This window comes from Marmota flaviventris, chromosome X (assembly GCF_047511675.1).
Source record: "Marmota flaviventris isolate mMarFla1 chromosome X, mMarFla1.hap1, whole genome shotgun sequence".
NCBI lineage: Eukaryota > Metazoa > Chordata > Mammalia > Rodentia > Sciuridae > Marmota > Marmota flaviventris.
The window spans coordinates 132,321,977-132,385,733 of NC_092518.1; the positions used below are offsets into that span (position 1 = coordinate 132,321,977).

The 63,757-nt window shown below is 40.9% G+C and overlaps 1 protein-coding gene across 1 annotated transcript; it reads left to right on the forward strand.

Annotated features, from left to right (window-relative positions):
• Window positions 1-32,142: 32,142 nt before the first annotated feature.
• Window positions 32,143-46,732, forward strand: Gabrq (gamma-aminobutyric acid type A receptor subunit theta). Its single transcript, XM_027954505.2, has 9 exons — window positions 32,143-32,291; window positions 34,196-34,284; window positions 38,745-38,812; window positions 40,074-40,294; window positions 41,008-41,090; window positions 41,614-41,751; window positions 42,083-42,235; window positions 44,098-44,354; window positions 45,108-46,732. The coding sequence occupies exons 1-9, from the start codon at window positions 32,143-32,145 to the stop codon at window positions 45,867-45,869; spliced, it is 1,920 nt and encodes a 639-aa protein (XP_027810306.1). The 3' UTR covers window positions 45,870-46,732.
• The last annotated feature ends 17,025 nt before the right edge of the window (window positions 46,733-63,757 follow it).

The following is a 63,757-nucleotide window of genomic DNA, read 5'->3' on the forward strand; positions in this document are numbered from 1 at the left end:
CTAGGTCGTTGATCCACTTTGAGTTGAGTTTTGTGCAGGCTGAGAGAGAGGGATTCAATTTCACTCTGCTATATATGGATTTCCAGTTTTCCCAGAACCATTTGTTGAAGAGGCTATCTTTTCTCCAATGTATGTTTATGGTGCCTTTGACTAGTTGAAAACTATATTTTTATGGGTTTTTCTCTGTGTCTTCTATTCTGTATCCTTGGTCCTTCTGTCTATTTTGGTGCCAACACCATGCTGTTTTTTGTTACAGTCTTGTAGTATAATTTAAGGTCTGATATTGTGATGCCTCCTGCATTACTTTTTGTGCTAAGGATTTTTTAGCAATTCTGGGCCTCTTATTTTTTCAAATGAATTTCATGACTGCTTTTTTTATTTCTATGAAGGACATCATTGGAATTTAATAGGAATTGCATTAAATCTCTATAGTGCTTTTGTTGGTATGGCCATTTTGATAATATTAATTCTGTTCATTCAAGAGCATGGGTAATCTTTCCATCTTCTAAGGTCTTCTTCAATTTCTTTCTTTAGTGTTGTATAGTTCTCATTGTAGAGGTCTTTCACCCCTTTTGTTAGATTTTATTCCCAAGTATTTTATTTTTTATGAAGCTACTGTGAATGGGATAGTTTTCCTAATTTCTCTTTCAATTGTTTCATCGTTAGTGTATAGGAACAAAATTGATTTATGAATGTTACTTTTATATCCTGTTACTTTGCTAAAAAAATTTTTTAAGTTTTAGTTGTAGTTGGACACAATACCTTTATTTATTTATTTTTTTAATGTGGTGCTTAGGATCAATCCCAGGGCCCTGCACGTGCTAGGCAAGTGCTCTACTGCTGAGCCACAACCCCAGCCCTACTTTGCTAAATTTGTTTATGAGTTCTAGAAGTTTTCTGGTAGAGTTTTTGGAGTGTTATAAATAGAGAATCATCTTGTCAGCAAGTAGGGATAGTTTGAGTTCTTTTCCTATCCATATCCCTTTAATTTCTTTCATCTAAGTGTTCTGACTAGAGTTTCAAGGACTATGTTGAATAGAAGTGGTGAAAGGGGACATCCTTCTCTTGTTCCAGTTTTTAGAGGGAATGCTTTCATTTTTTTCTCCATTTACAATGATGTTGGCCTTGGGTTTTGCATAGGTAGCTTTTACAATGTTGAGGTATGTTCCTGATATCCCTAGTTTTTCTAGGTTTTGAGCATGAATGAATGCTGAATTTTGTCAGATGCTTTTCCTGCATCTATTGAGATGATCATGTGATTCTTGTCTTTAAGTCTATTTATGTGATGAATTACGTTTATTGATTTCCGTATATTGAACCAACAATCAAGTGGATGAACCCCACTTGATTGCGGCACACAGTCTTTATTTATTTATTTATTTATTTGTGTATGTGTGGTGCTGGGGATTGAACTCAGGGACTTGTGCATATGAGGCAAGCACTCTACCAACTGAGCTATATCCCAAGCCCTTTAATATGTTTTTGTATGTGATTTCCCAGAATTTTATTGAGAATTTTCATATCTATGTTCCTCAGGGATATTGGTCTGAAGTTTTCTTTCTTTAATGTATTTTTGTCTGATTTTGACATCAGAGTGTTACAAACTTCATAGAATGAGTGTGAAAGGCTTCTCTCCCTTTATATTTTATGAAATAATTTGAGGAGGGTTGGTGTTACTTCTTCTTTGAAGGTCTGGTTGAACGTGGCTGAGAATCCATCTAAACCAGGGCTTTTGTTCTTGGTAGGCTTCTGATGATGTCTTCAATTTCATTGCTTGATTTGATTCCTGATTCAATTTGGATAGGTTTTATGCCTCTATAAATTTGTCAATGTCTTCAAGATTTTTATTTAATTGGAGTATAAATTTTCAAAATAGTTTTTGGTTATCTGTTGAGAGCCACAGCCGAAGGGGCCCCAGCAAACTTCCAGCTGCCGGCTGATGATTGGCTCACAGCGGCCCCAGCAACATCTAGCTGATTGGCTCCTCTGCGGTGATGCTCATTGGACTGTTTCCCTGCCCTTTCAGACCACGGAGCTGCTCATTGGGGGACTTTTTTGGCTCCGCCCACGTGACCCAGCCAATCGGCCTCAAGAGCAGGAGGATTGGGGGAGGTGGAAAGAAGCTTGTGTGGGGAGAGACGGGCTTGTGGAAAGCCGGTGGTGGCAGTTGAGGCTCTGAGGATTTTTCCTGAGAGGCTGTTTTGTTTGGCGTGTTTGGTTCTAAAAATAAAGTTAGTTTCTTTTGACAAGTGGCTTCTGATTGTGCCCAGCCAGACTGCGGCACTATTAGAGGAAGGAGATCAAGGAGAAGGGGAGAGAAGAGTAAGGAGAGGTAATGGGAAAAGAGATTCATCCAGTTATGTTATATACATTTGAAAATATGCCACAACAAGCCTCAAAATGCTATATAATTAATATCCACCAATAAAAAAATCCATACCTTTTGTACTTCCTTCCTGAATGCCTATCTCTCTATCCAACCTCCAAAGGATACCATCTCACCTTTGATGTACTACATGTCCTTCAAATTCATATCCAAACTTTATTTATCTTTACCCTATATGTATCTGTTCATCTTTTTACTTCCTTCTACTTTATAGGCACCATCATTTCTGAATCACTCATGAGTCTTTTCTTTTCTTACCCTTCCATATCTAAGTGATTCTTTTTATTTCAACATCATAAACCCATTTCTTTATTTCCATATTCATTGGCACTATCTTTATCCAAGTCACCATTTTTCACCTGAATTGCTGCAATATCCTCCTATATGTTTCTCTGTAGCAGGTCCAGCAGCTCATGGTCCATGCCACATAGTGCTATCAGGGTCATATGTTGCAAATTGATGACATTCTCCATTGCACACACAATCAAATTTAATTCCCTCAAGCTATCGTATAATGTTCTGCATTATCTGGGCTCCCACTACATCTCAAGCCTCGTCTCTGCATTCCATACCTAACTGCAGTTATCTTGAATGATATGACACTTCCTGAACCTTTATGCCCTCTTCTGCCTTGGTGCCTTTACAGTTGCTTCTACTCCTGCTCATCTCCCTGTTGTTTCCCCTAGATAAGCACATTCTACACACTCTTCTATGCTCAGTTCAAATATTACCTGTAAGAAACATCCCCTGATACTATTCACCTAGGTATGGTCTGTTCCTGCATATTCCCAGCAGTCATCTCACCAAAATAGCTTGCCTATTTGACTTCCATTCTTGCCTTTGGACTTGATAAAAGCAGGTCCCTAGAACAGTAGTAATTCAAAAATAAATATTTTAATTAATTTATAAATCTCTCAAAGTTGACCAGTTGACCATTTAAAAGACAGCAGTAAAGCCACAATAAGGGTAGGATGTGTTAGATAATACTTTGTAGAGCACTTCCTCTTGTCTTAGAGTCTAGAAAAATGGAAATGAATAGCACAAAGGCTTGGACCTCAAGGAGCTCATAGTCCAGTAGAAAATAAAATGAAAAATAAGGCTCTGGCAGGATTAAGTCCTGAGTCAGTAAGAGAAGCTCAAAGTACTTAACCAGTACTAATAATTCTTAAATGGAGCAAAGGATAATAAAATACTTCTGAGTTTTTTTCTTTCAACCTTTAATCTACTTTTCTAAAAATATTTCCTGACTACACATTATTGAGAAAGAAAAATGTCTCCTAAAAGCAGTCAATACCAGGAAGCCAAAAGCAATTTGGAATAGAATGTATTAACTATTCTGAGATTCATCACCAAAGAGTCAAGAGTTGAAGTAGGGGAGGTTGGAGGAAGGGAAAAGAGAGACAGATGGAAGAGAAGATGAAGAGGTACTTAGCCAGAAATCAACAGAATCTGTTGTTTGGTATAAACTGGTCCGCAAAACACAAAGCCCAGGCCCTTGATCTGATTTTTGTGCTTTTGTAAATGATTCATGTTTATTTTCTAGGAAGAATATAGTTTAAGGTAAGTGATTTCTTCTCTTGTGTATAAATGCCTTGCTCCAAGGTTAAATAGTACTTAATCTGGGGCTTTCCCAAAGTTCTAGTAATGGCCTCTAAAACCAAGTCTTCATATGATACTATTTTAGGTTCTGCAGTGAACTTTATTTCTCTCAAAAATTTATTTCTCTCTCATTTCCTCTTAAAATTCTGTTGTCTTAAAATTACATTGGGGAAAGACAGTGGAATGAATCTGATGTAACTTTTCTATGTACATGTATGAATACACCAGAGTGAATCTCCACATCATGTACATCCGCAAGACTAAGATCCTAATTAGAATAATATATACTCCATGTATGTATGATATGTCAAAATAGACTCTCCTGTCATGTATAACTAAAAAAAATAAATAAAAGAATTCCATTGGTGGATTTTTTTGTTGTTGTTGTTTCTTGACACTATAACTTAACTTCTTAACCTGGATAATCCATTTTTGGTAAACTAACATTCTTTAATTCTTCTTGTAAAAGATTCATTCACTGAAATCTAAGACCAATCTTGATAGTGGTGTGATAGCTGAGTTTGTGCCTAATTTAAACGTTAAAAATACTGAAATTGCTTTTGTTTTCTATATAATGATTAAAGTCTAACATATATATGTAAAATATGAGAAAGATGCAAGAACCCTTGAGAATCTCACAATATCTAGGCAAAAAAGAATATTGGTATCTCTTTTCATACTCAAGAATGGGGACTATCACCAGGCTTCTCATCTTGTAACTATAATTCACAATTGCTTGCTTCAGGAGGCACGACACAAGCTAGCAGAGCCCAACCATCTCTCATTATGGATCAGCATCCAACTGGTTTGCTGACATATGTTGCTTATGGACTTTAACTTTCTTGTTTTGAGATTCTACTTGCCAATCATCTTGGATCTATAGCACCTGTTTCCTCATTCTTACTTTTCTTAACATCCATAGACTTGATTCTTGGTTAGGCTATAACTGGGATTCTGCTATACTTGTATGCATAGGAAGGCTCCCAGTACCAGGATCTTCCAGGTACTCCTGTCATACTGCGAGGCATTCTCTGCATGACACTCTCTCTAGACCCCTAAAGGGAATAAAATGGCCTTGATTGGTATATTGTGCCTTATAGCAAGTGCCCTTGCAAGTTAAGGTACATACTTCCCAGGGCAATATTTTACCTGCATATATTCCTTCCAGGCTATTATCTGACTGATTTGCATGGTTGTGACTGTCACCTCCATTTCTATGGATTCTTAAGGTCTTTCTATCCCAATGGAATCAGAGTTGTACTTCTAAGACTAATGACTTTCATCTAAATTATTAGCTCTTTGCCCTTTTACTATTTCCTGCATCTCCTAAGAGGGAGATATACTCTGTATGGCTGAGATGACCTACAGACACTTCATCAGCGGAAGCAAACTGTGTCACAGTATATTGATTAAGGTCATGGGTTCTTGGAACCATACCTCTTGAGTTTGAATCTCAGTTCTATCGCTTATTAAATGATATGAATTAGGGTGAGTCATTTAATCTCTTATGTCTCCAGTTTCTCATTAATAAAATAATAATTGTGCAAGCCATTTTTGTTAGTAACTGAAGAATAATCAGAACAATCATATAAGGCTCTTAGCACACTCCCTGGAAAATAATTAGTTTTCAATAATTATTAGATATCATCAATAGTATTAGCCTAGCATTTACTCTCATCTTTCATACCCAAAGTGTAATGAGCTGACCAAATTCTTCTATGCCAGGTTAGAAGCCAAGTAGGCTATGAATAATTACATACCCTAGAAGGAGATGATCTTTATTGACACTATTTAAATTGTGGGTCAAATGTAGCCCTGGTGGGACTTTCCCTGGAAGGGTCTTGCTCTGTGTACCATAAAGGCTGATAACTCTGGAACCAAGTAAATAGAAACAAAACTTCTCAGAGGTTGAGAAATGGTCTTTCAAGAAACTAGGCTGTTATGCAATTTTTTTTCTGTGAGTGGTCTGGATCCCCAAGTCCTTAATGTGACATAGAATAGATGATTAAGATGAAAACTTCCATGGAAACACTTATATTCTTTGTAGATTTGAATACTTGAGAAGAAATGATCTATATTGGCTTTGAGTGTCCCTGGGCTCCAGGAAATTCTGCAAGTAACAGGTTTATAAATGAGACATTATGTGATGCAAGTACCTCTCTGTGTTCATGGCAGAGATTGTTTTGGAGTCTTCAACTCTGGACTTAACACACTCCCAAGATTTTCAGTGTTCTTTCTAAAGATTTTTTAAATACTGCACTTACTGTAGTTCTCAAGACTCCTGGACATTACCATTTTTTTTAAATCTTTTTAGTTGTAGATGGACACAATACCTTCATTTTATTTATTTATTTATATGTGGTGCTGAGGATCTAATCCAGTGCCTCACACATGCTAGGCAAGTGCTCTTCCACTGAGCCACAACCCCAGCCCAACATTGCCATTCTTTAGAGCAGAATCCCACTCTATATGCATTACTCCTGCTTCCAAATAACACCTTTATACTAAAGATTGAATGTAGTACCTGCTGCTGTATCTGGAGCCTCAGGCTCTTGTGTATGTTATTCAGCCACTCAATGGCCACAGGGACTAATGTTTGTAAAATAAGACAAAAGACAGAATTTAAGAAACAAATTCACTTCTTCCACCAAACAGCAGATCATTTTGGCAGCCATGGAGGTGTACCATGAGGGTCTGTCTTCAAGAAAGAATTCAGCTGCAAAGAGTGCAATGATCTGACAGCCTCCAGCTATTATCACTTTCAGACTCCATCTCACTTTTTAAAATGGGATCATTGTTCCTAACCAGTCCAGAACCCATGACTAGCAAGGGACTGGCCACTTCTGCCCAGCACAGAATCCCTTGCTCTAGAACTCTCTGTTAGACTGGTTACAACTTTGTCAGATATTCATTGAAGTATGAGGCTCTCCCAGGCCAATTCTGCTTTACCTCCTATTTTTTCACAGATGCTGCACAATAAACTTCCTGTCCTCCTACATCTCTGATCCAGTGTCTTATTTCTGGAGGACTCAAATGACTCAATCATGTATTTATGATATAAGCAATTTCACAGAGAACTAATAATGTATTCATTCAACATGCCCCTTCCCCCACCTCCACTCTTAGGCAAATATATCACTAGTCAGGGTGTTTGTACAAAGCAAAGTAATGAAGAATTGAAAAAATTATCTTTTCATACTAGTTACTATACTCAGCCAATTTATGGTAAGCAATTGGTAAGTAAGTGCTTTCTCTCATCCCAGTACTATTCAGACATTTCTGAGAGGCCAGATGGTGCACAAAGTGAAACCTCCAGGGAGTCTATAATCAAGTCTGGGTGCAAAAAGGCAATAAATGGAAGACAACATTCTTACTGCAACATGGACCATTTGTATATAGCACCATGCTGTTTGAGCTATGTAATTCCCAGCCATTCCTAGGAAACCTCAAGGGATTTTAGGATCCAGCTCATTGTTGTTAGGATTTCATCTCAATCTAGGTGATCATGACTAGTAGCTGCAAGCCTCTACTGCACGATCTCTAGAATGACCAATTAGACGTGAAAACAGAAAAAGGAAAGTGCAAAACTGCAACTGACTCCCAAAAGTGGGATCTTCAGGTGTTATTATCTTGTCTGATGAGTTGCAAAGGACCTTCAAAATGGTGTCCTTAATTACAAATGGAACTTCCCACACATGCAAATACTTCAGAAAATTCTGTGTCTTGTTTACTTTTTAGTATTGTTCATCACTGACAGTCTTATTCAAAAAAAATCTCCGAGTTCAGTAAAAAAGGAGGTCCTAACTTTAAATGGACCAAGTCATGTGTAGCCAGCATAAAGTGGTCGTGACAAGATAAAAATATTAGAACATTAACCTATGCATTTACCTGAGACTCTCTTCGCCTCCCCCACCAAGATGCTAGACAGGAGTCATCCGTGGCTTTAGGGGAAGTTTTCAGAATGTAACCAGAGAAAAAAGGTGACAAAATCTTGGTTCTTCAGTTTTACAAAAGCCAGAAATTCAGGTGTAAGACAGAGAAGATTTGGAAGCATTTGTAACCTAGTTTTCTTCCCCTGCCCCAGATTCCACAGACTTGGGAGGAAACAGGGGAGAGACTGCAGAAAAAAGAATGGAGTCAGAGGGAGGGACCATTAGGCTTCACTTGAGGAAACTCTATCAGTGGCCAGTGCAAAGGATCCCACTTGTCCAGTATCCCCCAGGAATAGGCTAGCAGCAAGGCTCCTCTGAATGTCCTGTTTTAAATCTCAAGTGAACATTGTTATGGTAATTTTCACCAGTTGATCTATTGGAATTGTTATGTCAGATTTAGGAACCATCAAATAGTTATGCTTCTTCCTTTCTGGAAATGAACTCTGGTGTAACAACATCTGAGACAAAAGGCTGTTACCATTAAAGCTGGGTTTTGAGGAAATCCAAATATTTGCCATTTGCAGATAACTTCCAAATCCCTATTTCTTGCCTCCACTTTTTAATTTATCATGATACTGTTTATTAATCAGGGTCCCAGAAGAAAATATATAGCTCTCTTTCTGGGCCTGGTGGTGCATACCTCTAATCCCAGTGACTTGGGAGACTAGGCAGGAGGATGGCAAGTTGGAAGTCAGACTCAACAATTTAGCAAGGCCCTAAGCAACATAGCAAGACCCTGTCTCTAAATAAAATATAAAAAATGGTCTGGGGAAGTGGTTCAGTGGTTAAGCACCCCTGGGTTCAATCCCTGCTACAATATATATATATATATATATATATATATATATATATATATATATATATATATATATATATCAAACTGGATAATTTGAGGAGGGTTTAATAAGGTATGATTGGGGTTTAAGAAAACCAACAAGGTTCCCTGGGAACATTAACTGTTGGTGTCCTTACTATCCTTGTCTGAGGAGCAAGAGGAGACAATAGTTACCAGAATACAGAAGAAGACTGGGCTCCCAGGCAGGACATGTGCTCTTCAACAGATCCTTGTCAAGCTATGAGGCAGTGAACAGGGAACTACTCTGTCTTTACCCTCATCCAGCCCCATTCTTAGGATCCCATTGGGAACCTCCCTTTGGCCAAATCTAACCAGAAGCCAGAGAGCAAGGGTGCTCATTGAAACAAACAGGCAGGTCAAATCGGGTGGGGGCACAATATAAAACATTCAGCATAGACAACTTGATAAGAGTTGTAAATACATGTAAGAACTTCTTGGAAAACCTTATTCCCTTTGGAAATTTAATACAAATCCAGAAACCCTCACAACAAAGAAACATAAGTAAGTATAAATATTTGATTTTGCATGACATTTCAAGAGGTTTTGCAACTCCTGTGGCCTTATAGTGTGCCTGGTGCTTTCATGGATACAAATTAAACCCCCCAGCTCTGGTGAGCTATTTGGAAGAATGCATGTTATCTTGTTACAGTACTTACATTCCTCAAATGTTTTCCCTATCATATTTCCAGTAAATTAGATATCCCAGAGCAAAGCTGAAACCTTTAGCCAACTATAAGTAACACAACTGGCCCCTTCTTTACTCAGGTCTGTTCAATCTGAGCTCTAGTATATAGTCTGAGTAGCAGAGCTCTCAAGTAGAAGCATAAAATGTGGGACTGGCCATGTGATACTGGGTTGCCTAGCAACATTGGCTGGGAGACTCTCTTTCCTGAGCCTCTCAGCAGAGAAGCAGAGAGAATTGGTTTTAAAAATGTGTGTGGGGGGGGGGGGGGTAGAAGAGAGAGAAGAGTAAGGAGAGAGAAAGGAGAGGAAAAATGGACAGAGTATGAAATGCAAAGACAGACAAAAGCAAGCAAAGGAGACAGTTCAGTAAAACAGGAAAAGAAGTGATGGAGGAGAATGAAAACAAATTTAGGGGAAGGGGAAGTAGAGAGAGATTCAGAGGATGGGCTGTGAGATGAATTGAGCTGAAGGAAGGAAGAGGTACAAAGGCTGCATGGAATCAGGAGGGTGATGGGGTCGGGCTGGGCACCTCACTGACAGCTGTTGTGTTGCCTCCCCTTCACAAGGAAAGTTGCCCAGTTTCTTTTCTTGACTGTAATTGTGTCTCATAAGTCAAATCCTCAGTTGCAGCAGCACCATCAGGAATTCCTTATTAAGCACAACTGGGTTCACAGCATTGCTCAGCCCAGTAAAGATCCTCTTGTATAATAACCACAATGATGACTCAGCCCTGGAGCACAGCTCTTTACAGTTGACCAAGTGCTTTCACAGTAGCCATCTCATGGGACCCTTACTGCAGCTCTGTGAGAAGCAGGCAGTGCAGGATAATGCCATAACTTAAACTCCACACATGAAGAAACTGAGGCTCTGAAGGGAGGAGTGGTTGCACTGGACTCCATTTTAAAAGGTTCTGTCCAACATATGTGTCTAGCGCCCTGAATCCAACTTCCTGGGCTCAGACTGAGGGTCTGATCTGCTTGGACTTGCCAATCACAAGCTAAGTGTGGTGCAGGAAGGCAAGGCACTTACTCTCCCCCACCAACTGAGGTGAGAACTGAAGAGCAATTACAAAGTCTCGAGCCAGCAGGAGGCCTCTTCTTTCATCTTCTTTTCCCCTAAAGTGCAAATGTGTACATCTGTGCCTCCCAGAGCAGAGCTTAATTGGGCCGAGTATGCAGCCAGCTTCTAACAACCCCTTGAGATATCACCGGGCACCCATCCTCAGGAAAACCTTGCCTCTCTACTTGCTGAGCAAACACCAAGTCTTGCAAAAGACTTATTTGAAAGGGTAGAGGATATTTGAGAGATGGAAGCAATTGGTCAGAGGGCTACAGGGGCTTCATGTTAAGGCAGAGAAGATAGACCTATCAATTGCATACCTTGAGGCAGTTGAGGGATCCCTGTTATTTCCTGTGTTTCCCCAAAGCTTGAAGGGTGAGATGGAGCAGAAATTATCTGAAGTCTTCTTTTTGGCACCAAGCTTCTCTCATGCTGGAGTGTCTCCCTTGTCTGGTCCATCCTGTACTCGCTGACAGATTAACTTTCTAAAAATGCCATTCACCTGCTCAGTAACCTTCAATGATTTCTCCATTCATTATGGTATTCGTCTCATCACCCTAACATTCAAGAGTCACTTAATATTGCCCAAACCCCCCTGTTTAGTTTAACATTTGCATATTGCCTAGGTGAAAACCAAACATCTGCTCATTCCCAAACACACCCCAAACTTTCCAGCCATGTCCTGTCATACCTATACCATCTCTCTCCCTGATGTCCCTTCTCACTTCCAAGCAGACAGTATTCTCCACCCATGGCTCCACACAGCACTGGGCTTTGTAGTGTCAACTTGGCTAAAAACTACATTTCCACAAATTCTCTTTCCTGTAGGTTAGTGTGGGTTATGCAAGGATTGTTTTAGACAATTTGGAAGGTGGAAGCGGAGTAATCACAACTTTGTAATTCATACTCTTTGTCACTTATCTGCTAACTTGCCATTCTCCACTGCCTGCCTTGTGAACATATGAGTTTTATAATTCATTTCTCTGGGTATCTCACCAGTATAGAGAGAATTTTACCAAATATCCAAGTTATAAGAGTACTTTTGGCTCTAACATTTGGAATAGCAATATCCATGGCTTTCTATGGGAATAATTACTTCTGGAACAGCAAAATTATTGACCTGAGAGTGAGAGATCTGGACTCAAACCTCAATTGTGCTTCTGATTCTCAACTAATTATTTACCAGCCCCCAGCAGACATTTGTCAATGTCTGGAGGCATCTTTAGTGATGATGGCTATCTGGGAGTGCTTTTGGCACCCAGTGGGATACATACCAGGGATGTTGTTAAACATCCTACAATGCTCAGGGAAGAATTCACAATGAAGAATTATCTGGCCATTAATGTTAATAATGCTGAAGTTGAACAACTCTGATCTAGAGTATTAGCTTGGGCATGAAATTTCTGTGGCATAGGGTCTTCCCAAGTTCCACTTCAGTAATGCAATTGTCTTCCAAATTGGTTGCATCAAATATACTCCCAGTGGCACACAATAAATTTATTCCACATTCTCACCAATTCAGTATCACTACCTTCACTACTTCTTCCCTGAAATTTGCTTCTACATTACAACTAACTTTTCTCTTATTTCATATCTTTCTCCACAGATTTATTCTTCATATTATTGTGAAATGAAGCTTCCTAAAATCTAACTCTGACCATACCAAATTCCTCTGAGGAAAATTTTGTGGACTCTTTCATACAAAACAAACCTGGCATGTCAGACCTACACAAAATGCCCCCACTATGTATATCTAGTAGTACCAACTTATTTTGGGTTGTCAAACAACATGTGCCCTTACCCTTCCCTTTATGCATCATTATTATTGAAGTCTCGCCATTTCTTAAGGTCATTTATTAATCCATTGACTCAGTTAATACTTATTTACTTATTTACTTTATTTAATACTTATTGACTTAGTAAAGTAAATAAGTATAAATACTTATTTACTTTACTAAGCACCAAGCATCATTCTAAATACTAGAGATGTAATGATAACAGAACAGCCAAGGTATTTCTTTGCCTCCTCCTCTGTTGGTTTTCCCTTCCCCTTCCTCATGACCAATTGTAGGAGGCCTCCAGAACCTACAGCCTAATATTTTCCAGATTCCAACCAATCCTCAGCACCCATCCACTAGTAATTTTCTTCCAATCAAGACTTTTGATATAGGCATCCAAAGGAGCTAAAGGAGAAAAGGGGTTTCAGAGGAGCAAAAAAAGGAAGGATGGGCTCTTTCCACCTGTATTGCCAGAGTTGCCTTGGCTGGCTAGTGCACAGTCAGGCTCTCTCTTTGGGCATTCCCTAGTTGCTCTGGTCCCCTGCTGTTGCGTCTCTGCCCTATATATTCTTGGCAGTCTTCAGGCAGAGCATGAGAAGGTTATAGTCTGAGAACAGAAGTCATATGTCCACATGGCAGGGACTCAGTTCTGAGCCCAATGGAGCTATGTGGAGGTCTGAGACTTGAACTAGGGAACCTCTAGTCTGAGCTGAATCTAAACTGAGACAGAAGGAAGAGGAAGAAATAGTATCCTTATTTCTGTGTTTTATTTCAAAAATTTCTTTGTCCCCCAGAACTGTATTGTTTGAGAAAAGAAGTGAAAGAAAATTTAGAAGATAGGCCCTATAGAAAGCTCACCAACTTCCACCTTAATTTTTCTTTACTCCATGTTCTAGATCTGTGTACCACATGACTAATGACCAAATAGTGACCACACTTTTTCAAAACCCTTTTTTTCCTGACTTGTTACCTTTGGAGACTGCTTTGCAAGTCTCCTCCCAAGTGCACTATGACTAACAACTTTGTCTTTCAATGAGGCCAGACTTGCAGGCTCCTATGTGTGGCTGAGGAAAGTCAATGACATTGGTGATCCTTTGTTTACACATTATTCACAAATTCATGGGGGAAATGACCTGCTTAGGCCCCAAACTGGTCAGGTTTCCTTGAAATAAGTCTCCATCATGTATCCCAACTACTCAGACTTCCAAGAGTTCCACACATGTTAAGTTCAAATTTGTTTCTTGTTCTCTTAAGACTCATTGATAAATTCAAGGTTTCATTTTGGGAATATTTTCCTGCCAAACAATATCTAGAAGACAAGTCTCTGGGCAGCCTTTACAGCAATCTAGTTGGCTCACAGCTAATTGACAATACAAAATAAGAGGCTTTTTACTCTTTTTGAGCTCCATGTTTAGCTCTGTCTTTTGCTGAACCAATTTTCTAACTCCTGGAAAACTATTACTTTTCCCAAGGCATCATTAGGAGCACATTGAAGTACAAGAGAGATACATAACTTATATTTCTTCGCTCAACCAATAAAAATTACTAAGAGCAACTGCCATGTACCTGCTTGATCTTTTGACTAAAGTTTCAAGGAACAAGCATGGACTTTGGCCTCAAATTTGTTCAAAGTTCAGTAGGTATCAACAAATCTGATGGCTAGCTTGAAACTTCCTGGCTAGCAGAGTAATGAACACAGTTGATTTGTGTAAGAGCCTTTGTTAGTCAGCTTTCCACCTCTGTGACAGAATATCTGAGATAAACAACTGAAAGGAAGAAAGGTTTATTTTGGCTCATGATTTCAAGATGATCCAATCTATGGTTGCTTGACCCCGTTGCTCTTAGGCCTGTGGAAAGGCAATATATATCATGATAGAAGCATGTGGTGGAGGAAAGTTGCTCACCTCATTGTGGCTAAGAAGCAAAGAGAGAAAGAGGGAGGGCCTAGCATACATCCCAACATCAGCTTAAAGAGCAAGCCCCCTGTGAGCTACTTTCTCCAACAAGGCTCCACCTTTTAAAGTTTTCACCACTTCTGAACAGCACCACCATCTGGGGACCAAGGTTTGACACATGAGCCCTCGTGGGCCATTTCAGATCCAAAAAAATAATAATGCCACACAATGCAAATGAGCACATAAAAGTATGAATTAAGCCAAATTTGAAAGATAAGGTGTTACTTACAGAACTGGTGACTAGTACTCAAAGCAAAGGAATCAATATGTTCAAAGAAAGCCAGGTGCCGCAGTCTGGCTGGGCACAAATGCCGCAGTCTGGCTGGGCACACAATCACGAGCCACCACACAGCTTGTAGATTCAAACAGCAACTCTTTATTCCCGAACTCACACCAGCCGTCTACAATCACGTTCTCTGCCCAAATACACAGTGGGCTTCTATCTCCCAAAATATATTGTCTGAATCCCGTGAGAACTCAAGGGGAACTCAGGCAGCAGGATACGCCCTATTCCCAGCAGGAATAATCTTAAACCTGGAACGCCCTAAACCCGATTATCCTAAACCGGGAACACCCTAATCCGCCCTGGTCCTTGAGCAAGGTCACCTACATGCAATGTCACTGCAACATGGGGTACGCTGGCAAGGAAATTGTCATACCTACTTGGCTAATGGCTCCCAGCAGCCAGGGAAACAAAGAGTACTATTAAGGGTACTGCTGATGTTTCAGGGTGACTACAGCAAGAGATTTCGTGAGGTGGAATGGTAGGAGGTAAGGAGAAAGAGGCAGACAGAGCTTTGGATGGCATAGTCAGTAACTTGGGGTTATCCATAAGGCAACAAGAATCCATCCAAAGGTTTTAATTAGGAAAATTATTTGTCTTTTAAAAATACCATGCTGAAAGTAATGTGGAGAAAAGATCAAAGAGGGGGCAAGGATATAGTTTAGATTATAGCAGTAACTTATGTGAAGAGATGCTGAGGTGCTGATACAGGGTGGTGGAAGAAGGCATGGTAGAATGTGCATAGAATTTAGGATAAGCAATTGATTGAGTGTGGGCCATGACTGGGTGAGGGGTGCTGGAGACATTGAAAACAGAGGGAAATAAGTGGTCCTGAATGCACTGACAATTTGTTAAGTCTGCATGGAAATGAAAAAAAGCAGATAGAATGAATTTCACTGACTTATAATTATGTTAGCCTTATAATGATATTTGGCAAATACTCCTACCTCTTTTAAAAGTTTCTTGATTATTTTGGGATTTTGTTTTTCTATATGAATTTTCAGCCCTGTTTGATATTGTCTACAAAACATAACCTGTCAGAATTTTTGTTGCAATTGCACTGCATCATCAATAAATTAGGGGGATAGTAACATATTCACAACATTAAGTCTTGCAATCAAAAACTGTAACATCTGTATGTACTTTGGTCTTGGTTTTTGTCTTCCAATAAAGCTTTCCTTTTAGCTGTAAATGGACACAATACTTGTATTTATTTTTATGTGGCATTGAGGATTGAACCCAGTGCCTCCTGCATGCTAGGCAAGCGCTCTGCCACTGAGCCACAACCACAGACACCAATAAAGTTTTATAATTTTCTCTACTGAGGTCTTTCACATTATATTTTAGAGTTTTTCCTAGATAGTTCATATTTTTAGCATCCCTCTAAAAGGTAGTTTCCATTACATTTTTGAACAACGGTACTATCCTCTTCTAACTTCTTGGAAGTAATACTTATAGCTCATTAATTTTCAGACTTTCTTCTTTTTTCTTTTGAATATTTTTGTAACTGCATCCCATAATTTTTTTTTTAAATTTGGTGTTCTCATTGTTTTCCAGCTCAAATATTTTCAAATCCCCATTACAATTTTTTTCTTTTTTCCATATGTTATTTCAAATTGAGCATTTTTTTCAAACAAGTAGGGATTTTTCTAGTTAGCTATTTGTTATTGATCTCCAGCTAAATTCCACTGTGGACAGAGTACATTCTCTGTATGATTTCAATCATTGACAATTTGTTGAGACTTTCTTTCTGGACATAATATGGTCATTTTTTCTCTAAATGTTTCAGAGGTATTGGGAAAAACTGTACTTTAACTATACTTTTAAGTTGTATATATATATATATATATATATATATATATATATATATACACATATATATGATATATATGTGATTTACATATATGTAATTTTTAAAAATGTTTAGTTGTTTATGGGTTTTTTAAATTTTTATTTATTTATATGTGGTGCTGAGGATCAAACCCAATGCCTCACGCATGCTATACAAGCACTCTACCACTGAGCCACAGCCCCAGCCCTATATATATAATTTTTAATCATCCATATACTTAACTGATTTTTAGCTTGTTGAATTACTGAGAGAGGTATGTTAAAATATCCAATCGTGATTGCTTTATTTCTCCTCACAGTTGTGTCAATTTTTGCTCTTGTATTTTTAGACTACATCATTAGGACAAATTTTAAGACTGTCAGGAGAAATTAACAATTAAAATTGATAATTTTAATTCACCACTTTCAGAAACTGCAAGTTCAAACAAACAAAAATAAGCAGTGATATCAAAGACACAATAATAAATTTGTGCTATTAAATAATATAAAACTCTACACTGAACAAAATGAGAATACAGATTCTTTAGGTGCACACTGCGCATTTAAACTCCAAAGGATCAATATAATAAAAACTAGGCTGCCTGACCACAATGCTTATGCAAAAAGTTAATAACACAAACCCAAATATCTGGAAACCAAATAGAATATTACTAGGTAATCCTTTGGTAAAAGGAAAATACTAGATTTTTTTAAAAAATGAAAACATCTTGTGTTAGTATCCTATAAAGTTGAAAGATTTTGTCTATCCTGAGACCCAGTAAAACCATAGCTAGATGTTTAGCTAGAGATTTCTATGCACATGAACCTTCAGAGATATCCCAGAAGGACCACGGCTGCATTTCTTATAATAGCCCCCAAACTAGACACAACTCAAATTTCAAAACAAGCTGAATGGATATACATGGTACAGTATATATCCATAAATGAAATATCATACAAAAAAGAAAACAAAAACTTAGTTAATTGCAATAAACTGGATGAAGTTTGCCAATGTTATACTAAGTCAAATGTATGGTGTACTGCATGAAGTCATTTTAAGCATGCATAAATAAAACTATACACATTAATTGGGAGGATGGTGTTAGGAAAAATTAGGAGGAGCTTCTGAGGGACTGGCCATATTCTTTGGTCACATAAAAGCCCACCTTAAACCATATAGTTACATTCTGTGCACTTTTCTGTAGGTGTCTGATATTTCACAAAAATGGCTTCAATATTGTAAAACACTGTGTTATTCCCAGAATTGAATCCCTTTGTAGTGTTGAGGTTGGAGACTAATGTGTTCCTCCATGCATTGGAGCAGGCTGAGGGTGTATATGTTTGTTTTGATGGCTATATAGGTATTTAAATTTGTCTGATGAAAAGATGGTCAAAAAGGATTTCCTTGATTTCTGTTTGACCATACCTTGGGGAAAAAAAGTCATGGTATAGGCTAGTCCACTTTCATTTGTAACAGAAAAATCCATTCCAGAATTTTTTCACTGGACAAATTAGCTATGGTCAATATCAGTGTCTCTCAAAGCTCAGAATGCATAAAAATATGTTATGGAAAGATACAGTCTTCAGAGGCATCCTTAGTAGATGAGGGGATAGGTGGAAGAAATCTTCATTTCAAACCTGGAGTATACCTGGAGATTCTAATGAATAAAATCTAGGAACATGAGGACTTGACATTGTAGACTTGGTATTTCCTTCATTTCTGGATGTATGGATAAAAATGTCTGACCAATTCAACCCCAGAGCAAGTAAATATTGGGGAGAGAGGATGAAATAGCTGGCTAAAGAAACACAGTAGAAATGCTAAGCAGTGTTTAGGGTCAAGATGAAATTGGTTGGAGACAGTGCATTGACAATGGCCCTGGGTAATTTGATTGGTGTTTATTGTTCTCAGTGGCCTGGAAGCTGTTGGTAGTTGGGGCTGGGAGGGTTGCACATTGAATTCTGCCCTCATTCCAAAGCACTTCAGGGTCTCCTATTCACTGATGCCATAGTTTCTCTTTCTCTGTCCTCCTGGCCTCTTTCCTCTCTAGATGACCCACTCCATCTAATGCCCACAAATGTGGCATTTCCTAGCCATCTTTCTGATCTTCCTTGGGTAGTATTTCATCTACCCTCCTTTGCAGGTAGGATTTGTGGGCTTTCCCTTTCATACTCCCATCCTAGAATATGTGGTGCTTGCAAAGTGACTAACTGCTGTGATATGAACCCCAAATCTGTTTTGGTACCCCTCAGATGACTAAAGTGGACCAAGCAACTGGTTATAGAAGAAAATTCCAAAGAGCCTTCTACCTGGATGACGATGTAATAATACTTGTACCAGACATGGGTCTGGCTGTTCTTCACACCACTTGCATATGTAATTTCTGTTTTATAATTGCAAGAATATTCTTTGGAAATTCTTTCTCAGATGTTTTGAGTTTCAGCCTAGCATTGCTGTAAAATGTCTATTTCTTTTTACCTCTTGAATTCCTATTGTTTCATTATGTGTGGGTCACTGCTTTTCATAGGATCCCTTGAAAATGCCAGAAAAGGTCCCTGCCTTCATGAAACTATTCAGTGAAATGAAATAGATGATACAAAAAAAAATGAGCCAGGTGATTTCAGAGAGTGACACATAGTTTGCAGAAAATCAAGAGAGTAATATTACACAGTGAAGCTGGGCTGCCTGAGAGTTGAAGGAGAGGATTAGAATAAAGAAGAAATTTGAGCCATGTACTTATCTGGAGGAAGAGTATTCCAAGCAGAAGGAACAGCAAACACAGACCCCTAAGGCAAGAGTGTGCATGATGTATCTGAAGAACAGCAAAAAGGCAAGTAAAGCTTCCATGAAGTAAGAAGAAGAGTGGAAGGGAATTAGGAGGTTGATTTTTATTGCAAGTGACATGGAAGGCCATCGGAGGGTTTTAAGCAAAGAAGTTAAGATCTGGTTTTGTATATATGTTTCAAAGAATCAGAAAAACAGATCCCATGTTGAATTTCCAAACCTATTTCCCAGAATAACAACACATTGTTGGCACCATCAGGACAATCAGGAAGTCAATGCCCCAACAACTGCTAAAATCATCACAAATTTTGACTCCAAGACCGCATTGTCTCTTTCTCCATCTACATAAGCAACGTAAATGCCCCATGAGTTAATTCTTGATGCCCATAAAACTAGAAACTGCAGTCTGGGACCTCTGTTTCTGCTAATTCAGAAGAAGCAGAACTTCTAAAATCATGTGCACTAGAAAAAAAAAACCCCCAAAAAAAAAAAAAATAGAAGTAAGGACTCTGCTTCATTCTCCCTTCCAAATCAAAGACAGGTTCGTGTACTTAGCAAAAGCCTGGTCACATGTGGGATCCAGGCTGTGAGCAGGTTCAGGAAACCTAGGTTTTTATTTCCAACCACTATCATTTAGCAAGGCATACTATAATTGGGTTTGGAATTGAATTAAGCAAGCCAGTCTATGCTATTTGCCACAGGAGACAAGATCAGAAGTGGGGAAGACAGCTACAGGCTATTATAGTAGTTCATTCACCTAAATGAGAATGATGACTGGAACAGAGTGCAAAAGGTGAATGTGTTGAAAACTAGTTTTACTCTGAAGATAGTACTTATTTACAAATTGAGCAGAGTTGATAAAAAAATAATGAAAATTGAAACTTCCATCCACCGCTACCATATCCACCCATTTTTTTTTTTTTTCATGGATGCTCATGCCTGGCTTAGGAGTACCTTTTCCATATATCACAGCATCACACTGTATCAAAAACCGTGTTTCATCTTATTTCTACTACATATTAGATTTTCACTTCTCCAGAACCAGAATGTATTGTCAGATCAGGCGAGGCGGGCAGCCACCAAAGGAGGCAGATTTAAAAGGGCCACCAAACGAGGCTTTATTGAGATATCACTCCTGGGCTGAACTCAATCAGACCCACAGAGGGGGCAAGACAAGGGTCTGAGGAAAAACCGCATGGAAGCTCGACTGGACTGGACTTTTATGGGGCTTACAGCAGGAAGGGAAGGGCTTGGGACAAGAAAAGGTGTTTTTAGGGTCCCTTGTCCCGTTGGAGTTGGTCAGGGTCGTTGGCTGAACTCCAGGATTGGCCAGGGGGTCCTGCTGATTGACAGGCATTAGTCAGGAGATCTGGCTGATTGACAGGCATTTCCATTGGCATCTGATTGATGTTCTTTTCCCACGTGGGCTGCTTTGTTCTAAGTCATCACCAAGTCACCATCAAGTCCCCACCAAGTCCCCACCACCGACCTAACATGTACAGCTAGTTGTGCATGGCCTAGTGCCTGCACATGGTGTAATCTCAATAAACATTATTGTAAGAATGAATGAAGAAGATGAACAGAATAACTCCAGAAACACATAAACTACCAAAAATGACTGAAGAAGAAATACAAAATCTGAACAGACTGTAAAAATTGGAGAAAGTAGATCAGTAAGTAATTAAAAAAAATCCCAACAAAGGAAAGTCTAGAACCAACTGGCTTGACTATGGAATTCTACCAATCACTTAAGGAATCCTGTTCCAAGTGAAGGGCATGATAACCAGCCTTATTCAAGCCAAAAAAAAAAATGCTATATTTGGCTGAATTTTTTTTCTTTGCTCTCTGGAGGGTAAGGTGTTTGGTCTTTTAAAACTCATTATAGATCATTACACCAAACCAGAAACATGAAGAAATTCCATATTTTGCTTTGTGATCCATTGTGAATCAGTGTCATGTCTACATTGACATCCAAGACAAAGCTGCCGACAGCAGGGTATAAATGTGGAAGCTGCTGCTATAGAAACTGCCCTGAGAGTTTGACAAGAAAATAAAGAGGAGATATGGATTAGTTCAACATAGACTAAGAGCTTTGAACAAAACTCTGTTTGAAACATTTATATGATAAAATGATAATGAACCACCAACTAAAAATCACTAGAAATTTCAGGGTAATGATAACGTGGTCCTATTTAACTCACATTTAGGGGGGTTGACACTCTTATGGGATAAGCCAGACATTGTGCTGAAAGCATCCCAAAGAAAGCCTATGATGACTGGTCAGATGCTTTGGAAATTGTCATATCTAAATTCAGAACATAAGTAATGGTTTAATGATGAACTATGATTAACTGAACTTAGTAGTTTGAGTTTTGCTTGATTTTAGGTCCTAAAATCTTCCTAGAATCTGGTCTGTGTGTGAAAACACCTTTTCTCTTTTCCTGAGCTTTAGGAACTTGAGGCTGGGGCAGACATACTTGGGACACATCCAGGCACTAGCTCTCCCAGGCATCCCTTCTATACATCTGCTCTTGCCCCTGACCAGAGTCAAATAGCTCATCTTGGAAGTATGGATAAGGCCAGGCTACACCAGTAAGCCAAATTTTTCTTCCCTTCATTCTAGTTGTCCTCCTGACTGGTGAATGACAAAGTTTTCCTGGATATAATAACTTATAGAATAGTATCCTGCACCTGAATGTGTATGCATGCTGTTCTGAATACCCTTTGTCACACTTTAGTGGTGCCAGTGTTAGTGAAAATAACTTTGTATGGGGCTGGGGTTGTGGCTCAGCAGTAGAGCACTTGCCTAGCTCATGCAAGGCCCTGAGTTCGATCCTCAGCACCACATAAAAATCAAAATAAAATAAATGTATTAAAAACCCCACCTCTTTAAAAAAAAAAAAAGAAAGAAAGAAAAGAAAATAGCTTTGTGGTTGTTCATCCACTAAGGCATGTTGGCCCAGTCAATAGGCCAACTAACTGACTTAACTCCAGAAGAAGAGACTTTTCCATTACTTGAACATTGAGTATATGTTCAGCAATTCTTTTATGTATTTTGCATATATGAATTTATTTTACTCTATGATGAAGTTCTATTATTATCCCGCTTTAGAGATGAAGAAACAGAGGCACAAAGAAGTTAGGCAACTTGCTTAAGATCACGCAGTTAATAAGTGCCAGAGTTGGGATTCAAACCCCAGCAGTCTGGTTTCAGAGCTCAAGTTCTGACCTTCATCATGTCCCCTCTATACCTGACTGACAAATGGAAAGATAATAGTACCCAACTTACAAGGCTATTGTGAGGATTAAATTACTATCATTAGTCTTGTAGAGTAATGTGGTCATTTTATGATCAGTGGACTGGGAAAGGGAGTACCTTTTGCAAATTAAGTGTCTGGAACAAGCACTTCCATTTACTTTAGTAAACCTAAGTGAATCTGAAGTGATGTTCATTTAACCAGAGTTCCACGATAATGCATTTCATTGAAAAGAAGCTCTGTTAACATGTTTATACTTGCTGAAATGTAAGGTGGTCACTTTGACTTCATTTCCCAAGCTGACTCCTAATTAGTATCTACAAGTTCATAACAAAGCTTCTTGGACACAGTAACTTGTGGAACAGGGTTCTGCACTTGGCATCCTGTTCTGAAAGTCTGTTTTCACACTTAAGTGGTATTGGTGTTGATAAACATAGCTTTGATGGTTGTTTATTGACTGAGCCATGTTGGCCCTGCATGCTCCACCTCAACTCAATAGGTACCATGTGAAAGAAAAGAGTCTAGGGGAACCAATTCACTGTAAATGGGAGCTATCAGAAGAATTACTGTCATATTATTTTATGGCAATTCATGCTGCCCAAATAAATGCTATCCTAACCTTTTGCTTCTATGCTAGCACACTCTGTGATTCAAGGGATTAAATGCATACAACATGCCCACATCCTGAAGAATGAACTAGAGAATGGCTCAATTCTTAAAAATCCCATAATCCCCAAGAACAAACCAAAGGCTTAAGCTAGTCAAGCTCAGAAGCTAAGAAATGAATCAAATAAATAGTTTAAGCAACCTTTCCCTTGGACTTGGCATTTCTAAAGGAAAGAAAGGGGCATTGAGAGAGCAAATGTGGTTCCTTGTTGATTAATTAAGAATACTTAGGCAACACTCAGCAAAATCAATCATTTGTAGCCTGAGTTTTCCACTCAGATTTCCACATTGTCAATTAGTCCCTGAAATGACTTATGTAATTTGTGCTTTTAGGATGTCAGGTGTTAAAATTACTTTCCCCCCACATCCCACGCAAATCCTGGCTGGGTTTATTGGTTTATTTGTTAAATGAGGTAGGGATTTAGCAAAGAAATCAGGGTAGGAAAAAAAAGAGTTTGTTTTTAAAATGAGTAGAGACATGGATAGAATGTAGCTACTGATGAGAGAAAAGAGCTTACAGGTTTTAAAGAAAATGAAATCTGCACATACAGGACTCCGATGAAAGGTACCACGAGATCAGGGCAAAAATAGAGCCACAAAGTCAAGGCCCTCACAGCTGGCTTTGGGAAAAGGGTATCTGGTCTTGGGTTTAAGAGATACACTAAAGTGTGACAAAGGGTATTCAGGATTTTGACAGATGAAGATGGCCAACTGAATATCTGTCTAAGGGGGTTACTCAGGGAAAGGCAAACAGCCCCTTTGGAAAGAAGCAGAGTAAACATGAGAGGAAGGAGGAGGAATAAGATAGAAGGGTAGGTTGCCATCAGATAGTAAATAATTTGAATGCAGATGGGCTTAAGGGGAGAGTGATCATCAAAGGGTGAAACCAATTGAAAGGCTACTGAAAGAAGTCAAGGCAGGCATGAAAGCCTGAGTCAGGGGGTGGGAACAGGGGTGTGAGGAGGACACTGGGGAGAAGCAGCAGAGAAATAGTCTCAGAGGTCAAATTCAAAAAGATGGGATAAGTCATACAGAACCACCATGAGAACCAACAACTACTGTATCTGTACCACCTCCTAAAGTCTTCTCCCCAAATAGGAGAGAATTACAACAAAACTGCTAAAGAGCAGATGAGAGATTAGTATGAGGCCCCAGTTGACTAACTCAAGGCATAAAATGAAAATGCATTTACCTCAGGAACTTATTGGCTATTGGAAGAACACATAACCACAAACACACACACAAACCCTCAAATAATATGTCCCCTCACCTTTAGGCCAATTGCTCCAAAAAGACTCCATCTGAGCATTAGTGATTCACTATAAGTAGGGAGATGCTCAAACCATATCCAGACCACCACACCCTATTTCTTATTCCATTGGCTGCCCCCCACCACAACCTAATGCCCAGATAGTGGCCAGTAAAATCCCTCTAAAACAAAGCATGATTATGCTACTCCTATATCCACAATGTGATATCATTTCCCATTTCACTCTGTAAAAGTCAAAGGTCTTATAACAGTTTACAAGGTTTTACAGGATCTGGCCCTGTTTCCACTCGGACCTTGCCTCCTATTCCTTTCTCTCTCACTCACTCTATTCTAGCCTCACTGGTCTCCTTATTTTTGTTTGATAGAGTGGTCCATGCACCTTTATAATAATGGTACATGCATTGGAAGGAGTGCAGGGGAAAGAGTATTCTTATCAAGTTTTCTGAAATTATAAATAAATTCCCAAATCTCAGGAGCTTAGCATAGCAAAGACTGATTTCCATATCACACAGATCAGATGCAGGCCATCACCTCTCTCGTTCATCTGAGGGCTCAGGATGTAGATTCTCTCCATCTTGATGTTACCATTTCAACACCTGGCTTTCAGTATCCCCAGGGAAGGAAAGAGCATAAGGATAAGACTGAGACTCTTAAATAGCTCATCCAGGAAATGATGTACACTATTATCTTTGCATTGCATTGCCCACAGCGAGTCACATGGTCCCAGCTAACTGAAAGGAACCTAGAGAGTAAAGGAATACCTAGTAAGCACTACTGACTTTGTCTCAGAGATTAGAGAAAAGTGTTGTTTTGAGAAATTTGGGGAAATCAAAGGGGCTACAGTTGCTGACAGATTAAGTGCCTTATTATGTGATTGTTACCATAAATATAGAGTATAATGATGTCAAAGGACTACCTGAAAGAAAATTTCCTAATCAGAACTTAACCTGAGGTAGAAGTAGAAAGAACATGGCCAAGGACACAACAGTACAACAATTAGGAGCCAAGGTTAGAGAGCAGAAGCGAAAATGGAGGACAGGTACAAGACTAGAAGGACTCAAGGAGTCATACAATACAGGATTCCTCCTTACCAGCCATACTGCATAGAGCCTCATAGGCTGTGTCCTCTACAACTCTAGAGTCCAGGAGCTTACCATTCACAATTTTTGCAGGATCCCTACTTCTTCCAAATACAAAATACAACTAAATGCAGTTTAAATAGACATAAAAAACAGAAATAAGAGAAATGTGTTCTATTGTTGTATAACATAGTAGAGTGATTATAATTAACAATAATTTAGTGTATGTGTTAGTCAACTTTTTGTTGCTACCTGACAAGAATAACTTAGAGGAGGAAAGGTTTATTTTTAGGTCATAGTGTCAGGGGTCCAGTCCAAGTTCAGCTATCTCCAAGGCAGAAACATCATGGCAGAAGGGCATGGTGAAGGAAAGCTGCTCAGCTCATAGCAACTGGGAAAGGGAGAGAGAGAGAGAGAGAGAGAGAGAGAGAGAGAGAGAGAGAGAGAGAGACAGAGAGACAGAGAGAGAGAGAGAGAGAAGCCAGGGACAAGATATAATCCCAAGGGCATGCTGCTAGTGAACTACTTCCTCAAACCTTCCTCCTGCCTATTACTACCCAGTAATCCATTCAAATTATTAACCCTCAAATGGATTAATCCACTGATGATGTTACAGCCCTAACTTTCCAATCCTTCCACCTCTGAATTTTGCTGCATTGAGCTTTTAGGAGGCCATTTCAGATCTAAATCCTGACAGTGTACATTTCAAAATAGCTAGAAGAGGGGATTTTGGTGGGACCAAATTCAAACAAATTATAAATATTTGAAGTATGTGATATTATAATTACTCTGATTTGATCACTACATATTGTATAATGTATGGAAATGTCACATTATGCCCCATAATATATACAATTAATGTGTGTCAATTAAAATAAAATAAAATGGGCCCAACCTTAACAGTTCAAAAAACAATAAAAAAAATCTATCTGTCCGTGCACTAAAACCCATTCCCTCAGACGCATCTCTTCTTCCTGTGTTTATTACCCTCTGTTTCACTGAGCTTTCGAGAAGGTTCTTTTTGCAAATAACTGCCTGGTTTGCCTGAATTCAGGGAAACAATTAACAAATAGACCAGGAGAGCTCACGCCCTCTGGTGGCCAGATGTGATTGTGTCCAAGCTCTTCCTGATGGAGATACTTAGAAATCTGACAAAATTGAAGGAATAAGGGAGCTGGGCTGGTGATACACACCTGTGATTCCAGCTACTCCGGAGGATGAGGTAGGAAGATCACAAATTCTAGTCCAGCCTCAGCAACTTAGCAAGGCCCTCCCAACTTAGTGAGACCTTGTCTCAAAACACAAAAGAAGGAGAGAAGAGAGAGAGAGAGAGAGAGAGAGAGAGAGAGAGAGAGAGAGAGAGAGAGAGAAAGGAGAGGAAAAGAAAAACCCCAGAGGTAGGACGTCCAGAACTAGGATGTTGGAATGGATAGGGATTGCTTTCTGTCTGGATTATTCCATAAACAAGTAGGTATTATTATCAGCTCCATATTTCAGATGAGAGGGCTAAGGTTCAAGGTTCAGTTTTTGACACATGCCTAGGTAGCTGGTGATGAATCTTCTATCTAAAACTTCAGGTTTATAGTCAAATGTGCTTTTAGTGCACTATCCTACAACCTGTTCCTGGGAGAATAACCCTAAAGTTAGTAGAACATTCTCCCTGTTCCTGCTTTTCCATAGTAATACAGGGAGATAACACCAGTAGATGTCAAAACAATTAAAATGTAGGCTCCTATAAGCCTATGGGTGAGGTGGGGAACTGTGACCTACATAAACTGTGAACTCCCAGCAAAAGTAAAGAGAAAATATGGACATTCAAAATCAAAAATCCAGCACCCCAGGTGGGAATAGGGCTCAGGGGTAGACAGCTTGCCCAGCATGTGTGAGGCCCTGGGTTCCATTCACAGCAACATATATACAAACACACACACACACACACACACAAACACACTCCAGCATCCCTTCATTTTGTGACACTTGGTCACAATCATTGGTCACAAACTACCTGCTAAAATGAAGGTAGGTTTCTGTCTTCACTATCAGACAACATTCTGAAAGCCTTGGGCTTAGGTTTGCCTGCTCTCCCAGAATCCTCTCTTATATAAAAGGTTTTCTGTTGGGGTAGAGGAGTCCTTGGGGGTAGATAAGAATAGCCCTTAATTCAAATAACTACATAAAGGATTTTGAGCCAAACAGAAATTTTGATGCAACTTTCCAGATGGAACAAAATTCCTTCCAACAGGAGACCATTCCTTCAGTCTTTGAATAAACAATTCTAATAACAAGCAAAGAGCTTATTCACTCAAACAATAGCCTATTGCTTTTTTAGCAAATATGTAATCATTCAGGAATTTTATTCCAGGCCAGCATTAGAAAGTGCCATGAGTGAGTACATATGGCCATAGAATTGTTCATTTTCTGGACCTTTATTCTGCTTAATCTTAGAAAGCCATATATAAACACATTTACCCAGCCTTAGAGCTCAGCTGCAACTAGCATTTCATACCCATGGAGAATACTCACCTCTGTGGCCCATGAGAAGAGGAACACATACGTATAGGACAATAGGCTTCCAGATATGACAATTGGAAAGAGATCCTACGTGTTGAGGTTGCTCTAGCCAGTATGCTTTTAACAAATATATTTTACCAACTAGTAGTGAAATGGATAGTATCTTTATAAAATAATCCTTGTGGAAAATTGAGTAAAAGCATTCCCAAGTTCAGGATCTAACTTCCATCCCCTATTCTCAACCTCTTCTGTTATTGCCCTAAGTCAGGATTTCATTATATCTGATTAGACCACCAACATGCTATTCTTGTCCCTAGTTTTCTGCACTTACTAAGATGTTCCCAGGAGTAGATTTCAATTTATATATCCTATATATTTTGGGGGTTTTGAAATGTGTATTCAAAATTTCAGCCATCATCATCTGCATTTTTTTGCTCCACTCCCCGTGGAATGTCAATTAAATGTGTCTCTGTTATCCTCCCTTTTTAATTCTTGCATGCAATTTGTTTCTCCAGGCAGAACTCTGGATAATTTATTGTAATACATCTTTTAATTCAATAATTTTCTTTTTAGTTGTGTTTAGCCTTCATTAAACCCAACCGTTAAATGTTCAAGTTCCTTTGTTAAATTGTTTAGTTTTAGACCTTCTCAATTCTTTTTTAATTTTGCTACATAACTTTTTATTATTTTCTGTTCCATGCAGATATTTTCTAAGTTATGTTTTTATGTTTTGGAACATAGTAAATCATAGTTTTGTAGTCTATGCCACACAATCATGACATCTGAAGTCATTGTAGGTTTGTTTTGTTGTCTTCTTTTTTTATATTTTTTGTAGTCATACACAATAACTTTTATTTATTTATTTATTTATTTATTTTTATGTGGTGCTGCGGATCGAACCTTGCACATGCGAGGCAAGCACCCTACTGCTGAGCCACAACCCCAGCCCCTGTTGTCTTCTTTTCTTTTCTTTTTTTTTTTAATTTATTTATTATTTTAGTTGTCAGTGGACACAAATCCTTTATTTTATTTATTTATATGTGGTGCTGAGGATCGAACCCAGGGCCTCAGACATGCCAGGTGAGTGCTCTACCACTGAGCCACAACCCCAGCCCCTATTGTCTTCTTTTCTAATGGCTGTCATACAAAATATTTTTTCTCTTATGTGTGGAGTTATCTTTGCCCATATGCTGTCATATTATTGAAAAATCATTTTACAAATTATTCTAGGCCCAAGATGATATAGCCTTCCTACAGAGAATTTTTTCACTTGTTGGGATATTTTCCGATGTTTGAGAATACAGTTTGTCCAAGGACACTTTAATCCATGACCAGGACTTTGGGTTCCTCAGAATATACAACAAGGCCACACAAGAGCTGGTTACTTCTAGGACACTCAAACAGGTAGTGGTTAGGACCCCAGCCGGAAATGGCAGGGAAACCTCAAGCCTTTAGTTTTGAGTTTTGTCCCAATTGCCTATGATTCCACAAAAAAAAAAAAAGCTAAATTTCACAACTCTTTCTTCCAGATTCAATAAATGCCTCTGATTTTGACATTCCCTTGAACAAATCCTTTAATATCTTGCTTCTAAAATAAAAGTCTTGCCTTGTTTTTTTGGTGAGATAAATATTTATTGTATACTGAGTGTGTGGTGCTCTCCAGGCCACGTACTGCCTAATCCCTCATGTCTTGCTTCTCTCACTTCTCTTACTGCCAAACTACAGCCAAACTAGAACCTTCACTGTTGTGTGACAGAGCTGGGTCTGAACACAGATGGACTAACTTCCAGGTCAGTGCTCTTTCCCCTACACCATGATCCCACATTCAATCCAGGTATTTATGGATAGACTTGTAAATGAACTAGACAAAAGCTCAACAAGTACAAATGATAGTAGCATTTTCATATTCTTGTTGCATTTGGGGCTATGTTTGTCTGGTGAGTCAGAAATTTCAAGAAAGCATTATCTCTAGGGAGAGAGAAATGGGGGAGGGTCCTGTGGAATTTCAGTTTCATCATCATCAACAACTTTTTGGCAATCTTCATAGTCACAAGGGCACATAGGAACAAAACTTCGGGCTTCAAGCCTATTTTTCCATAACAAATTAGGAACCAGCCAGACTAACTGCCTGCAGAATTGGTTTCTTGGTGCTGGGAACATCCCACATCCAAACAAATCTACTCCCACCTGCTGGTAGTTGCCTGAATTTCCAGTAGAAACCGACTTCATTGAAAACATGCTGTTGGGGAAGCAAGATTCCAGAAACAATGTTTCTAGTTTGGGCCTCTGCCACTATGTGAATTTGAGCCAATCCCTTTTCTTTTTCTGGATATCAGTTTCCCCATATTACAATGCAGGTGGTTGAACAAAGTAACCTGGTATGGCCCTACATTTTTTTAAAGCAAAGATTGTCTCTACAATGACATCTGGATGACCAGAGCCATGGGTAATGGGGGCAGGACTAATAGTAATAGGGGTGGGCTTGATTGATTTCCTCTTATATGCAATCATCAGTGACATATGGATCCTGCCATCCTTTTTATTCTTCTGTGTCCATGCAGGGAAAAAAAAAAGCATTTGATGAAATGGTAGGGGAAGAAGGGAGAACGGAAAGGAAGGTGTGAGAATGTTCTGCTCTTAAGAAGGGAGAGAACTATGAGACACTTTTTTCTAGGTTTCATTCTAAAAGGTTTTTTAGAGGGGAAAGTAAAGAGTTAAACCCTTGGTGAACCTGGCAAATGAGGCTTTGCTGGGCACAATTTCAACTCATGTCATGAAGACTGAGGAATAGTAGAAGGGAAGAACTGTTGCTGTGTAAATGTTCCTAGGTAACCAAGAATGAACTTGAAATCCATTTGATTGCAACCCTTCTCATTGGTGTGATGTGGGGGATGCAGTGCAGGTGGACATGACTGATCTCTGTTGATTACCTATCTGGCCTATGGGATCTTTTGAGTCTTCTTTTTGAACTTGTTTTGTCATGGACCCAAGATGGGAGGGACAGAGGGTATTGAGTAAAGGCATTCTGTGTTCTCTGAGATCTTTCTGTTCCACAGGGCAGTTTTTCAGGTGGTAGAAATAAGAATCCTCCAGTAAAAATGTCATGCTTTTCCATATGACAGGGCCAGAATGCAGGAAAGTGGGAGTGGTCTGGTCTCCATCCTAAACATTGATCTTGTGCCTTCTTTTCCCCTTCCTTGCATCCCCTGGTTATGGCAGACTCATGTCTCAGGGAGACCCCAGTTGATGAACTCTTCCAGTTCCCTGAGAACCTAAACTTAACATAAGGAGCACTCTGGGAAATTTGAGTCCTCAAGCAACCCCTGAGGTTCTGGGGCAAATTTCTATCCTGAAGAAGGAACATGCCTGCTATAACCAGAGTCCTGTCATAAGACCCCCTTGGTGATCCGGTTCAATGCACCCAGAGGAGAGGCATCCAGGGTTACTGGAGACTCATTGGTCCAGGAATAACCAGCAATCTGGAACCCTCCTGATCCCCAAAGATGTACAGATCTTTCACAATGCAGATACAGCCATGGCAGACAAATTGTCACTCTCCCTTCACCACAAAATACAAAGTCTTGGGCACAAGACCTTCCCAGAGAAACATACGTTTTGCCCTTTGTCGGACCAGACGCCCAGGCGTGGACCCAGGCCCATCACTCCAGCAGCAGGCCCCTCCTCCTGATCCCCTAGCCGGGCCCCGCCCCTGTCTGTGTCTGGAGCTGGCCCGGGGACGACTGCAGAGGCCTGAAGGGGCGGGGGGCCTGGCCGCGCGCAGGCTGCGGGCGGAGGCAGGAGCGCGCGCCTTTTTGTGCGGCTCCTGGCACCTGCCTGATTGGCTCGGCCGGTGCTGCCGTCGAGTGGGCGGAGCTAGCCGCGCTGCGCTGGGTGCCCAGTTGCAGCCTGGAGCGGCCGCAGACGGAGCGCACCTCGCAGCGGTCAGGCGCGCCCTGGGAGCGCTGAGTCTGGGAGAGCTGCTAGGTGGCTGCTTCTCCTGGGCTCCAGGCTCCGGGCTCCAGACCGACTCCCGTGCTCCCTGCTCGCTGGGCCCTAGAGCTCTCTCCTTAGAGAGGATTCTGCGGAGGATCTAGCGATCCCGCCCCGCTGCGCCCCATACTGACCCGCTCCCTGCCCCAGGCCCATCCCTTTCTCCAGCTGTCCGCAGCAGTCCCCCCCCCCCCGCCCTCCGGTCCCCAGAGCGCTGCAGCCATGGGCATCCGAGGCATGCTGCGAGCCGCCGCGCTCCTGCTGCTCATCAGAACCTGGCTCGCAGAGAGCTATGACCCCAGTCCCACCCCAAAATTCCATTTCGAGTTCTCCTCCACCATGCCCGAAGTCGTCCTGGACCTCTTCAACTGGTGAGTGACGCCAGCCTGGGCACCGCGGGGACAGGAGAGGGCAGACGGCCTCGGCCTCGGGCCTCTTGGACGGAGCGGGCTACGGGGGTGGGACTGGGGACCGGTGCTGGCCGAGGCCTAGTATGCGCACCTTCCCTGCCCACCCCTGGTAGGAATGGGGTGGGGGTAGGGACAGCCAGTTGAGATGGAGCCCACCTGTTACCGTGGAGCCTGACTGCGCCTGGGTATGCCAAATGGCAGCCTGAGGCATGGGGTGGGGGTGGGGGGGTGAGGGGCATCCTCATCCCGGGGTCTTACGAACCATCCCCAAGGACTAAAGGCCCAGGCAGCTTTATTCAGTCACGTTCTTTGGCACCTGTGGAATTAGGGGTGTATGGGGTTATGGGAAATTTACAAAACAGACAGGAGAGACACCTGTTTGAGTCCGGCGACGAGCGCGGGTGTGTGCGCGTGCATGTGTGTGTTGAGGGGTGAGGGGCTCTTTCCAATGCAGCAGATAAAAATTATTAATTCGCCCTCATCTTAGCCCAGACAGTGCCATTGATGAGTGTTTTGTAATGGTATAATCCTGTGGCCTATGAAAATATTTGAAGATTGAGGTTTTTCTGTGTGTTTGATTTGAAGTTTGTTTGGGTCTGTGGGTATCTGAAGAGATGTTAAACAGTCAGCCCTTACATGAAGATCACACAGAAATGTGCATTTGTGGTGGACACAGATCCTGAGTGTTGGCACATGGGGAATGTGTGGTCAGAAACAGGCGGGAATGCATTGCTTTAATTTGAGAATAATTTATGTGTACATTTTGGAATGTTGCAAAATGGAATTTTGTACTCGAGGAAGATCAGGAATGATTTCTAAATGGAAAACCAGAAATGAACATATTTTCAGATGTCAGGGGTGGGGGTGTTCTGGGCAAGGTTCCAGCAGACAGCCCTGCAATGCCCTCAACTCAACATACCAGACTGCGCCAGTGAACACACATGCACACACACGCACACACACAGATTTGCAGGGGCAATGCGTCAAAGAGTCACAGTGATGCCCAAGGCCTGTTCTCATTCGCAAGCCCTTTTGGGGACAAGAGCCCTGCTGAAGGTCTAGGTGAATGGGCGGGCATATCAGAGACTCTGCAAAACCAAGCGGGGTCCACTTACGTGTGCTCACCCAAAACACCTCCAAGCTGGAAGCACATGCTTAGTGAGAGATACCTATTTCCAGAATAGATATTTTCGAGGACGATTCTGAACCTCAAGAATCTGCAGTTGTTTGGTTCAATAAGGGTCATAAATCTCTGCTATATGAACAAGGTTCTCTCCCTGCATCATATGCCATATGCCAAGTCTTAAAAACAGGTGTACAAAAACAGGGTTGACATAAACATGACCAAAATAATGTCCAGTATACATAGGAGAAACATGACTTTGAGCTAGAGAACACTGGCTGAGCTCGGTGGGGGAGGGGGGGGCTAAGAGTGGGAGATGATGTTTCCCGGGGCAATCAGGTACCCCTGGAAGGAGGACCCCCACCAATCCGGAAAGCAGCATCCAGGCCAATCTCAAGGTGGGGATCCTTAGGGTGTTGAAGTAATGCAGTTTTCTGAGGGCCCCCACTTGCCCACTCTCCTCTGGCATCCCCTCCTCCCCCACACTCTAGTCTTGCCTAGTAACAGGGATCCAGTCCTCCCGCCCCACCCTCAAGATTAAAGCTGAAAGGGGGGAGGGGAAGGGGGAAAGAGGAGTCTGCGTCACTGCTGTGCTTCTGGCTGACTCACTGCAGGGAGGGAGGGGAGGGAGAGAGAGCATACACATATGACTGGACATGTCTGCGTATGTAGAAGAGCAGGGAAGGCCCTGGCAAGGCTACCACAAGTCAACCAGCATTTACTAATGACTTCTCTGTTTCAGCAAAAATTGTGCAAATGAAGCTATGGTTCATAAGATTTTGGACAGGGTGCTGTCGAATTATGATGTCCGATTGAGACCAAATTTTGGAGGTAAGCACTTCTAAACCCTAGAGGCTTTTGTGTTACATGGAATAGGACTGAGACATGGCCACCCAGCCCTACCCTGTACACTGACCCCAATCTCTACACCTCTGCCCCCCAATCCCAGCTTCCTGAACCTGGAGACACCTGAAAGGGAGCACTCCCAGGCCCCCAACCCCAGGCCTTCTGCTCTTGTCCTGGAATTTATCCCCATCCCTGCCTTCATGTGCAGGCCTTCTGCCCTCTCCCTATTCCTTTACAATGGTGTGGCTAGAGAGAGACTACAGAAATGGGCATGTAGGACACAGTGCCCTGTGCTGCTCCAGCTACAGTTTTCTGCTTTATGGCCGGGGGCGGGGGGGGGGGGGGGGGGGCAGGACTCATTCGTCTATTTGAGCACATTCTTCGTACCCTGGCCTCTCTATCCATTCAGCTAATACAAAGTTGGACATGTCATCTCTTTTCCCTCTAGTTTACCTAGCCCACCTAGGCCTGGGGCAATTCCATCTGGGGTCACTTTTCCCCAAGAAAGTTCCCACCAAGGTCCGCTCACTTGATACACTGCACACAGTGTGATCTGTCTAAAATCCATCCTGATCACTCAAGAACTTGTGATGGCTTTATCTAACTGACAAATAAAACCTAAACTCTTTAGCAAACTCTCAGATCTCCAGAGCAGAAGTATCATAATCTGGCCCTGGGGGACACCCAGAAACCCTACACCAAAGAAAGAGCATATCAAATTGGGGTTATCAAATCGGGGCATATCAAATCAGAGTTAGTCACTTTCTAGTTCAAAGGAAATAGAGCTAAAAAACAGAAAGAGTAAGCCAAAAAAAAAAAAAAAAAAAAGAAAGAAAACAAAAAACACCCAACTTCCCGCAATAAGATACCTACTCTAAAGGGTTAACACTGCTAATGGTCCACGTTTGTGCATATGAATGGAGGGTTTCTGAACCCTTAAGGCTTTGCAGCTGGTGCTTCTCCTTTGTTCATTCCCTAACTTGAGGGCAGAAGGCACTGACCAAGGGATCCTAGGTGAGTATGCCCAGCTGGGGTGGGGAGGGGAGAAGAGAAATCACACTCTTTCATTAAAGTTACACACCCAGGACAGCAGCACCCCTCCTGTGTGGTCCCCTAGGAATCCAGGTGCCAGAGCGTAACCAGCATCCCCATGTAAGGCACTGGCCTTTGCATCAGTTGCACCAAGTGCTGGTGGGTGACCACGGAATGGCTACTTCCCTTTTCTCCTTGCGTCATTCTCATATTTCTCAGCAAAAGCTAACCAATAGCCACTGGAGTCCACAGGCCTAGTCTCCACACTGTTTCAGGGCCAGGTTACCATCCCTGCAGTCATCCAAGGCCAAGGGGAGGGAGCAGGACCAGGAGTTGATCTCCAGGGATTGTCAGGCATGCATGGTCCACTATATCTGAGGCCCCTTACCACCCTCTTTCAAAGAGAAGAATTACATTAAGCTTTGTGGGCATGCGGACCTGGAGTGTCTGATAAAAGATAGGTCCTTGGCAAAACAGCAGATGATGGCAGGAGGGCAAGGATGACTGGGAACCTTGTAGCATTTACACAGAAGGGGGCCTACACACTCCAGTCCTGGTGGGGGTGGGGCAGTTGATGAGAAAGCTAGCTGGGCCAGGGCATTCAGGGTTTGGGGTCCCCAACTCCCAATTCAGCCTTCCACTAAACACAATCAAATTCCCCTCTATATCTGTGACAGCTTAATCTCCTTTCACATGTGCTCCTGCTTGGTCTCACACACATATTCTCTCTCTCTCTCTCTCTCTCTCTCTCTCTCTCAAACACACATGCTCACACACATGTGCTCACACAAGGGTCTCACCTAATTTTGGTCCAAGTCAAAAAGGGGCCTTATGACTTTCTTTTGGGGAAGTAGTGAGAAGAGGAAAATAAAGAGGGGGAGGACAGTAACAGGGTTTAAGGTTGAGGTCATTACCCTAGAGATGGCATTGAGACTCCTTATTGGGATGTTTCTCATTCCTCTTTATTATCCTAGCACATAAGATGGCCCACTTATGGATAAATCAGAAAAATGTCCCCTTCCTCTAGTTTGCATTCCTGTACTACAGATCATGGTGTGGTGAAGGGAGTGTAAACTTGCCCCCTTCAGCTGGAGCCTTTGAGCAGGTTTCTGCCCTAGCCCTTTAGGTCTGCAGCATTCTACCACAAGGGAAGGAATTGCCTGACTGGTATGGAACTGTCTAGAGAAAATCTGACACTGGAGAACAGAGCCTGCCTAACACAGCTTCCGACCTCTGAAGGCACGCAGAGGGCCTGAAAGGCAGCAATCAATAACTGTGTTTCTAGAAACCCATGTCACTACACAGCACTTTCCTGGGGCTTGTTCACAATAGACCTGAATGCTGGAGTCTGGGCTGTGCCCTAACACAGAAGCCCATTTACTTCTCAGCTGCCATTCATACGCTTATTCCCAGTAGCACTTTGCTCTTTGAAGCATCAGGCTTGGAATAACACATTTCCCTCTTTGCAGCTCAGCTTCTGGGCAGTCAGCCTGCAGTGAAAGCAGCAGGCTAAATTGCAAGCATCATGCGTGTTTCCCTAGCAGCAGTGTGATGTCATACACAGAGAATAATGGCTTTGCTATAGGGCTGGTGTAGACAGCTTTGAGCCGATTAGGGTATAATAAAAATGTATCTGTCCACAGTGCCTGACAGTTTACTACATATTTTCATATCCATGATCATATTTGACTCCTTATAGTGGACTATGCTAACACCCAAACCTGAAAACAAATCAAGGAGGAAGACAAAAACTGACACTAATTCACAAAGTCACACTTGTACATTAACACACACAGTAATCCATACACACACAGTAACATGAACAGTCATGAATTCACCCACGCACATAGAAGCACTCACAGAAGGAGGAGCATACACTCAATTATATGTTAACACACAAACATGCCCATGCATGCATACATACACACATGAAAATACATATTTACTCATATACAAACATGATCACACACCATGAATATGCACACTAATACATAGAAACGTGTTCATATGTACACACAATCAGACATAAACATGCCTGCATGCACAGACATATAAATTCAATCATACCCAGGCACAATCTCTAACACACGCACATGCTTACACATTCAAACATATACGCATATTTACTCACTTACACATATTAATGAAGAATAACACCTATACACATATACAGAATATTCAAAATTCAGTGAAATGTGCAAATATACACATTTGCTAACTTACAAATATGCTGAGTTGTAAGAATACACTTAAAAATTTACACACATGAACACAATCACACATTCACTCACAAGCACTCCCACATACCTAAACACACTAGCAAATCTATTCATATGCATTAACATTCTCACACACAAACACTCCCACACACATAGAGATGTTCACACACTCACAAATACACCCACATCCAGGACCACACTCAGGTGTACTCACATGAACACACACACACACATACATGCCCACATATACACATGCACATGCACAAATGGACATGCTGGCATGCATGTTAAGATACTTACACACAGGCTCTTCCATTCACTCACATGAGCATGTTACCATATTCAGCCATTCACATGAACACATCATACAGCACACCAACAGGCTTACATGCATTCATGTCAACACAACCAGTTCACACACATAAACGTGTTCACGCATTCACTTACACACAGACATTCTTAAAAAGCCACTAACAGATAAGTAGACTCATAGAGGCACTTAACCATCTTCTCTACACCACACATATGCTCAGATACATGCACATGCTTACACATTCACTAGCCCACAAACACACTCACACCACCACACAAACATATACACACAGACATGCTCACTTATTCCCTTCCATAAAAATGCAAACACACACATGCCCACACACTCACTCACATACAAATATGCTCAGAGTCCTATATTTCCTCCCACAAACCAACAGTTTATACACTTACATGTTGTATAAGTAAAACTCCTACACAATCCACTGAAGCACAGAAACATGCTCACACATTCACTCATGCAGACATGCTCACACACTGACACATACCTGCACACAAATATACTCACAAATTCAATTATACTTACACCTATCCAGGAATGCTGGCTCTTATTTTTGTGATTATTGATTTTCAATTTTTATTAAAAAATGAATATTTCATTTCTCTGACCGCTTCTTTCCAGATTATCATGGACCAGGCCTTGCTCTTAGTGCTTGACCTGCATTAACTATGAGATTATTGCTATCATTGCCCCTCTTTTACCCATGAGGAAACTAAGACTTAGAGAGGGTAGGTGACTTACTCAAGGGCACACAGCTAACAAACATCAAAGTAGATTCAAACCTGGGTAGTCTGGCTCCTGAATCTATGATCTTCACATTTATCCCAACCTTCATGTAATAGTGTCTTCCTGTACTATAGGTGCCCCTGTGCCTGTGAAAATATCTATCTATGTCTCCAGCATTGAACAGATCTCAGAAACAAATATGGTAAGTGTCAATTCCAGCCACTGCATTGGGGACAGGGACAAGGAGCAGGGACTTCTTTTAAGCAAACTGTGGTTGTTCTGACCTGTGACAGAACTCAAGGTAGGTTTGGGAAACTGCAGCCCCTTGGAATAAAACATGAATCAATTGAACTCTTCTATCATATCATATTCAAAAATTCAGTTCCAAATGGATTATAGACACAAAAGAAAAGGCTTATGAAGCTTTTAAGAGATCATATAGGACACACTATCTTTGTGTCTTGGGATAAAGATTTCTTTTAAAAGCACACATAGTAAGCATAAATAGTGGTCATTCAATTATTGGTGAAATTCTCTCTAGCCAAAACCCCTGGAACTTTGGTTTTGCAAAACAAAACAACTATAACAAGTGTCAAAGGGTAAGTCAGTATAGACTATATTTATAACACCAAGCACTGATACCCAAAATACACATAATTCCTGTGAATTAATAAGAACATATTTAAACCAATATAACTGCCATGTGTATCTGAAAAGAATAAATTTAAAAATAAATAAAATTTTTAAATGATTAGAAAGTGTGAGCAGGAATTTCACTTTTTTAAAGAAAACTAAATATCTAATAACCATGAAAAGACACTCAACAGTGTTAGTAAAGTGTACAATGAAATCACAGTGGTTTCTAATGCTGCTGACAGTGGCATTGTTACTAATCTGGTGAGTACATCATTGGTGTGTTTGGCACTTTTGCATAGTTATATGGTTGCTGTATTCACATATGGGAATATTATCCAGGAGAGCAAGTGAGCAAATTATAATTACACACATCAGCCTGAACAGATCTCACAAATGAAGTACTGAGGAAAATAAATAAATTACAAATAACACACAGCATGACTCCATTTGGGTAAAATACAAAAATTGGGTCCAGCTAAGCATTATGTTTTCTAGGAATACATATATAAACAATAAAATTCTAAGCCAAAGCAAGAAATTTTGCACAAAATCTAAATTAATGGTTACTGCTGGGGGCTGTGGAAAATGTTTTTCCTAAAGGGACACATTATAGCTTGAAAGTTATTGGTAATGTTCTGTTTTTTAAACTGGATTTTAATTCCAGAAGCTTCGTTTTATTATTCTTTTCTTAAATATGCATATGTTTTGTGTTCTCATCTATATTCATCATGTTTCATACACTTTCATACACATGTGTGTGTGTGCACACAGAGCATAGAGAGCTGGGCAATCTTGTTCTCAACTGGGATATACTTTTCTTTCCCCAGGACTACACAATCACAATGATTTTTCATCAGACCTGGAAGGATTCTCGCTTAGCATACTATGAGACCAACCTGAATTTGACTCTGGACTATCAGATGCATGAAAAGTTGTGGGTCCCTGACTGCTACTTTGTGAATAGCAAGGATGCTTTTGTACATGATGTAACTGTAGAAAATCGTGTATTTCAGCTTCACCCTGATGGAACAGTGCAGTATGGCATCAGGTGAGTCCCCGCAGGGGCCTAGGGAAGTTGCAGCAGGCTCCCTTCTTCCTGATGTTTACCCAACAAATACATTCTAAAGGACACACACAGGAGCTCCTTGCTTTTCAAATCTGCCTGGCACTGCCTCTCCCCCACTTTCAAAGTTTCCTACAGAGAGCCTTGGCTACCCTGTACACAAAATGGTAATTGCTTCAAGGATTGACAGTGACTAGACTGGATTAGCAGAGGGGAGGGGCAGGACAAGGGGTAGGATGGAGCCTCCCAGCTGAGGTAGTAGAGAGTTTCTAGCATTTTGCTAGTACCACACGGGTCCACACCTCTGGCATGTGCATGGGTGTGCATAGAAGAGGGCTTGGGTTGCTGCTCACATCCATAGTGCACACTACATACTTGTCCTCCACAGCAGGTACACAGCCTTGGAAGCATCTACACAGCACACAGTTTTCTCGAAACAGCCTCACTGCTTCTTTAGCAAGCATACTTTCCTTTGTCTCAAGGGCCCTTCCCATTCTGGCATCCTACGATTTTCTGACATCTGTTCTTTGTTGCAGTGCTGCGGATCTCTCAGTCTTTGTCACACTCCAATTCTCTCTCTCTCTCTGTCTCTTCCCTACACATAGGTCAATCCTTGGGTAACTCCTGCAGTGTCCTCAGGAATGGTTGCTTGCTGGGGCTTGACTCACTTTTTCCTTCCTTCTTGTTTTCCTTGGCAGACTCACCACCACAGCAGCCTGTTCCCTGGATCTGCACAAATACCCTCTAGACAAGCAGGCCTGCAAGCTGGAGGTGGAGAGCTGTATGTATTTCTCCTGGACACTTTTCTTCCCCCTGACCTGTGGTAGTCAGAAAACCACAGGCAGAATTGACAGTGAGAGGGACAACATGTATCCTTAACTCCCCCCTCCCCTTCTCTCTCCTAAATATGTAGATGATCAACAGATAAATGATGGAAGGAAAGAAAAAAGAAGGAAAGATAAAAAGATACTAGTTACATAATTGATACATAGCTGTATATATATGGCATCTGGGAACAGGTGACCTTTAGAGTTTATTTAGTTCTATTGGGGAATTATGTTGAAGTCTGGGGGTACGAGCTCATACCATCTTTTTGCTATACTTTTCCTTCCTGGCAAAGAAACTCCAAAGTGAAAGTTCTTTTTCCAAGTGTTCAGACTTTTCCACCCATGCACAAACTGGGCAAACCATAAACAATCCCCCAAGATTGCAAATTTTATACACACTCTGGTTTTCACAGACTGCTCTGGCATGAAATCTGCCTGTGCCTATTTTCTGAGACTATGTTTCTCTCCGCTCCCCAGATGGCTACACGGTTGAAGATGTTGTCTTATCCTGGGAAGACAATGAGAATGCCATCCACATGACTGAGGAGCTGCATATCCCTCAGTTTTCTTTCTTGGGAAGGACGATTACTAGCAAGGAGGTGTACTTCTACACAGGTGGATCTGCCCTTCCTTCTCTCTTTTTTGGGCCCTTCACACCCCTATAAAATCTTGGGGACTTCTGCCTTTGACCCCTATGCTATATGTTGCCTCCTTTCTGTTTCCCTCATTCTTGACACATTCCATCCTGCCTTGATGAAGTCCCCATAGCTTACCTCTGCATATGAAAAGGATTTGTGCTCCCTTCAGGGCTGTTCAACCTTCATGTTTGCAGCATATCTCTTCCATTCCCAAACTTCAGCCAACATGGATCAAGGAAGTAAGGAAGAAAGGAGGGAGAGCAATTTCTATGTCATATGGGTCTGATTACTAGGGTGTCTCCTTCCAGGTTCCTACATGCGCCTGATACTAAAGTTCCAGGTTCAGAGGGAATTCAGCAGCTACCTTGTACAGGTTTATTGGCCCACTGTCCTCACCACCATCCTCTCTTGGATATCATTTTGGATGAACTATGATTCCTCTGCAGCCAGGGTGACAATTGGTAAGTCCTGTCTCCATCCCAAGGAGAAACTTGAGTCATCTTTCTTAGAAAAAAAAAATCAAAGTAAGGAAGGGAACCATGTGTATGCTGTGTAGACAAGGAAACGGGAATTTTTCTAATATGCGTTGTAGAGGTGCTCATCCAGTCCTCAATGGACAGACTGACATTGGAAACGTGGATTAAAAAAACATGACAAAATCATGGCATTTGCAGGGAAATGGATGGCACTAGAGCAGATTATGCTAAGTGAAGCTAGCCAATCCCTAAAAAACAAATGCCAAATGTCTTCTTTGATATAAGGAGGGCAACTAAGAACAGAGCAGGGAGGAAGAGCATGAGAAAAAGATTAACATTAAACAGGGACGAGAGGTGGGAGGGAAAGGGAGAGAGAAGGGAAATTGCATGGAAATGGAAGGAGACCCTCATTGTTATACAAAATTACATATAAGAGGAAGTGAGGGGAAAGGGAAAAAAAAACAAGAGAGAGAAATGAATTACAGTAGATGGGGTAGAGAGAGAAGATGGGAGGGGAGGGGAGGGGAGGGGAGGGGAGGGGGGATAGTAGAGGATAGGAAGGGCAGCAGAATACAACAGACACTAGTATGGCAGTATGTAAAAAAGTGGATGTGGAACCGATGTGAATCTGCAATATGTATTCAGGGTAAAATGGGAGTTCATAATCTGCTTGAATCAAATGTATGAAATATGATATGTTGAGAGCTTTGTAATGTTTTGAACAACTAATAATAAAAAAAGAATCAAAAAATAAATAAATAAAAATTTAAAAAAAGAAAATTGGTAAAGGGAAGGAAGAATCAAGACATTTTTCTGGCCATTCTATACAAACTGTAACTGAGGATAGCCAAATAGCTGATTAGCAAGAGTTTCTCTTTAAATAATTAGTCTAGTTAATAAATAAATAAGATTGACATGAAAAAAAAAAAAAAAAACATCAGAGATAGTCTTGGCATGTTAGGCTCAAAGTACCAGGATTCATTAATTATTGAATATGTGACTATATTTGTTAAATCAGGAAAAGGTAGACAAGTAATACATTTAGATAAGACAGGTATAATAAACATTTGATTAAGCAATATATCAAAACATTCTACTCTGCAGCAGAGGGCTTCTAGAGGAATGCCCTTGACAAGTGTCTAGTGGAATGTGGAGATACAAGCTCTCAGAGTCCAGAAAAGGAAGTGACCCAGGTTTTGCTGGCTGAAATTAACTATACCACAAAAGAGTTTTTTGAAGTAGGTTTTAAGTCTATGGCCATACCACCCTGAATGAACCCAATCTCATCTGAAGTAGGCTTTAAGGCACAGATTTAAGATTTGACATTCCCCAAAAAGTAAATGACTGGTTAAAGGCAGATATACCTTAAAAGTGGATTATATTGCAAGATGCCTGGGACAGAACCTGGAAAGACGAGGAAAGCAGCCAAAAGAGAGCCTAGAAATACTCGGGAAGATTTTGAGGTTCATGTTGCAGCATGGGGAGCCATGAAAACATTTTGAATAAGGAGATTAGCTCTCTGGTTTGTCTTCACCATCTTTTGGATAGCCTCTTTCTTTAGAAGCACATTCTGGGCTAAACCTTTAAATGTTTTAGGTTTTACAAAACTTCTCCAAATACTACAGGAAGTCCTGAGTACTGGAAGGCAAATAAGGCAAGGTGGAGGCAGAGTTATAAATCACAGTGAAGCATATGCTGAGCTTAAAAATGGGGGAGAAGAAACAAGCAGGGCACATGGGTAAAGACACTACCCCAAACATAGTGTTTGCTCCCATCCTATGGGATATAGGTGCAATGGCTTGCCAAGAACTTCAAAGGAGACTAAACCTGTGCTGTGTTGTTTATAGGCCTGACTTCAATTCTTGTCCTGACCACCATCGACTCACATATGCGGGATAGACTCCCCCACATTTCCTATATCAAGGCCATTGACATCTACATCCTTGTGTGCTTGTTCTTCGTGTTCCTGTCCTTGATGGAGTATGTCTACATCAACTACCTTTTCTTCAGCCAAGGACCTCGGCGCCACCGTAGGCGATACAGGAGACCCAGAAGAGTCCTAGCCCGCTACCACTACCAGGAAGTAGTGGTGGGAAATGTGCAGGTTTGACTTTTTGACTGACAATCGGCTTTCCCTGAGCACCTCTTGAGCCCAGGCTTAGTACTTGCCCATTCCTTGTTTCTTAGTTCTTTTAATCATTATGCACACACGTACAATGCACATGTACAACACATATACACAGCACACAGCCACTACAGATAACAAAGTAGAACTAATTATCATCACTCCTTTATAGATGATCATTGTCCAACAGCACAAGGCAAGAAGTGGCAGAGCTAGATTTCTCCAAGTCTTTGGGCTAAATTTGGTCCACTTTGCATGTTTCTGGGGCAGGTGATGAAGCCAGAGGGAAGGTGAACACAGTCAGGCTGAAAGGAAGACAGACACCAGAAGGGCTGGCCTGCCTACCCCACCTTCCTTGACACTTCAGACTCCCAAGGCCATGCTGAGGCTTTTGCTTCGGGCAGTATGTCAATATCCAGCAACTTCCCTCCTTCACAGGGGGCCCAGGCCTGTCTGCTTGAGTGGCCACCATCCAGCACACAGCACTCCTGAGGGACTACCTGCCCCAGGGAGACAGCGGTTTAGTCGCCGCCATGACCTTCCCTTGCATGCTAACAGCCTCTTGGTCCTGTTCCTCAGCCCCTTGAGCTCCAGAGACCCCAAGAGGAGATGGCTCTATCTACAGTAACATTACAAGTGCTGATGAGGAAAGCCCCTTCCCTTTTCCCTCCCCTAGTACATATCCACCTAGGTGACATGAAACTGATGAGCCTATCCATTATCTCCTCAAAGGATGGCCTGATTAACGTGGAAGACGGATTCGGCTCTCTTCCCACCAGCCCAGCACAGGCCCCCCTGGCGAGCCCAGAAAGCCTCGGCTCTTTGGCGTCCACCTCAGAGCGGGCCCAGCTGGCCATCCCGGAAAGCCTCAGTCCACTGTCTTCCCTCTCAGGCCGAGCCCAGTTGGCCACTGGAGAAAGCCTGAGTGATCTCCCCTCCACCTCCCAGCAGGCCCTTCATGGCTATGGTGTCCATTTTAATGGTTTCCGCAGTGATGATACTATTACTCCTACTGAAATCCGAAACCGTGCTGAGGCCCTTGACCATGCTAAGACCTATGACGATGAAGACTCCGAAGATGACCTGAGTTTGGATGAGAACCATGGCCATGGCCCCAGCAGGAAACGCATGATGTACCGTGGCCAGAGCTGTGTGCTAGAAGGAGGCTGGGACCTTGATGAGATCCAGAGCTTCCATGATGACATCAATGTTGAGAGCCGAAGCCTTGACCTGGAAGACCAACGCAGGAGTGATACTCACAGTATCTGGAGCCTTGATGATGAGGAGCTCATGGCCGGTGACCAAGAGAATGATAGTAGCTCAGAGTCTGAGGATAGTTGCCCACCAAGCCCTGGGTGCTCTTTCAATGAAGGGTTCTCTTTCTACGTCTTTAGCCCTAGCCGTGTCCCCAAGATTGACAAGTGGTCCCGATTCCTCTTCCCTCTTTCCTTTGGCCTGTTCAACGTAGTTTACTGGCTGTACCATATCTACTAGTTCCCAGGGCCCCGAGCAGCAGAGCCACTATGCTGTGCTCCCTTCACAGTTTTGTTTTGATTTTGTTTTTCCCTTTTTCCTTTATTCATTTGATTTGGTGGTTATTCTGCAGTCTAATCAGTTGAACACTTCTCTTTATCATTGTGAGGTGGCAAGTAGATGGAAAGAACCCATTCTGGCGAGAAGGAAAGAAGGAGGAGTTGGAAAAGAAAGGAAGGATCTGAGTGCTACCCACAAACATTTCTGATGGCTTTACTGTCCCCGTTAGGTGTCAATTTTTCTTTTTCATTTCCTTTTTTCTTCTTTGTTTTTCCTCCTGGGGGTCATGGACCTTGCTCACCCTCTGCTTAGGACTTTGGGAGAAAGTGAAGCTGGGTTGGGCCGAGGTATGCAGGGGAAGAGCTAGCCACAGCTTGAAACTGCAGGCAACTGGCTGTAAGAAAGTTGGGGAGGATTTGGAAGTGCCTTTTGCCCATGATTTCATTGATGTTGTGGCACAGGGTTGGGAAGAAAATGAGGAGGTACAAAGGAGTATGGGGAGGTAAGTGAGGAAATGGCAGGGGGTCATGTCAGGTTGGAGAATGCCCAGGTTAAGCCGGCCCCTTTGGAGGGATTGGAACTTCCTTTGCCTATGTTTCTACTTCGGAAAGCTTGACAATGGGAACTTGATAACTTCTTTCTAGTCAGCAGTTAGCTTTCTATCAATCACTGAGTTGGACACTAGTTGGACACTAGTCACTGGGCCATTGCTTGGTGAATAAGCACTGGACTAGAAAGTTCCGACTGGCTATTTCACCTCTGATCTGGAGTAGCAGATGAATAACTATTGTGAATCTCTATACTAATCCTTTCTATTTGTTTAGTGCATGGTAAGTGTCAACAAGCTCACTGACCCTTCACGCTGTTGGACCCTCACAGGAGCCCTGTGAGCAAGAGAAAGTCAAGCACTTTGTCCCCAGTGTTCCAAGATAAACGTGGAGCTTATGTGCCATGCTTGAGGACACTAGCTCTTCAACTTTACGCTACTCTGAACTGAAGAGTACCTTTTCTTTCCCTCCCCCTTGCAAAAGGGGGTCCTCCAGCAGAGTCTGCTTATCTATCAGACTGCCAACCACGTTCTACAGCACTGAAGCACCTCAGCAGGAAGAGGCTACTGACCAGCCAATAAGAGAGAACCCAGCAGATGGAGAGTGTGGGCCTTCCCACCCAGCCTGTATGTGAACTTGCCAAGCAGCACCACCTTGATGAAGGGCATGAGAGAGTGAGCTTTGCCAAGCACTCAATCCCTGTCCCCTCTTGCTCTCTAGGCAGCCTCTCCTGCAGCCCCTCACCTCTCCACCCACCCACCCCCTTTTAACTGCTTCTGTGTAGGTATTTCTTTGTGTGTGTCTGCTTACTTATGTTTATTTGATTTGAATGGGCAGGAAAGAATGTATGCTTGAAAGGGTATGCATTTCTTGTTAGTGGATTTTCTAGAACCACCAGAACTCCCATGGCCTGTTCCCACATTGGATAAGCTGGTTAACTGTTTCTTTCTAATCCCCCTGTTCCAGAGAGCAGGTTCTCCTGGTTCCCATCCATTCCTTACTCCTCTTTCCCTGCATCTGTGCTGTGTTCTGGATTGAAGGCCCAGGGGAAGCACATGTAGTCCTAAGAAGTGGTAATATAGTGCCTTGAGATAGGTAGTGCTCAATTTGTGGGATAAGCTAAGTGCTGAGCATTTTGCTTGGTGCTATAAGGGCATGGTTTAGAGAAAAAAAAGTAGTCACAGGATATCTAAGATTGCCTATTTTTGAACATCCCACACAGAGAGATCCAGATTGAAGGGAGAGCGGTGACCTCACATGGTTATTGGAACACTAGCTTCCTGGAGCCTAAACATTGGTTGCTTGACTTGGATTCGGTCTCCTGGAGGGGATTCGAACCCTGTGGAGGGGAAGTAGTTCATTGAGGTGAAGTCATAAAGGGAAGTCAGAACAGGGGGAAAAAATAAGACACAGCAATGCATAGGAAGACTTCACAGCACAGAGGAAGGACAAAGAGGCCAGTTGTAAATACCCACATACTAGATATATTAGACCTTAAAGAGAATATCTTGCCCTAGTGTGCTGCAATGAGAGCAGTTGAACTCTCCTGCTCCTCATACTCCGTGAGGTTAAATGTCAAGGTGAGGTGGAGATTTGGCAATGACACAGTTTCAGGAACTTGAACTTTCAGAGATTGCCATGGTTTTGATCCAATTGCCAGCAAAATTATCCTGCAAATTGCCAGATCTCCCCTTGATATGTTCTGTGTGTGGTCTGTGGTCAGCGTCCTTATTGAGCCCCATCCTCATCCACCCCCACCCTCTTCCCTGATGTGCAGGCACACCCCTCCAGTTGGCTGCCAATGTCCCCTCCCAAACGTCTCCCTATACCAAGTAGCTCTAGAATTGCACATCATCTGGCTGCATGCTCCCAGAGTTCAGCTAATCAAAGGGCCCTTGGTAGTTTGGAGCTTAGGCAGAGGGAAGGGTCTTGCTGAGTGTGAGATGGAACAACCCCACTTTTTCCTCTGCTCACCTTTCCTTTTTTTCCCTCTCCTCGACTTTCCCCATAGAATCCCTCCCTCAGGAAGGACGCCCCTGTCTGTTTTTCCAAATTGTTTTATCGTGGGGATCTCTGACATGTTTCCTACCAAGTTTTATGCCCATCCCATCTGCCACTGTGGGGTGCCTTTGCAGAGGTAACAGACAATCTCTTGGGTCTTAGTGGAGCTTATCCAAGTATTCTTCTAATTCTTGTCATCTGGTTAATAGCAAGGCTGCAAAATCTTTGCATATTCAGAGCTGAATTTTGCTGAGACTATGCTCATTCCTAATGAGGTTTGCTCAGTCTGTATATACAACAGCTAACCCTTTGAGCTATTAACTACTGAATGCATCCACTAAGTTCTCCCCTGCATGATACCCTGCTGTGGTGATGTGCAGTAACTTCGTATCTACTCAAAGCCCAGCATCAAAGGAAATTGTGACTTGTCGTACTGAAAGTACAGTGTGTGTTTGTTGTATAATGTCCTGTGATCAATATGAAATCTATATTATCAGTGTTGGGTTTTCAGGGGGGAGGGAAGGGTGTTAAAGTATTTTCCTGAATACTTAAATTAAGAAATACTCCCAAACGGTCAGGGTCACCTCTATGGACTCCATTTGTTTGAGACTTTGCACCCACCATTTTGCCAGGCTGCATCCCTAGGGTCAGTTGTCATCAGCAAGGCTTAAGGTGCCAGAATTTAATGCAACCAGCTCTCCTGTCTGACACCAGGCAGTCAGGGGATTCTGCTGAAGGCAGCCAAGTCAGTGACATGCTGGAAGTATGAACTACAGTAAAATTGTACATACCAGGTCTTCAGACAGTAAAAACCAAGAAAAGAAGAGCAAGACTATGACCAAGGTGTCCTGGATTACCTGACCCACAAAAGGGCACAGAGAAGCAGAGCCTCTTGAGATGAGTGGGAGCCTTCTTTGTCCTAATTAAGTGTACATTTTCCCGTGACCTTGACCAGTCCTGACTTTAAGAAAGTAAAACACAGAAAAGCATAAAATTATACTTGTGAAAAATATAATGGAAAAAAATTTGTAAATAGCAAATAAAGAAAAATAAAGGTCTACAAAAGCAAATATCCTGATGGGCCATTGTGTTTTCTCTCTGTTTGGATTGGGAGGGACTGCCCAAGATGTCTCTCTGGGTCTGAAAGCCTCTGGTTTTCATGGTTCACCATGGCCTTCCTACAGCTCTGCATATGCACCACCTCATAACCTAGGACATTTGAAGCCAAGATTTTCAAGTGCAGGAGAGTCAGCAACATTACAGTTGATTTAACTGACACCTTGGCACAAAGCCCTTCTTTTTTTATTTTTTATAACTGTAGATGGACACTGTGCCTTTATTTGTCTAGTTTTTTATATGGTGCTGAGGATTGAACCCAGTGCCTCATACATACTAGGTGAGCACTCTAGCCCTGAGCTACAACCCCAGCCCACATAGCCCTTAACCATTTAAAACAAGAAAAAAATTAAGCCAGCAAGCCATCATGGTGCCAAAAGGGCCATTCTTGTTCAATTTAGTGGGGAGAAACAGGAAAAGTAGTCTTTATAAAGAACAAAACTGTTTCTTAAAATATCTTTTGCCAATGTGGTTGTGCAGAATAGAGAAGAGAAAGCCCTATGTGGGTGGGAAGAGGGCATGCTGAAGTCTAACATGGTTGCCAGGTCACATTAAAACATTCTACTGATAGGGCCAAGGGTACTCGTCATGGACCACGTTCTTCAGTGACTCTTCAAGGACCTTTTGAGGAAACCCTTATATTTGCAACAGGGACCCTAACCCACTGATCTTTTCTGTGGTTCTATGGTGGCCAAAGCAGGCCTGGAGGGCTGTGCATGCTTAACCCGAACAGACTGCTCTTTTGGTCTGCCCGCAGCTCCAAGGTGGAACCTACAGGATAAAAGAGTTTCTTGGGTAGATCTTCTCTGGGCTTCTAACTTTCAGCAGCCCTTGGCAACATGCCTTGTACTCCTGTCCTCCTGACTCTCCTTCATGCAATCCAAGCTCCCAACTCTCCGTGTTCACTAATGCTCAACCCAAGGCCTTATTACCTGTAAAGAACCCTGTTGATACACATTGTTACTGGCAGCCTTTGCTGGTGAGCTTTTGTGATATGGTCAGCTCTGCATGATCTTCCCACAGATTCCACTGTGACTGTCTGAGATGCCTGGCAGCCTTTTTGCTGAAAAAAGCTTCCATGCCATAGAGGTCACAGATATCCAGGGAAGGAGGAGATGTTCATGGCGGGGACTCAGCTTATGATGAGCTGCCACATACTGTTCTGCTGGCAAAGCTCTTGCCAAAAGGCCAGCTTCTGAAGGTGGCCCAGTACCTCAGATAGAGCTCATAGCCCTTGAGTGAGCCTGATACCATCAGCTTCACTACTCTCAGTATGAAGGAGCCCTTACCACAACGTCCCAGGCTTTCAGCAAGGACTGTCTTGCCAGCCTCCCATCTTTACCCAACTTCTTTCAAGTCCTGAAAGATCCTCCTGGGGACCCCATGATATTGTCATGATAATGCTTTCTCAATTCAGGTCTCAACCAGAATCTCAAGAGTGAGAGAGGGCAGAAATCAATAAGGTATACAGTTATAAGTTTGTTTTATTTCTTAATAACTTTGAGAATATTTTGTACCATATAGTTAAAAGTGATGGGGGAATAAGACACCTCTTTGCCCTGAGAGTTTCTGCCCAGTAGTCTGTCTGGTGCTCTGCACAGGAAGCCAAAGAATTTGAACATGAACTCTTCTGACAGCCACAATATGATTTGCTGCAACAGAATCTAGTCCTGCATTCTTAACGCTAGAATTCTTAATTTCTTTCTGTACATTTATCCTCTTGCACTTTCTTATTGTTTTTGTTTTAATCTCTGTCCACAAAGGGTATAGACCAAAAGTCTGGCTGCAAAAATTAAAAAGGGCTAGAGAAAAAGAAACTAAAGAAATGTTACCTTCTGAGACTATTTTGTCAAGGAAGAATAAAGGAAGCAGAAACACGTCAACTTCTTTCAGTTTCCCTTTAATATCTCAGGGGAGAAGATGTTTAAATGTTTGTTGGTACTAGTAGATGGCAGACCCCTAACCCCCACACATCCTATTCTGTATGGCATACTCTGTGTATCCTTGGATAAGACACTGTTCATTTGGGTGACTATTGTAGTCCTCTCCTTTCCTGGCCCCTGACCCGAGGCATAGGTGCACTGCTCAAAGCTGCACCCTTTACAGACTTTCCTTTGTCACTCTTTCAAGACCATCCAGGTGTCTGAGATGCACACCATCCATTCTCAGCTTCTACACAAAGAATGAATGAGCCCATCTGTAAACTTTCCTTCAGCTATTCATAAAAAGAAATCCCCCTCCATGGGTGCAAGGTGGGGAAGAGGCACCAGTGCAACTGTGATGAGGGGTATGGGGGTCCAAGCTATCTGCTCATGCAGTTACTTGTGTCCTCCAGTCCTACTCAGACTGAAACAGGCTGGCACTATCATCCATGCTACTTTCAGTCACTGGATGGGAACAATACAGAAGGAAGCATGGCCTCTGCACAAATGCAGATGAGAATGACAGCAACTACATCCCTCTGTATCACTGATAGTGGTCTACCTCTATAGCATAATTTCCTTACCTAATCAAAGAACTCCTCCTGTAACCCTAGTTTGGTATGCCAGGGACCAGGGAGAGTTCCCATCTTGACATTTCTCCATAGTGTAATATGTGAATCCTTTGGTAAGGGAAGTGAGACCCCCAGCCTAACCCTAGCCCTAACCCTAACCCTAACCCTAACCCTCCTCTCCAATGAATAGAAAGGACTCTGTCCAATTATACCATCAGACAATGGCTAACTACATGGAATTTAGTATTGGTTAATCAATCAGGAGAGTTTAGGTGCCTGTGTGGTAACAATCCCAAAATCTCAGTGACTTAACAAAAATATGTGTTCCTTTCTGAAACTGTGCATTCAATGCAGTTTATCACAGGTGCTTCTGCTCATTGTAACCACTCAGGGACAAGCTAAGAGAATAGAATATACTGCCTATGATGGTTAATTTTTGCTGTTAAACTGACTGGATAAGGGATACCCTGATAGCTTGTAAAGCATTATTTCTGGGTGTGTATGTGAGGGTGTTTCCCAAAGAGACTGGCATTTGAATTTGTGGACTAAATAAGGAAACTACACCTTGTGATACATGGTTGTCATCAGTGATATGTGGTTCACTCTTCCGTGCACAGCAAATTGAAATCCCTGGCTCATTATAGTTGAGTTGGGCTATGTGATTAGTTATATCTAATGTATTAGTTCTAGCAAGTATATGTGAGGTATGCCTTTTCCAACTGCAACATTTAGTTGCTAATACAAGACTCCTTATTTCCCCTTTTCCTTGCTTAAAAAGCAAACTGCAACCAAGACACTAAAGCCAATGGTGAGGAAGAAAGCAAACTTTACCACAGCTGACTTGGTCCTAAGCAAAGTAGATCTCGAAATGACCCAAAACGTCAGTGAAATCTCTGACAATGCCACAAATCAGCCTCTTTTGTAATTGTGGGGTTCCCGAATTCTGCTACAGGTGCTCTCAACAGGAAGGGAAACTGAAAAGAAATATGTGGAGCAGAGGTAGTGGCAGGCATTGATCTGGGCTATCAACTACTCATGAATAGATGAGATATTCAAGATGGCAACCTTCTGAGGATGTAGAGAAAAACAAGTATTTGTAAACTGTTGGTGGTAATATAAATTAGTCCAGTCATGATTGAAAATAGTATAGAGGTTTCTCAAAAAACTAAAAATAGAACTACTATATAATGTAGCTGTACCACTACTGGGTACATATCCAAATGAAAAAAAAAAATCAACATGTAAAAAAGACACACCTGAATTCTGTGTTTAGTGCAGCACTATTAACAGTAGCCAAGATATGGAATTAGCATAGAAGTTCATCAACAGATGGATGGATAAAGAAAATATGATGTATGTACACACAGTGGAATATTATTCAGCTGTAAAGAATTAATGAAGGCATTTGCAGGAAAATGGCCAGAACTGAAGAGCATTATGTTAAGTGTAATAATCCCAACTCAGAAAGTCAAGGGTTGTGTGTTTTCTGTCATATGTGGAAAAAAAAATGGCCTGAAAATAGAAGAGGGACACTTAGGGACTATGAAATGGGCTGGGAAGAGAGAAGAGGTCAGAGAGGATAGAAGGGAGAGTGGGTATGATCAATGCACAATATATACATGTATGGAAATGTCACAGTGAGCCCACTAATTTGTATAATTAATATATGTTAATAAATAAAATTTCAAAAAAAAAAAAAAGATAACACTCTTTCTCACAGGGCCTCCTCAGCCCATCACCCTGTAGCTCCATTTTGGGTAACCCCATTCTCATTCACAGACTGACCACCAGCCTAAAGCCCTCCCATCTAGAGGCTCTAAATTCCATTGTGATGGTAGAGGATTTTCATTAAAATACTTCCATGGCAAATCCTTCCCAGCGCATGATTGGAGGCAGCTCATGTGTCAGAGGAGGAAGCTCTCTTGCTTGCATTTCTGGAGGTTTCCTATCCACTGTAGAATTTGATCAGGGTCATCCCATAATACCTGTTCTGTCTACATTTAGAGTACCTCTGAACTTAGGAAGGAGGAAAACTCCTCTTTTGCTCCTACTGAGACTCAAGTCTGAGTAGCAGGAGTCTGTGACAGGATTTTCTGCAAAAGAGCAGGTTTTGCAAGACACTTTCAAATAAGCAAAAATGGAGAGAATCCCAAGCTCCCTCTCCCCATCAAGAACAATCATCCAGGTAAGGCGGAAGGTAGAACTCTGCTCTCCTACATGTGGAAAATCTGGCACAGACTCTAAGTCGTTGAAGTACTCCTGAGCCTGTTAAGGATATCAGCCCAACATCCCTTTCCAATAAGTGTCTTGAATGGACAGGATCCCATCTGAAGTCTCAGATCATTCTTTTTGGAGCTCCAGGACTCCACAGGTCAGCAGGGGGTGCTGTGGGAGGTGGAATAAACTGATCATTGGTTTAGGTAGCTTTCTAACCCAAGCCACTTCTATATGCCAAGCCCTGCTCTTTGAAAAGAGAGGCCCATGAAGGAAGCAAGGTCTTCTATGTCAGGAAAAGGGGCAGAAGGAGCTGCCATTTTGTCTTTCTTCTTCCTCCTCAGTTCATATCTTCTACAATCCTTCTGGTACTGATCAATGTCCCCACCTCTTTTAGTCCTTTCCCCTAAAGCCCATTATCCATGTCCCCCTTGACCCACAATACTGGTTCTACAGATGATAGAAGTATGTGAAAGCTCATTTTACCATTCTATATCATTTCATACATAGTTGAAATTTTCATAACAATTTTTAAAGTGGGTCTTTAAGCCCTCTGCAATTAACATTTGTGAAACAACTGGCTTGCCAGTTGCATATCTCTTTCAATACTCTATTTAGCTCCATTGGTCTAGTTGTTAATAACTGCACACATACTACAAAACTAATGGCTAAATCATTTTAATAATTCTTACTCATCTGGTAGGATAACTTTTTTTACCCTCTTTGTTATTTCAAAAATGTTTTGGTATACTTGGCCTATTGAATGTCAAGTTAAATCTTATTATCATTAGGTCATGGTCTATACACCCATACATAAATATACACATTCACCCACAAAGACTCTGGGAATTTTTATTTGCATGCAGTCAATATATAGATTTACTTAGGGAAAATTAATGTTTACAAAATTGTATCCTCATATCCATGATAATATCACACTTTATATTTTTGTAGGTGTTCATCAATCTATCTAAATGGAATTTTTATATTTTCCCATGAAATTCTAAGACAATCTTTGGCTTGATTTATTCTTACATATTTGGTATTTATTTTTGATATTTTATATTTTGATACATTTTGCTTACTGTCATTTTCATTTCATATTATTTATCGCTGCAGAAATAAAATATCTTTTCTGTACAGTGATGTTATATAGCCAGTAATATTTATATACACTTTACTGATTGAATAGATTAACCTTAGTTCTTTTGAATTTTCTTAACATGCAGCCTAATAATCTGTTAATTGTGGTCACTTTGTTTCCCATTTTCTGATACCTATCTTCTTTTTTTTATGTTTCTTGTTAGTACACTGTATGATATTAATATCAAAATATTGAAAACAAATGGTGATAGCAGAAGTCTTTGTCTAATCTTTGTCTCATTCCCAACTTTGAAATAAAGCTTTCAACTTTTACCTATTTAAATACAATGAACAGGGGCTGGGGATGTGGCTCAAATGGTAGCGCACTCACCTGGCATGCGTGAGGCCCGGGTTCGATCCTCACTCAGCACCACATACAAACAAAGATGTTGTGTCCACCGAAAACTAAAAAATAAATATTAAAAAATTCGCAAAAAATAAATAAATACAATGATTTGTATGTGTGTGTATATATTGTTTTGTAACGACTTGGCTAAGTTTTCTTTTTTTCATTTTTAATAAACTATATTTTAGAATAGTTTAAGATTGTGAAAAATTACCAAGGTAGTACAGAGAGTTCCCCTATATCCCACATTCAGTACCCCCATTATTAACATCTTACTATGGTACCTTTGTCACAACTAATGAACCAATATTGATAAAATGTTATCACTAAAAGTCCAGACTTTATTTGCATCTCCTCAGTTTTACCTTATATCCTTTTTCTGTTTCAGGATTCTGTACAACATTTAGCCAACATGTTTCCTTAGACTCCTCTGGGCTGTTAGAGTTTCTTAGGTAATGCTTGTTTTTGATGACCTTAAGAGTTTTGAAGAGTCAGATATAAGTAGGATATCTCCCTCTTGCAATTTTTCAAGTGATTTTTGCCATAAGTAGACTGGGAGTATGGGTCTAGGGAGGGGAAGACCATAGAGGTAAATTGCTACATTTATGACATCATAACAAGAACATATACTATCAACAATGACTTACCACTGTTGATGGTAGTCTTAAGCATCTGGATGAAGTAGTATTTTTCAGGCTTCTATCCTGTGAATTTACTTGTTTCCCTACCCTTCCACACTGCTTTCTTTGGAAGAAGGTCACTATGCACAGCTACCATGCAAAGAGTGGGAAGTAACTATATAAATGATTTGTAATTCTTCTTCCCAGGAGACTTTTTTCCCCATATTATATATTCAGTCACTCATTTGTATCAATATGAATTTATATGTATATATTTTATGCTTTAAGAGCAACATTTCTGTATTTGGTGAGTGCATATATCTGTTTAGATATGATTTTATATCTGTTTAGATATGAGTTTTATATCTGTTTAGATATGATTTGTCTTACTTGGTCCATTTATGTAGTTATCCACCCCTAGGCCTACTTGCCTCCAGACTCCTCCTTCATTATTGCTCTGCTCAGCTCTCCAGTATACAGGGGTTTATGCTACAGACTACAATTAATAGGTTTACCAATATTTGGCTGCCACTTTGTTTCTTCAGAAGAATCAAACCCTATCCAGCACCTTGATCTAGGACTTTTAGCCTCCAGATCAATGGGGAAATAAGTTTCCACTGTTTAAGCTCCCAAGTCTGATACTTCGTTATGGCAGTCCTAGAAGACTAATATACACACATGGTCTGAATTCATCTAGAGCCCCCACCATTCCCACTTCTCCCAACCTAAAGCAGACCTTATGTCTTGCAATTCACTTCTCTTCCCATGACTCCATAATGTCTCCCAGGCAACCAAAAGAAGAATCTTCAGGTCAAAGTACTAGAAGCAAGCCTAAAGAACTATGTCAAACTTTAAACCATTAACAAAAATCCTTGGCTAACTAAGAAAAGAAGGAAGATAAAACAATGTGAACCATACCCAATTTGGGGGTTGTTTGTGGTTCTCTGAGAGACAACTCTATCTGGGTGCCAGCCTTTTGTGAAGTCTCATCACTTTCTCACATTATAATGCTCTTCCCTGGTCTTCCCCCATGTGCCTTCCCAGTCAACTCTGGGACTTGGCCCTGCTGCCTGTCTCTTCATGGCTCTATCCTCTGAGAACTGTATTCTACTCCCAATGGAACAGCCCAGAATCACTTGCCTTCTGCATAACATAGAGCATTTCTACTGTCTGTAGAAGTGTCCTGCTTGTTTCATCTCTATACTCCGTTAAAACTCCAGATACAATGGTGAGGGAAAAAAAAAGTGAGAAAAGAAAGGAAGAAGTAAGAGTAGACCTGATCTTTAGGTTGCCTAAAAGACTGCTCAAATAGGTAGTTATATAATACAAGAAAGAGAAGCAATCCTTTTGTCTGTAAGAGTGAGTTCCTGGAGTTGTTCAACTCCACTGTGATTTTATTACAAATGCAGAGATCAGATTTAGTAGTGTTATGTAGGTGCTGAGAAAGGAACAGTGAGGATCTCAGACAAACAGAGAGAGTACACAAATCAGAAGTGACCTCATTCCCTGAAAACACCACACATCCTAAGCTGTGGGAAATGCTGCTGTTAGAGCAATATCATCTAACAAAGAACACACCATTGCTTTAGGTCCAATTTCCTCCTTGGGACTATCTCTATATTATGGCAAGATAGGATCTAGGCATTAATATATGAATTTCTTCTCTACCTATACCCACATTGCTTGCTCTAGAAGGTCTCTTCCCCCCCTCATTCCAACAGCTAGGCATAAGTTACCCTCCAAATAATCAGAAATAAGGGCTGCAAATATAAAATATACTATTAAGGAGAAAAAATAGCAGTCCTAAGAAACCAAGATCCTCAGACATGCATGGAATGGTGATTACTACAACCTGCCCACACCCCATTCCTATGTTCATCCTCTCCCAGATCTGTGAGTGTCACATTTTTGGACTGCTCATAAAGTGATCCCCAAAGGATAAATCTGACACTCTGAGGAATCACAGTGGATTGAAAGGAAACTCTGGCCCTGATTCCAGTTGACTACAAAGAACCAGTTTGAAATTGCCATCTGAGAAAATAGTAACCATACTTTTTTGAAGGAAAGATGGGAAGAGAAACTTTTTTGATGTACCACATTTTGTTTATCTACTCATCCATTGGTGGACATATTGAGATTATTTCTACCTTTTGTACTTTGTGAATCATACTGCTATAAACACTTGTATACACATTTTTGTGTGGACATATGTTTTCATTTCTGTAAGGTCTATACCTGGGAGTGGAATTGCTGGATCAAATGGTCACTCAATGTTTTACCCTTCTGAGGATCTGCCAAAGTATTTTTCAAAGTGACACCATTTTCTAATCTAACCTGTAATGTATGATGGTTCCAATCTTGCCATATCCTCACTGATACTTGTTATTATCTGTCTTTTAGATTCAAGCCACATTAGTGGATGTGAAGTAGTATCTTACTGTGGTTTTGATTTGTATTTCCCAAATAATTAATATATTAGTCAGCTTTCCATTGCTGTGACAAAACATTTGAGATTAAAAAAATGGCAATGAGGAAAAGTGTTTCTGACTCTCAGTTTCAGAGGTTTCAGTGCACATTGGCAGGCTCTGTTGCTTTTGGGCCTGTGGTGAGGCAGAATATAATGACAGGGAGTGTGTGGAGGAGCAAAGCTATTCACCTCATGGTGCCCAGGAAGCAAAGAAAAAGAGGGAAAGGTTGGGGTCCCAATATATCTTTCAAGGGCACAACCCCAGCAACCTAACTTCCTTCCATTAGGCCCCACATTCTATAGGTTCACCCACATCCCAGTAGCACCCAATAGGCTGGAAACCAAACCTTCACGTTACTGGCCTCTTGGAGAATTTTTAAGATCCAAACCATAATGACTAACAAGGATAAACTTCTTTAATTGAGCTTATTGGCCACTCACATATCTTCTTTGAAGAAATATCTATTCAAATATTCCACCCATTTTTATTTGGAATATCTGTTCTTTTATTTTTGAATTGTATGAGTTCTTTAAATACTCTGGGTATATAAAGTATGTCAAAAATGTATGATTTACAAATGATTTAATATTATAATTTTTTTCAGAGGGTTATTTTTCCCTCTACTCAATACAAACACCATTACAAGCAAATTCCTATGTCATACATCTATCTGAAAACCCAAGAATGAAAGCTGTCTTTGATAACTCTCACTTCCCAGGATTTCCATTGTCATTTTATTCATGGCTCCTATGAATTCTGTATTTCAATTCCAAGCAGTGATGTACATAAGAAGATTTGACTTCTGTACTCAGCAGTAGTTGCTATCATAATGAGAGTTGTTCAGATGTTAAAATAATTATAGGGCTGGGATTGTGGCTCAGCGGTAGAGCACTCACCTAGCACGGGCATGACCCGGGTTCGATTCTCAGCACCACATAAAAATAAATGCATTGTGTTGTGTACATCTACAAAAAAAAAAGATTCATTCTCTCTCTCTCAAAAAAAAAAATAATAATTATAGATTCAAGGAAGCTATGATGGTAATAGAAGGTAACCTAAAAAGATAGGTTTTAAGTACCCTCTATCCAGTTTCACCCAGAAAACTGATATTGTATTTATATAGTTCTATCAATTTATCAGAAGTATAGACTTGTGTTTCCACAACCACAATCAAGATAAAAAAACTATTCCATCTCCAAATAATTCCCTTGTGCTACTCCTTTATAATAATATTCACCCCTCTCCCCACACAATCCTTAATCCCTGGAAACCAGCTGTCTCATCTCCATCTCAACAACTTTCTTATTTCAAAAATGCTGCATACAAAAAAATCATACAGTATGAGATCTTTTGAGATTGGAAATTTTTAAAGCATGATGCCCTCAAGATTCATATATCAATAGTTTGTTTTTATTGCTGAGTAATAATCCAGGGTTTAGATGACACCAAAGGTGGTTTAGCCACTCAACTGTTGAAAGGCATTTTGGTTGTTTGTCATATTTTACTATTACAAATAAAAGTGCTGTGAACATTCACATTTACTTTCAATCTAATTATATCATTATATTTGAAGTGAGTTTTTACAGACACCATGTAGTTGTATCATTTTTAAAATCTACTCTTCATTCTCTTTTTTAAAAAATTGGTGTATTTAAAACATTTTCTATACTTAAAGATCTTGTACCACTTTTCTGGCCTCCATGTTTCCTGATAAGAAATCCCCTGTCATTCAAATTGTTATTTCTTTATAGGTAAGGTGTCATTTCTCTCTTGCTGCTTTCAAAGGGAGAGAGGGGATGCCTCATTATTTCTGGGTGATGATAAAAGTCAAAGCTCCCCCAGATGGTCTCCATGGATAGTTTGATGGAGGATAAAGTAGTAATTGGGTGACTCATTACCAAATGGTGGGGAATAAAACTCCTGTGTTTCTACTGAGTCTTCATTATCACCACCTATGGTGAGGTATGGTGGGGTAGGGGATCATATGACTTGTTACGATCCAGCAAAGTTAGAAATCTAGGCTCATTACTTGTTCTTTCTAGCTTGTTTTTGAGGTGAAACTGTGAGTTAGGAGTTCACCATCCATCAAGATGGTGGAGGCAGGTACAAGAAAATGTCTGGAGTAAAAGACAGAATTTGAATCATTATATCCTTGTTTAGGGTAAGTTCCATTATCATGGCAACTCCCACCACAGCTTCGCTATTCTAATTAATTATAATAAAGTAACCAGTGGGGGCAAAGTGGGCAGGATTCTAATTAGATATAATAAAGTGACCAATGAAAAAAACGAGGCAGCGTCTTCAATCAGGTCTGTGAGGGGAAGGGGGAACACCTCACAATTCATCATATAAGACAATCCCATATCATCATTGCCTGGAGCCTCTCTCTCTGGCTCTTGTCCACTCCACTTTACTGAGTGTACTTGTTCTACTTTACAGACTGGGGACACCAAGAACCTGGACTCCAACTGAACATCTCATTGATAACAGAACTGCATTTTTTTCTGTGGTGTTTAGCTAGACTAGATAAATTAGTGTCTAAAAGTTTTGTACAATAGTGGGTTCTTCCTTTCCAGGTCCTTTGGATAAAGTGAGAATGTTTGGGGTGGGGTTTTCTTTTTGGGCCTATTGGCATTTCCAGATTTCTGTTTCTTCAACTCCATGCATGGAATATATTAGGCAAAAATAAAAATTAGAGTATCCACCATCATGTACTTTTTCGGGTCCTCAGGTCACTAGAAAATTGGCCTTCTTTCTATTATTCAATCTTCTTATGTGTGTTTTAAATACAATGCCCAGGCTGTTTAGTTGCACTTAGCAAGAAGAATAGTAGAAGTACGTCTTCCTGGAAGCAGAATTAGGATTTCTAAATAGTAATAATCTCAATTTAAACTTTATTTTTATTAACACCATACTCTGTTATTTCTAAAGTCCACTAATTAAACACTTTCCCTCCTCAATCTTTTATCTATCTTTTCAAAAGTTTTTTTCCTAGAGAAAATGTAATTTAAAAAAAAACAACTTTATTAAGAGATGTTCAACATGTAAATTTGATAAGCTTTGACATGTATGTACTCCAGGAAACCATCGCCACAGTAAAAATTCTGAAGACATCCATCACCTACAAAAGTTTTCTCTTGTTCCTTCATTCCTCTCATATGCCCCTCCCTGCAGTCACTGATATGCCTTCTGTCACAATACAATTCTTTGCCTTTGGAAAAGTTTTCTATTATTACCTAAAGATGGTATACTTACATCACATGTGGTTTTGATTTGCATTTCCTTGATGAATAATGATGTTGAGCTCTTATTCATATGAATGTTTGCCATCTGTATATACTTTTGGAAAAGGGTTCAAATCTTCCGCCCATTTTTCATTGGGTTTTTTGAGTCCTTCTTATTGAGTTTTGAGAATTCTTATATATATCTGAGATACAAGACATTTATCAAATGTGATTTTGAAATACTTTTCCCTAAACGGTGAATCTATATGTAGCAAAATGAAAAAAAAAAAACCTATCTCTCATCCTGCACAAAACCCAACTCAAAGTGATCAGAGACCTAGGCATTAGACAAGAGACCCTGCACCTACTAGAAGAAAAAGTAGACCCCAATCTCCATCATATCAACTTAAGAAACAAATTCCTCAAGAAGACGCTTAAAGAATAAGAAGTAAAATGAAGAATCAATAAAGGGGGGGTTGGGGATGTGGCTCAGTGGCAGAGCACTTGTCTAGCATGTGTGAGGCACTGGATTCAATCCTCAGCACCACATAAAAATAAACAAACAAAATAAAGGTCCATAAACAACTAATAAAAATATTATTAAAAAGGAATCAATAGGGTTGGGAATATATCTCAGTTGGTAGATGGCTTGCCTTGTATGCACAAGATCCTGGGTTCGATCCCCAGCACCACAATAAAAAGGAATCAATAAATGGGATGGCATCAAACTAAAAAGCTTCTTCACAGCAAAGGAAACAATCAAGAGCATGAAGAGAGAGCCTATAGAATGGGAGAAAAATGTTTGCTACCTGTACCTCTGATAGAGCATTAATCTCCAGGATATACAAAGAACTCAAAAAACACCAAAAAAAAAAAAAAAAAAAAAACCCAAATAACCCAATCAATAAATGAGCAAAGGAACTGAACAGGCACTTCACAGAAGAACATCTCTAGAAATTAGAGAAATGCAAATTAAAATTACACTGAGATTCCATCTCACTCCAGGCAGAATGGCAATTATCAAGAACACAAGTAACAATAAATGTTGGTGAGGGTGTGGGGAAGAAGTTCACTCATACATTGTTGTTGGGACTGCAAATTGGTGCACCACTAAGGAAAACAGGAGATTCTTCAGAAAACTTGGAATAGATCCACCATTTGACCCAGTTATCCCATTCCTCAGTCTATACCCAAAGGACTTAAAATATGCATACTACAGTGATGCAGCCACATCAATGTTTATAGCAGCTCAATTCACAATAGCCAAGCTATGAAACCAATCCAGGTGTCCTTTCAACAGATGAATGGATAAAGAAAATGCAGCATATGTATACAATGGACTATTATTGAGCCATAAAGAAGAATGAAATCATGGCATTTGCTGGTAAATGGATGGAACTACAAAACTATAGTAACAAAAGAGCATGGTGTTGGCACCAAAACAGACATGAAGACCAAAGATACAGAATAGAAGACACAGAGACACACCCACAAAAATACAGTTATCTCATACTAGACAAAGGCACCATAAACATACAAATGGTACTGGGAAAACTGGAAATCCATATATAGCAGTGTGAAATTGAATCCCTCTCTCTCAGCCTGCACAAAACTCAACTCAAAGTGGATCAAGGACCTGGGCATTAGACCAGAGACCCTGTGCCTACTAGAAGAA

What these genes read in the sequence shown, in the direction of transcription:
- Gabrq (XM_027954505.2), top strand. Translation starts at nt 32,143, where the DNA reads ATGGGCATCCGAGGCATGCTGCGAGCCGCCGCGCTCCTGCTGCTCATC. An exon ending in CAAGCTGGAGGTGGAGAGCT is followed by an intron (nt 41,091 to 41,613) that starts GTATGTATTTCT and finishes TCCGCTCCCCAG; the next exon opens with ATGGCTACACGGTTGAAGAT. An exon ending in GGAGGTGTACTTCTACACAG is followed by an intron (nt 41,752 to 42,082) that starts GTGGATCTGCCC and finishes GTCTCCTTCCAG; the next exon opens with GTTCCTACATGCGCCTGATA.